Source organism: Miscanthus floridulus, chromosome 2, assembly GCF_019320115.1.
Source record: "Miscanthus floridulus cultivar M001 chromosome 2, ASM1932011v1, whole genome shotgun sequence".
Taxonomy (NCBI): domain Eukaryota; kingdom Viridiplantae; phylum Streptophyta; class Magnoliopsida; order Poales; family Poaceae; genus Miscanthus; species Miscanthus floridulus.
In genome coordinates, this window is record NC_089581.1 from 35,651,474 (window position 1) to 35,723,562 (window position 72,089).

General features: G+C 45.3%; 1 protein-coding gene, 2 long non-coding RNA genes and 1 pseudogene across 7 annotated transcripts; 3 read left to right on the forward strand and 1 right to left on the reverse strand.

Annotated features, from left to right (window-relative positions):
• Positions 1 to 22,407: 22,407 nt before the first annotated feature.
• LOC136538444 (uncharacterized) lies at positions 22,408 to 29,920 on the forward strand. The gene is made up of 4 exons (XR_010779351.1): positions 22,408 to 22,728; positions 29,209 to 29,333; positions 29,460 to 29,711; positions 29,815 to 29,920. It is a non-coding gene; the product is annotated as an uncharacterized lncRNA (long non-coding RNA).
• LOC136538442 (uncharacterized) lies at positions 22,717 to 27,832 on the reverse strand. Of its 2 annotated transcripts, none has more exons than XR_010779350.1 (7): positions 27,168 to 27,832; positions 26,995 to 27,067; positions 24,940 to 25,051; positions 24,747 to 24,852; positions 24,572 to 24,663; positions 23,818 to 24,014; positions 22,717 to 23,236 (listed from the first exon to the last, which is right to left on the reverse strand). It is a non-coding gene; the product is annotated as an uncharacterized lncRNA (long non-coding RNA). The 2 variants fall into 2 exon arrangements; XR_010779349.1 differs by having other exon boundaries at positions 26,995 to 27,097; positions 27,168 to 27,185.
• A 1,561-nt stretch (positions 29,921 to 31,481) lies between the features above and the next one.
• Positions 31,482 to 35,596, forward strand: LOC136538445 (uncharacterized). Of its 4 annotated transcripts, none has more exons than XM_066530414.1 (11): positions 31,482 to 32,535; positions 32,671 to 32,853; positions 33,884 to 33,985; positions 34,061 to 34,096; positions 34,198 to 34,293; positions 34,384 to 34,473; positions 34,625 to 34,699; positions 34,802 to 34,834; positions 34,910 to 34,960; positions 35,060 to 35,176; positions 35,260 to 35,596. In XM_066530414.1, the coding sequence occupies exons 1-10, from the start codon at positions 31,639 to 31,641 to the stop codon at positions 35,165 to 35,167; spliced, it is 1,671 nt and encodes a 556-aa protein (XP_066386511.1). In that variant the 5' UTR covers positions 31,482 to 31,638; the 3' UTR covers positions 35,168 to 35,176; positions 35,260 to 35,596. The 4 variants fall into 4 exon arrangements, with proteins under 4 accessions (XP_066386511.1, XP_066386512.1, XP_066386513.1 ...); XM_066530415.1 differs by having other exon boundaries at positions 35,265 to 35,596; XM_066530416.1 differs by having other exon boundaries at positions 35,093 to 35,176.
• A 27,354-nt stretch (positions 35,597 to 62,950) lies between these two features.
• On the forward strand, positions 62,951 to 65,842 carry LOC136538446 (uncharacterized; annotated as a pseudogene).
• Positions 65,843 to 72,089: the final 6,247 nt, after the last annotated feature.

A 72,089-nucleotide genomic window follows, 5' to 3' on the forward strand; every position in this document is an offset into this window, starting at 1 on the left:
GCCCGTCCTTAGGACTGATGGGAGCAGACGGATCTGTCGCCACGCTTGGGGTGCCAATGGAGGGGGACGGCTCCACTGCCATGCCCCACGAGCTGATAGGGGTGGGCGGATCTGCCGCCATGCCCAAGATGTTGACAGAGAGGGGTGGCTCCACTGCCGCACCCTCAGAGGCAAGGGAGATGAGCCCCTCTGCCTAAGAGCTGGGGGTAGGCTCAAAACAGTCTCGCCTAGATGAATTGGAGCAGGAATCTGGGGGTTCATCCCCAAAATGTCCCTACCGCCCAACAGCGCCAGCGTAAGTCACCGATTCCTCTTTTTTTTGTTTTTTGTTTTTAGTGTGACCTTATGCCTTTTAACTCTTGCAGAGTCTTGAGATGAGGTCATTCTTTGGCACTGGCGCCCAAGAAGAGCGTTGCTCTTCAGGCGGGACAGGCACCGTCACCTGACATTGCTCCTATTCCGGGCAGGAGCAGAGCTGATGTTGTGGCCTCATCGATCGGTCAGGCGCCGCCTACGGTGGCGTCCATGCCCTCGGTAGGTCAAGCAGACACCGGGGCTGACAGAGCACCCTCGGGGGTCACCAAGCAAATGATGGTGGAGGTGACTCCACCGCCTACATCAGAGTGAATAGATCTGCCGCTCATGCCTGTGGTGCCCTCTGTGGTGGGCGCGGCACCACAAGTCGAGGCCCCCGCATCACAAGCGGAGGTGGCCGCGACCGTGACAAGCTAGGCATAGTCAAACGCAGCCACGGTGGTGTCCGAGGGAGCAGCGCGATTCATGCCACCGGTGGCCTAGGCGACGGCGCTCGAGGTGGGTTGGACGGAGGGGGACATGGTCGGAGAGTCCCTGGGCATTGTGGTAGTGGTGGAGAGGACCATTGGGGGTCGCCCTTGGCCCTGATGTCAGGGGGCAGCCGCTCGCCCACGTGGGGTGAGTCGCTGCTCTAGTGGATGGATCCTCAAGACCCAACATCGATTCTCTTCTCGCTCGATGATGCTACCGAGAGCACAGAGCGAGAGAGTCTCAACAGAGGGATCTCGGCTATGATGGATGTCCAAAACCAGTCTAGGGGCATCCTACATGATGTCATCATTCCCACTGGTCGGGTATCCGCTTGATCTTCCCTCTCACTTTCTTTTTTCTTCATGTATTTTTATGTTTTTGACACTAGTCTTCTTTTCAGTCCCTCATTGCTCGTAGCCTGGAGAAATCCCGATTTCTCCATGAGCAGAAGGTGGAATGGGACCGCCTTACCGAGGAGGCCTGACTACGCGGAGATGTGAGTGCCCAGCTTGCTGCTGCCCAATAGCGGGTAGCCGAGGCATGTCGGGACACGAAGGAGGTCCATGGGATGTTCCAGGATCTATCGACGAGGGTGCGATAGGATGAGGAGGCGGTCGCTAGGGTCTGAAAGGAGTGGGACGAGCTACTCCAGAAGGATGCTGAGGCCTGCTAGTGGGTCATCGACCTCCTGGCTAAGGTGGAGAGCGAGCGGGATCTCAAGCTAGAAGCCGAGGAGAGGTCTACGGCCCTATAGCAGAAGGTGAATCTAGATGTCAAGGTGGTTGCCCAGCTGCACAGGGAGCGAGACAAGCTATGCCAGACTGTAGAAAGACTCCACTCGGAGCGTGGCATGACCCAGGAGGAGCGCGACTAGGCCATTCGAGAGCGTGACGAGGCACGTCAGGGGGTCAGCTCCCTCCGGGCAGATCTTGGAGCCACAGTGGCCCGAAGGTTGGAGGCCAAGAGCGTCTCTACCGATCTAGGCATGGAGCTCACCAAGGTGCGGGGGATTCTTTAGGCCGGGAGTGATGAGCACGATCTCCTATGCGCTGTCGTCGGGGTGGTTTTCGATGACCTAGGGGTGGCGCGGCTGGAGAAAACCAGCTCACTTGCGGCCCATGCCATAGATATTATGGCACGGGTACGCCAGCTTGAGGAGAAAACCTTTCACGCTGGGATCACCCAAGCCTTTACTGTTGCCCGCTCTCATTATGATCGGGAAATTGACTTGGAGATAATGAGCCTCGGCTTTGCGCCTGGCTATGAAGCCTCCGAGCTGGATGAGATTGAGAAAGCAGTGACTCTCATTGTGCGGAACCTGGCAGACAAGATGAAAGACATAGTTCTCCCCCTAAGGAGGTAGTTAGTCGAATGAGTCTAATAAACATTTATCTGTAATCTGTGGACAAGTGTCGGTACTTTTGTGTCCAAAAATAGATTCATAATTTTGTTTCATAATTTTGTTTCATTTGTCTGAACTTGTTTTCTTCCTTTTTGCATTCGAGAAAATTGGTTTATGCGATCCAACCCTTCTGTTCATTAAGACCATAGGGCCCGAGGTGTATAAAGAGGAAATTTTGATTATGCTGGTGAGAAAAGTTACCATAGACATCGGGCGCGTGGGATTTTTGTAGTCTTACCAGGCATGCTCGTTTATCTGTTCCCACAAACCTTGCCGCTAACCTTAACATGAGGAAGAGGTCTGACGCAATGACTGTTTCAAAAAAGGGAGGTATTTATACCTTTACCAGCCCCCGAGTGAGATCCGACCCTTGCGGTTGCTGGGGCCGGATGTTACTAGAGACCGAAGTGAGGGTAGCGAACTTACTCTTGTATTTGCATGTACCCCTTACTTAGGATTTTAATGATCATTCTATGATCGTGCATTTGGTCTCATTGCTGGCCCGACCTTCCTCGAGCCCCCGCGTGTGGCGGGGATTCGGTCAAGGGTCGACTCATTTTGTGACTGTCGCTAAGTTCATGGTTTTCGCAACTATAGGGGTTTAGGTGACATCGCCTACCTCGACGACTCAAGGGACGCGCTTGATGAGCTTGCTAATAGGGATGTTTGAATGAAATCTGGTCCTGTCGCTCTTGACAGGGTTAGCAAAGCCCTCGGGTGGCATTCCATTATTCCATAACCCATCTTCCAATAGATTCCCCCTCAATGGGGATTCTATGGGCTCGGCTAGAGGTTGGATTGAACTAGAAGGTTGAGATGACCCTATTCATCTCTATGTGGGTTGGGCAAAGGCTGCTGGGTCTCATCTATGTTTTATCCCCTGACTCTTGTTCAACGTGAGGCAGCCTTGGGCCCTCTATGGGCCACCCTTCAAACCTTGGTCTCCCAATCTAGGATCAGGTGACTCAAGCCCCTGAGCCCCTTGGGGTCTGATAGGGGTCGGCCGTGTTTTACACATCACCCCGTCCTTAGTTTTCACAACTAGAGGGGTTGAGCTGACGATACTTGCCTCGACTTCTTGAGTGTCACGCTCAATGAGTTCACTAACAGGCATGTTCGTGTGGAATTCAGGTCCATCATTCGCTGATAGGGTCAGTAGAGCCCTCATGTGGCATTCCACTACTTCTTAACCCGCCTCTCGGCAGATGCCCGAGCTATTCGATAGGCTTAGGTGGCCCGTTGGCCTCTCCTCGATGGAGATTCTATGGGTTTGGCTTGAGGTTAGAATTGAACAAGAAAGGTCGAGATGTCCCTGTCCGCTTCTGAGTGGGGTCGGGCAAGGCCGCTGGGGCTCATTTTGGTTTTTCTCCCCTTACTCTATTTGACGTGAGGTGGCCTCGATCCCTTCGCGGGCTAGCCTTCGAACCTCAGTTAGTTGCCACTCATATCGAATGAGGCGACTGCCGCTTTGTGATGTGACACGAAGCGTTGAGATGCAACAATTGCATATGCAACATTTTGGATGTATGAGATTAATGTATGATTTAACTGAAACAAAAAGCAGGGGTCGGTAATGTTACCATGGTGGCATGAGCGACGAGAAACTCTTACCGAACATGTCTATGTGGGGTTTGGGTCCTATGTTTGTGATGGGGCCAGCGTGACCTGCACAAGCATTGCAATTTTTTGTTTCTGTATCTCAGCGGTGATTCGAGCTGTTCGATTGACTTAGGCAATCTAACAGCTTCTCCTTGAAGGAGATTCTATAGGCGGACCCCTCTGAACCCTTCTCGAGAAGGCAGATGCTAAAGCTTGGGTGCGAGGAACTATGAATTTGATTATGCTGGTGAACAAAAACACCATAGCCGTCGGGGCATAGGGTCTAGCGGTTCGTCTAGTTTTACTCAAAGTTTTACACCCGCACACCGCACCTCCAGTTTCAAACGTAAGGAGGGGTCGGGCGAAGAGGATGTCTAAACGAGTAGACACTCTTGGCAGGCCCCAAGCGATGTCTGTGCCCCTACCATTGCTGGGGTCAAAGGCTTGGTAATGAAATTAACATGCAAAGTAAGTAAACAAAGGTACTTATCTTTTGGTGGCCGTTCATTTAGTGCTTTACTTGGGCTGTTCGATCGACCCTAGAGGCCCATTGGGCTCCCCTTGATGGGGTTTCCATTGTGGGTCTTTCTAGGTCCTATCTAGGGAAGCGGAGAGTTGCCTGCATGAGGGTGCACCTGGTTTCTTGTGCCCGGCATGTGGTAGTGGCGGGCCATACCCAGGCCACGTCCTGTTCAATCAGGCGCCATCACATTGAGCAGGGCGCATCCCATCGGTCAAGGCGCGTCCACTCGAATTCCTGTCAGCATCGATTTCCCATCTGCATTGAATAGGGGAAGGGAGAGGGTTTTTCATCCCAACCTTCCGCCTTTCTTTAGCTGCTGCGTCTCCTTCTTAAATAGGGTGAGGGAGGGGTTTCTCGACCCCATTCCCCCGCCTACTCTTGAGCTGCTACCTCTTCTCCTTCCTTTTCACTGAATGCGTTCCTAAGTGAGAGAGGGTAATGTTAGGGAGAGAAAAACTCATAGATCCACTCGTGAATCCGTAGCACGATGTCGAGCTAGAGGTCATCCAATGTAGATGAGATGGACTTGGCCACTTTTGCTGAGAAGGGGCCGCTTGCACCAAAGGAGGAGGCGCACTGGAGGGTGCTGAATGTCGTCGGCTTTACCGTCGTCCATGAGGCCTTCGTCGGGATGGACCCGCACGGGGGCCTCCTCCAGTGAATCTTCTCTGGACGAGCCTTGTTGGTGGGGAAGCCATGCAGGACTGCATCGATGGGGGGGGGTTCACCCTTGCGGCTGCTCAGATCGGCTAGTTCATGAAGCTTGATGAGATGTCAGAGACGTCCATCAGCCATGGCAGCCATTCTTCGGCGGGGAGCGCCCCCCGTCCAGGTGTCGTTGTTAGGGTTACGGCTGATCACAATGGTGTAGTCCTTGGACGCCCTGGCAAAGGTGCCATGGTTACCGGCGTGGTGCTCGACGTTGCAGACGAAGGCACCCTTAGGGATCCTATGGAGCGGTAGGACGTTGCCGATGGAGAGTGTGGCACGTTGAAAGGTTCTAATGGCTAGAGGGGGGTGAATAGCCTAATGAAAATTTCTACAACAACACTTAACAAAATGATTAGACAATTATGAGGCGAACTAAAGAGCCACACCAACCAACCAAGCAAGCTCTCACAACTAGCTACACTAAAGATCTTGTCAACTAGTTTGCGGTAAAGTAAAGAGAGTGATCAAGAGGGTTATACCGCCGTGTAGATGAAGAACTAATCAATCACAAAGATGAATAACAATGAAGACCAATCACCTTGGAATAAATGATGAACACAATAATTTTTACCGAGGTTCACTTGCTTGTCAGCAAGCTAGTCCTCGTTGTGGTGATTCACTCACTTGGAGGTTCACGCGCTAATTGGCATCACACGCCAAACCCTCAATAGGGTGCCGCACAACCAACATAAGATGAGGATCACACAAGCCATGAGTAATTCACTAGAGTATGTCTTGTCGCTCCACCGGAGAAAGGTCTAAAACCCCTCACAATCACCATGATCGGAGCCAAAGACAATCACCACCCTCCACTCAATGATCCTCGCTGCTCCAAGCTATCTAGGTGGCGGCAACCACCAAGAGTAATAAGCAAAATCCTGTAGCGAAACACGAACACCAAGTGCCTCTAGATGCAAACACTCAAGCAATGCACTTGGATCACTCCCAATCTCACTATGATGATGAATCAATGATGGAGATGAGTGGGAGGACTTTGGCTTAGCTCACAAGGTTGCTATGTCAATGAAAATGGCCAAAGATGTGAGCTATAGCTGGCCATGGGGCTTAAATAGAAGCCCCCATAAAATAGAGCCGTTGTACCCCATCACTAGGCACACTGCGCTCTGATAGGACGCACCGGTCCAACTGACTGGACCCTAGACTCAGCATCCGGTCCACTGATGGATGCCACGTGTCACTGGCTTCAAACACTATTCATCAGATTTCAACGGCTATGAAGCTGACCGGATGCTTCGGCAAAATTGATCGGACGCTGGAGCCTCAGCGTCCGATCGAGTACAGTAAGGGTCTAAAACCAGTTTTCCTCGATCGGATGCGTCCGGTCCACCTTGACCGGACATAGCCCAGCGTCCAGTGGTAAACCCTAGCCACTGTACCACCAAATCAGCATGACCGGACGCAGGCAGTTAGCGTCCAGTGCATTTGGATCCAGCGTCCGGTCACTTTACCAACGCTGGCATCACCTCCGTTCTCTTCACCCTTGCTCAAGTGTGCTAACCATCAAGTGTATCACCTTGTGCACATGTGTTAGCATATTTTCACAAATGTTTTCAAGGATGTTAGCACTCCACTAGATCCTACATGCATATGCAATGAGTTAGAGCATCTAGTGGCACTTTGATAACCGCATTCCGATATGAGTTTTACCTCTCTTAATAGTACGGCTATCAAACCTAAATGTGATCACACTCTCTAAGTGTCTTGATCACCAAAACAAAATAGCTCCTATGGATTATACCTTTGCCTTGAGCATTTTGTTTTTCTCTTTCTTCTTTTCAAGTTTAAGCCCTTGATCATCGCCATGTCATCACCATTGTCATGTTATGATCTTCATTGGCTTCTCCACTTGAAGTGTGCTACCTATCTCATGATCACTTGATAAACTAGATTAGCACATAGGGTTTCATCAATTCACCAAAACCAAACTAGAGCTTTCAATCTCCCCCTTTTTGGTAATTGATGGCAACCCTTATACAAAGATATGAATTGAACTTCAATTGAATCCATGTTGCTTGCCCAAGCATATTTACCATGTGTAAAAGGATATGGACAAGTTTCATGAACCCCAAATGGTAGCAATTTCTCCCCCTATATATGTGCTAAGAGTTTGGATTGAAGCTTGCACATATGCTTAGATAAGAAATATAGGAGTCAATGTCTACCAAATGATGCTAAGGTATAAAAGATGGACCTTTGAAGCGTGATACCAATCGGAGTGCACCAATATATCATCCTTAGCACCATTGTTAGCTTAATACCACTTGGAAACATACTTTAGAAAGATACCACTTGTAAAGACTTGGAAATGAAAGTTATCTAGTGATTTCATTTCATCATTCAATCTTACAACTAGCATATATCACACAAGCATGGATATTTTGAATTTTAAAACTTGTGCCATGCAAGCAAACATATGAAATACACATTCAAATGCATCATATAAGTTCATGAGCTTGCTCCCCCTACTTGTGTGCTCAAAATTTTAGTTGATCTCTTTCCTTTGTCATATCTCTCCCCTTATGTCATATATCAAGATATCTTCCTTTGTCTTATCTCTCCCCTTATGTCATATATCAAGATATCTTTATGTTTCACTCCCTTTATGATATTTCTCCCCCTTTTTCACTATTTTTTACTACTATCTTTGTTTCTCTCCCCCTTTGTCATCAATGACCACAAAGGTTCTAAATGTAGATAGTATTACTTGTAGGGTCGAGATTATCAATGTCAATCAATGGGGTGAGGATCATTTTCCCAAATTTGGTCTAATCTAGATCATTTGCCAAAGATATTTAACTTGGTTTGATCCAAGGACAAGCTTCTTCACACCTCTAAATAAGGGTTATCTTGTACCATGTTGAGTTAAACACTTAGAGTTTATTTTCTAGATTAAACACTAGGTTTATAAGCCCATAAACATGTCATATGCCATCACTAGATCAAGTTAAGCATAGAAGCAATAGTGATACCATATAGACATCAAAATCATTTGATTTTCATGAATGAGCCTAATAAAATAGAACCACTTGAAGGGTCCTAATAAAATTGAAAATGTGACTAGATGCACTAATCATGTCCTTAGCAAGGATGTATGCTATGCCAATCAACTTTTACATTGGATTGCTCGAAGGAGAGGCATGTCATATGAGTGGGGGATGCATCAACACATATTTGAGAAATCCAATATGTTCAACTCATTCCTTAGCTTGCAAAACCTTTTCTCATCCAATGGCTTGGTGAATATATCGGCAAGTTGATCTTTGGTGCCTACACTCTCATTGCAAATGTTCCCTTTTTATTGGTGATCTCTTATGAAATGGTGGCGGACATCAATGTGCTTTGTTCTTGCATGTTGCACTGGATTATTGGTTAACTTGATTGCACTCTCATTGTCACATAGCAATGACACTTTCTTGAACTTGATTCCAAAATCACTCAAAGTGTCCTTCATCCAAAGTATTTATGCACAACAACTACCGGTGGATATGTATTCGGCTTCAGCGGTTGATAGTGCAACACTATTTTGCTTCTTTGATGACCATAAAACAAGTGATCTTCCTAATAATTGACATGTGCCCGATGTGCTTTTTGTTTCAACCTTGCATCCCGCATAATCCGAGTCGGAGTAACCAACTAGCTCAAACTTTGCTCCTTTGGGATACCACAAACCAACATTTGGTGTATGCTTTAAGTACCTCAATATCCTCTTTATAGCTTTCAAATGACTTTCTCTTGGTGAGGCTTGAAATCTTGCACACATGCATACACTAAACATGACATCCGGCCTTGATGCGGTCACATAGAGTAGGCTTCCAATCATAGACCGATACAACTTTTGATCCACCATATTTCCACTTGCATCACTATCCAAGTTCCTATTGGTTCCCATTGGTGTGCTAATGACTTTGCTATCACTCATGCCAAACTTCTTGATCATGTCCTTGATATACTTGCCTTGACTTACAAATGTATCATTCTTTAATTGCTTGATTTGAAGACCAAGGAAGTAACTCAATTCTCCAATCATGGACATCTCAAACTCATTAGCCATCATCTTTCCAAATTCATCACAAAAGTCTTGATTGGTTGATCCAAATATGATGTCATCAACATAGATTTATAATACAAATAGATCTTTTCTAATCTTCTTGATGAAAAGAGTGGTGTTAAGTTTGCCCATTGTGAACCCTTTAGAGAGTAGGAAATCCCTCAATCTCTCATACCATGCTCTAGGTGCTTGCTTCAAGCCATACAATGCTTTCTTCAACTTGTATACATGGTTGGGTTTCTTATCATCTTCAGAACTGGGAGGTTGCTCAACATATACTTCTTTATTGATGTAGCCATTGAGAAATGCACTCTTAACATCCATTTGGTAGATCTTGATATCGTGGGCACAAGCATAGGCTAGCAAGATTCTAATTGCTTCCAATCTAGCAACCAGGGCATATGTTTCTCCAAAGTCAAGACCCTCAACTTGTGTATAGCCTTGTGATACCAATCTTGCTTTGTTCCTTACAACTATCCCATCTTGATTTTGCTTGTTTCTAAAGACCCATTTGGTTCCAATCACATTGTATCCCTTTGGTCTTTCTACCAACTCCCATACTTGATTTCTTGTGAAGTTATTCAATTCTTCATGCATAGCATTCACCCAATCAACATCCTTCAATGCTTCATCTATCTTCTTTGGTTCAATGGATGACACAAATGAGAAATGCTCACAAAATGATACCAATCTTGATCTAGTTTGCACACCTCTTGAAATATCACCAATAATAGTGTCCAAAGGATGATCTCTTGCAATATTGGTTGGTTGGAGGATAGGGACTTGATTGCTTGCACTTGCATGATCATTGGGTTGAGATGATATACTAGCCATTTGATCTTGTTCATTGTCATGAGAGTCACTTTGCACTAACTTGATGTGTATCATCTTGCACATATGAGTTAGAGAGCACTTGCACTTGATCATCTTCATTATCATTCACTTGCCTAGGCCTCAATTCACCAATATCCATGTTCTTCATGGCATTTGAAAGTTGAATACCTCTAATATCTTCCAAGTTCTCATTCTCTACTTGTGAACCCTTGGTTTCATCAAATTCAACATCATGAAATTCCTTAAGAGTACCACTATCCAAATTCCAAACTCTATATGCTTTGCTTGTAGTGGAATAGCCAAGTAGGAATCCTTCATCACACTTCTTGTCAAACTTGCCCAATCTTGTACCTTTCTTCAAGATATAGCATTTGCAACCAAAGACCCGAAAATATGCAATGTTAGGCTTTCTACCATTCAAGAGCTCATATGGTGTCTTCTCTTTCAATCGGTGACAATAGAGGTGGTTGCTACAATAGCAAGCCGTGTTGATAGCTTCGGCCCAAAAAGATTGACTTACATTGTACTCACTAAGCATAGACCTTGCCATATCAATGAGTGTTCTATTATTTCTCTCAATAAGGCTATTTGATTGTGGAGTGTACTTGGCCGAGAATTGATGTCTAATTCCAAATTCATCACATAACTCATCAATTCTAGTGTTCTTGAACTCACTACCATTGTCACTTCTAACTCTCTTGATGATTGTTTTAAACTCATTGTGAATGCATTTGACAAATAATTTGAATATTGCAAATATATCACTTTTGTCCACTAGAAAGAATACCCATGTGTGTCTAGTGTAGTAATCCACTATCACAAAGCCATATTTGTTTCCACCGATACTAGTGTATTGTGTTGGCCCAAACAAATCCATGTGCAATAACTCAAATGCTTTGCTAGTGCTCATCATGCTTTTCTTAGGGTGGGTGTTTCCAACTTGTTTGCCAGCTTGACAAGAGCTACAAAGCTTATCCTTTTCAAACACAACATCGTTCAAGCCTTTAACTAAGTCATGCTTAACCAATCTATTCAATTGTTTCATTCCAACATGACCAAGCCTTCTATGCCATAACCAACCCACGCTAGACTTAGTGAACAAGCATGTAGATAATCTAGCTTCACTAGCATTGAAATCAACCAAGTATAGATTCTCGTATCTAAAGCCTTTGAAGATCAAATTAGAGCCATCTACACTTATGATCTCTACATCATCTACCCCAAATATGCATTTGAATCTAAGATCACATAATTGAGCCACGGATAGTAAATTGAAATTCAAGCTCTCTACTAGCAACACATTAGATATGCTCATGTCATTGGATATTGCAATCTTACCAAGTCCTTTGAACTTGCCTTTGCCATTGTCACCAAATGTGATACTATGATAACCATCATTGCCATTGGTGTTGATTGAGTTGAACATTCTTGCATCACCAGTCATGTGTTGAGTGCACCCACTATCAAGAACCCAATGCCTTCCTCTGGCTTTGTAATTGACCTACAAAAGAAGATCAATTCCTTTTAGGTACCCAAACTTGCTTGGGTCCTTGAAGATTAGTAACTAAGCTCTTTGGCACCTAAATGGCTTTCTTCTTTGAGCCCATCCATGGTTTGCTAATGAACTTAGCCTTTATACCATTTGTACCCTTAGTAAGCACATAGGAAGAATTAAGCTTAATAGAGGATACATTAGCATTTTTGCTTTTGTTGGTGCATTCTTGCTCTCTATAACCAACTTGCTTGCAACTAGTGCAAAACCGACCATTGTTCTTCACAAAACTTGTCTTGTGAGGAGCAAAGGCCGCCTTGCCTTTCTTAGGGGTATAGCCTAATCCCTCTTTGTAGAGAGAAGCTCTTTGGCTATCCAAGGCCATAAGCAAGCGGTCCTCACCACCATAAGCCTTAGCCAAGGTGTGAGTGAGCTTAGTTACCTCCTTCTTGAGGTTCTCATTCTCAACCACTAGTGAGGTATCACAAATGAGACCATCACTACCAGATGAGGTGAAAGTGGAAGTACTACAAGAAGGGTTAGTAGGAGTAACAATGATAGGCATAGATAGTGATGTATCAATTAGATCACAAGTTAAACCTACATTGCAAGTTTCAACATGCTTCTTTTTATTTTGCTCATCAAGTAGAGAGGAATGAGCCTTTTCAAGCTTTTTGTGAGCCTTGCAAAGCTTCTCATGGGCATCCTCTTGCCTCTCATGAGATGCATTGAGCTCATCAAATGCTTGCTTAAGGGCTTTTAGTTCCTTACACAAGCTTTTGCATTCCCTTCTTGAGATGTCAAAGTGTTCTCTAGCATCTTCTAGCATGTCAATTAATTCATCTTTAGTAGGTTCATCATCATCATTATCACTATCACTATCATGTTCATTATCACTTCCATCATCACAAGTTTGTAACTTAGTGGCCTTAGCCATGAAGCATGATGGAGAGTCAAAGAGAGAAGGCTTCTCATTGATTGCTACACCTGCAAGAACCTTCTTCTTGGTGGTCTTGTGATCATTACTATCATCATCATCATCATCACTTGAGGAAGCATCACTATCCCAAGTGACCACATATGATCCACCCTTCTTCTTGAAGAATGTCTTGTCCTTCTTCTCCTTCATTTCTTTCTTGTCCTTCTTCTTGTTCTTCTTGTTATCATCATTGTCGCTATTATATGGGCATTGAGCAACAAGATGATCTTTGCTTCCACACTTGAAGCATCTTCTTGACTCATCTTTGTTTTTGGATGAAGACTTCTTTCTTCTTGCACGGTAGCCTTTCTTCACCATAAACTTGCCAAACCTCTTGACAAAGAGAGCCATCTTCTCATCATCACTGTCATCCCGTGAATCATCATCCTCACTTGATGTTTCTTGCTTTGCTTTGCCCTTGGATGATGTGGCCTTGAATGCCACACTCTTCTTCTTGTCTTCATTCTTCTCATCTTTCTTCTCCCTCTTTTCTTCCTTCTCATCATCATCTCTATAGGCATCATCGGTCATGATATCTCTCAAGACTTGGTTTGGTGTCATGGTGTCCAAACCACTCCTTACTAGAATAGTGACCAATGTACCAAATCTTAAGGGTAGGCATCTCAAGAACTTGTTTGAGAACTCCTTGTCCTCTATCTTCTCACCAAGTGCCTTGAGGTCATTTACAATCACTTCCATCTGATGGAACATGTCCGGCACACTCTCATCTTCCTTCATCTTGAAACTAGCAAATTTATCCTTGAGAATGTATGCCTTTGCACCCTTGATTGCCTTGGTGCCCTCAAATGATTCTTCCAATTTCTTCCATGCCTCATGAGCTCTCTCAATGTTCTTGATTTGCTCAAATGTTCTCTCATCCAAAGCATCATGGATAGCACTAAGAGCAATGTCATTGTTTTAGAGTAGCAATTCTTTGGTGGCGGTAGGAGCCTCTTTATCTTCTATCTCAATTTTTGTTTCTACCACCTTCCAAATCTTCCTATTAATTGACATGATATATGTTGTCATCTTAGCCTTCCAATAGGGATAATTTATGCCATCAAATTGGGGTGGCTTCTTGGTGTTGTTGATTTGAGCCATTTTTACACCGAAGGTTGTTAAGCCTCAAATCACGGTGACCTCGGCTCCGATACCACTTGAAAGGTCCTAATGGCTAGAGGGGGTGAATAGCCTAATAAAAATTTCTACAACAATACTTAACAAAATGGTTAGACAATTATGAGGCGAAGCAAGCGTTGCGCTAGCCTACTCAAAATGCAAACCACCTACCACAATTCTAGTTTAGATAGTGTCTATTCACACAATAGCTAAGACACTACCCTATGTTATTGTGCTCTCAAAGGCTAACTAAAGAGCCACACCAACCAAGCAAGAAAGCTCTCACAACTAGCTACACTAAAGAGCTTGTCAACTAGTTTGCAATAAAGTAAAGAGAGTGATCAAGAGGGTTATACCGCCATGTAGATGAAGAACTAATCAATCACAAAGATGAATAACAATGAAGACCAATCACCTCGGAATAAATGAAGAACACAATGATTTTTATCGAGGTTCACTTGCTTGCCGGCAAGCTAGTCCTCATTGTGGCGATTCACTCACTTGGAGGTTCACGCGCTAATTGGCATCACACGCCAAACCCTCAATAGGGTGCCGCACAACCAACACAAGATGAGGATCACACAAGCCACGAGCAATTCACTAGAGTACATTTTGGCACTCCACCGGGGAAAGGTCAAGAACCCCTCACAATCACCACGATCAGAGCTGGAGATAATCACCACCCTCCGCTCAACGATCCTCGCTGCTCCAAGCTATCTAGGTGGCAGCAACCACTAAGAGTAACAAGCGAAATCCTACAGCAAAACACGAACACCAAGTGCCTCTAGATGCAAACACTCAAGCAATGCACTTGGATCACTCCCAATCTCACTATGATGATGAATCAATGATGGAGATGAGTGGGAGGACTTTGGCTTAGCTCACAAGGTTGCTATGTCAATGAAAATGGCCAAAGATGTGAGCTATAGCCGGCCATGGGGCTTAAATAGAAGCCCCCACAAAATAGAGTCGTTGTACCCCTTCACTGGGCACACTGCGCTCTGACCGGACGCACCGGTCCAACTGACCGGACCCTAGACTCAGCGTCCGGTCCACTGATGGATGCCATGTGTCACTGGCTTCAAACGTTGTTCGTCAGATTTCAACGGCTACGAAGCTGACCGGACGCTGGAGCCTCAGCGTCCGATCGAGTACATAAGGGTCTAAAACCGGTTTTCCTCGACCGGACGCGTCCGGTCCACCTCGACCGGACATAGCCCAGCGTCCGGTGGTAAACCCTAGCCACTGTACCGCCAAGTTAGTGCAACCGGATGCAGGCAGTTAGCGTCCGGTGCATTTGGATCCAGCGTCCGGTCACTTTACCGATGCTGGCATCATCTCCGTTCTCTTCACCCTTGCTCAAGTGTGCTAACCATCAAGTGTATCACCTTGTGCACATGTGTTAGCATATTTTCACAAATGTTTTCAAGGATGTTAGCACTCCACTAGATCCTAAATGCATATGCAATGAGTTAGAGCATCTAGTGGCACTTTGATAACCGCATTCTGATACGAGTTTCACCCCTCTTAATAGTACGGCTATCAAACCTAAATGTGATCACACTCTCTAAGTGTCTTGATCACCAAAACAAAATAGCTCCGATGGATTATACCTTTGCCTTAAGCATTTTGTTTTTCTCTTTCTTCTTTTCAAGTTTAAGCCCTTGATCATCGCCATATCATCACCATTGTCATGTTATGATCTTCATTGGCTTCTCCACTTGAAGTGTGCTACCTATCTCATGATCACTTGATAAACTAGGTTAGCACGTAGGGTTTCATCAATTCACCAAAACCAAACTAGAGCTTTCACGCGTCAACCGTCGTAGTACTTAGAGTTGATCTGGTTAGAAAGTGTAATCATTTAAGTTGTGGGGGGAGCCCCCGTGGGAATAGTCTTTTGCATTCATGAATACAACAGTCCCTTTTCGTGATCAAATCACTTTGTAAGCGATGAATTTGTGCAAAAAAATGAACAAATTTTTAAATTTCGTTATGGCAAACATCTTTTTAGCTCTTCTCTATCTTTTTGTAAAAGAGGTTTAGTGCCTTCCGATCCTTCCCATAGTTAAGGTCACAAAAAACTTAGAGTGCGGGCGAGCCAATTCTGATCACGCTGGTGAGCAAGGAGGTTGTAGCCACTACGGCGTGGGTTTCCTGTAGTCCTACCAGTTATACTCAGATTTTGTTCCCAAAATCCTAGCCCTTAGGACTTACCATGAGAAAAGAGGGAAAACATAGAAAATGTTTGCAAGATAACACAGAGAGTGTTTGTAAGATAAACGTACTTATATCAGCCCCCTCGCATTTTGCAGGGGTTGGATATCACGAAAGATCGGGGATTTTTTATGACAAAAACTAATAAGAGAAAGTATGTGTTTATTTAAGGGTAAAAACGACGTAGCTACTCAATATTCCAGGCGTTGGTGAAGACCTCGCCATCGATGGTTTTCAACTTGTAGGAGCCTAGCTGGAGTACTTTCGTGACGACGTACGGCCCCTCCCAGGGCGGGGAGAGCTTGTGACGGTCCTTGTTGCTCTGCACGAGGCAGAGAACCAGGTCTCCGACATTGAAGGCTTGGTCCCACGCTCGTTAGCTGTGGTAACGACATAGCACTTGCTGGTACTTGGCTGAGCGGAGGAGGGCGATGTTGTGAACTTCATCTAGCTGGTCCATGGCGTCTTTATGGGATGCCTCTGCTCCCTGTTCGTCGTATGCTCTTATCCTTGGCGCTCCATAGTTGAGGTTGGTTGGGAGGACAGCCTCGGAACCATAGACCATGAAGAAAGGCGTGTAGCTAGTGGCTCGACTAGGAGTTGTCCTTAGGCTCCAGAGCACCACAGGGAGCTTGGTGACCCAGCGTGTGCCGAACTTGTTCAACCAGTTGAAGATCCTAGGCTTGAGGCCCTATAGGAGCATGCCATTTGCGCGCTCAACCCGCCTGTTCGTTCAGGGGTGCGCGACGGTGGCCCAATCAACCCGGATGTGTTGTTCATCGCAGAATCAAAGGAATTTCTTGCTAGTGAACTATGTGTCGTTGTCTGTAATGATGGAGTTTGGTACTCCAAAGCGATGGATGATGTCGAGGAAGAACAACATAGCTTGCTCAGACTTGATCACGGAGATTGGCCGAGCTTTGATCCATTTTGTGAACTTATCTATGGTGACAAGCAAGTGGGTGTAGCTCTTGGGTGCCTTCTTGAGAGGCCCAACCAGATCGAGCCCTCAGACCATGAAGGGCCACATGATGGGGATCATCTGGAGTGCCTGGGCTAGGAGGTGAGTTTGTCAAGCATAGTACTGGCACCCTTCATAGGTGCGTACGATCCGCTCAGCGTCGGCTACTACAGTGGGTCAGTAGAAACCCTATTGGAACGCGTTCCCAACCAAGGTTCTAGGCGTGACATGGTGACCGCAAACCCCACCATGGATATCGCTCAACAAAAGCTTCCCTTGTTCGATGGGGATGCAGAGCTGCAGTATCCTGATGTGGCTTCATTTGTAGAGTTTGCCTTCTACAAGAATAAAGGATTTGGCATGATGGGCGAGCCATCGAGCTTCCGTCTTGTCCGTCGGTAGCATGTCATGGAGGAGGTAGTCGAGGTAGAGTGTTCTCCAGTCAATCAGAGGGTCAAGCTCTGTTGTTGGATCCTCTTCAAGCTCCATGACCTTGAGGCCGGACAGAGCTATCAGTTGGCTAGCCCCCAAGGCTGGATCGGATGAACCATCATTAGCCCATTCCGACCCTTCATAGCGTACCGAGGGCTCGTGTTGGTCACTGGCGAAGATGCCCATTGGCACTGGCTCTCGGTTAGACGCCGCTTTTGCAAGAGCGTCGGCCGCCTCATTGAGGCACCTTTGGATGTGATTGAGTTTGAGGCCGTCGAATTTGTCCTCCAACCATCAGACTTCTTGGTAGTACGCAGCCATCTTGGCATCATGGCAGCTCGACTCCTTCATGACTTGGTTGATGACCAGCTGGGAGTCGCCTCAGATGTCGAGGCATCGGATGCCCAACTCGATGGCGATGCATAGGCTGTTGATGAGCGCTTCATACTCAGCCACATTATTGGATGAGAGGAAATGGAGACGAACCATGTTTACCTCATGCAAACCTTGAGGGGTGATATGAAGACCAACCCCGCACCGGCGCCCTTCTTCATCAGTGATCCGTCGAAGTACATCGTCTAGTACTCTTGATCGACGACCACCAGTGGTGTTTGGACCTTGGTCCATTCCGCGATGAAGTCAGCCAACACCTAGGACTTGATCGTTGTTCGGGAGGCATACGTGATGAATTGATCCATCAACTCAAGCGCCCACTTTGCGGTTCTTCCCATGGTGTCCTAGCTCTGGACAACCTCTTCAAGGAGGAATGACGTCACGATCGTCATGGGGTGTGACTCGAAGTAGCAGCGTTGCTTCCTCTTGGTGATGAGGATGGCATATAGGAGCTTCTAGATTTAGGAGTAGCGAGTCTTAGAGTCAGATAGTACCTCGCTGATGAAGTACACAGGGTGCTGCTCCTTGAGGGCATGCCCCTCATCCTCCCACTCTACTACCAGAGCGGCACTGACCACATGCGTGGTGGCCGCTATGTATAGCTAGAGGGATTCTCCGATGCTTGGTGGAACCAAGATTGGGGCCCTTGTCAGAAGCAGTTTGACCATGTCAAGTGCCTCCTAGGCCTCGGATGTCCACTCGAAGCGGTTGACTTTCTTCAAGAGTCGATAAAGGGGGAGACCTCGTTCATCGAGGCGCGAGATGAATCAGCTGAGTGCGGTGAGGCACCCTATGATTCGCTGAACCCCCTTTATGTTATGAATTGAGCCCATCCTTGTGATGGCTGAGATTTTCTCCAAGTTGGCTTCGATGCCATGCTCGAAGATGATGAAGCCGAGCAGCATGCCCCTCGAGACCCCAAAAACACATTTCTTAGGATTGAGTTTGATGCCATTCGCTCAGAGTTTCACAAAGGTTTGCTCAAGATCGGCAACGAGGCGGTCAGCCCGTTTGGACTTAACCACGATGTCGTTAACGTAAGTCTCAACGGTCCGCCCGATGAGGTCCCCGAAGCATTTGAGCATACAACACTGTTATGTAGCCTTAGCGTTCTTTAGACCGAACAGCATTAAGACGAAGCAGAACGATCCGAAGGGGGTGATGAAAGATGTCGCGAGCTGGTCGGACTCTTTCATCATGATTTGATGGTAGCCAGAGTATGTATCAAGGAAGCAAAGAGTTACACATCCTAAGGTAGAGTCGACTATTTGGTCTATGCGCGGCAAAGGAAATAGATCCTTTGGGCATGCCTTGTTGAGACCCATATAGTCAACACACATCCTCCATTTCCCACTCTTCTTTCGTACAAGAACGGGGTTAGCTAACCACTCTGGGTGGTATACTTCCTTGATGAATCCGACAGCTGATAGTTTCGCTATCTCTTCACTGATGGCCCTGCGTTTCTCCTCATCGAAGCGACGCAGGTGTTGCTTCACCGGTTTGGAGCCTGGGTGGATCTTCAAGGTATGCTCGACAACCTCCCTCGAAATGCTGGGTATATCCGAGGGTTTCCACATAAAGATGTCTTTGTTGCCGTGGAGGAAGTTGACGAGCGCGCTTTTCTATTCGGAGGAAAGCGTGGTACCAATGCACACCGTTTTACCCTCAGTGCTCCTGGGGTCTACGAGGACTTCTTTAGAGCCCTCAGCCAACTCAAATGACCCGATCGACTTCTTGGCGTCAGGTGCTTCTTTGGTGACCTCCTCCCTGAGGGCGGCGAGTTCCCCAGAGGCGATGATCGTTGCGGCATGGCCGCAGCACTCGACCTCGCACTCATAGGCCCGCTAGAAGGAGGTGAAGACGATGATGACCCCATGGGGGCCTAGCATCTTTAGCTTGAGATATGTATAGTCGGGGATGGCCATAAACTTCGCGTAGCATGGGCGTCCCAGGATGGCATGGAAAGTTCCGGGGAACCCAACCACCTCGAAGGTGAGGGTCTCAGTTCTATAATTGAACTGTTCCCCGAAGGTGACGGGCAGATCGATCTACCCGAGTGGCATGGCCTGCTTCCTGGGCACGATGCCATGGAAAGGCACTCGGGTTGGGCGGAGGTGTGTCTGGTCGACGCCCATCTCGTTGAGCATCTTTGCGTACATGATGTTGAGGCCGCTGCCCCCATCGATCAGTACTTTGGTGAGTCGCTTTGGGCTGACGATCGGGTCGACCACGAGAGGATATCTCCCTGGGTACGGGATGCTATCCGGATGGTTGGCCCGATCGAAGGTTATGGCGGACTCTGACCATCGGAGGAAGGCAGGCGTGACCGGTTCGGTCGTATAGACCTCGTGGCGCGCGACCTTCTGGCGGTGTTTGAAGTCATAGGCCGCTGATCCCCCAAAGATCATAAGGCAGTCGTCCGGCGTTGGAAAGTCATCGTCCTTCTCCTCGGCGTCGTCCGTAGTGGGGGTAGGGTCCTTTCCCTGCTCCCCTTTGTTGGAGCCTCTGGACAAGAACTGCCGCATGAAGCTGCAGTCCTTGAGCAGATGTTTCACTGGAAAGGCGTGGTTCGGGCACGGCCCCTCAAGTAATTTTTTGAAGTGGTTTGGAGTGCCCTCCGCGGGCTTCCGGCCACCCTTGCGGTCAGTAGCGGCCACGAGCGAGTCCTCACGCCATTGCTTCTTGTTTCTTTTGGCGAAACGATTGGAGGTGCCTTCGCCGGTGCCCTCATCCCGCCTTACCTTGCCTTCGAGACGATTGAAGATTGCTCCGACCGCCTCTTCTCCTTAGGCATGGCTGGTGGCGATATCTAGGAGCTTCTTGGTGGTTCACGGGCCCTTGCGTCCCAGCTTATGAACCAAAGACTCGTAGGAAGTCCTGGACAGGAAGGCTCCTATAACGTTGGCATCGGTGACATTAGGGAGCTCGTTGCACTGCCGGGAGAAGCGCCGGATGTACCCACGGAGGGTCTCACCGGCCTTCTAACGGTAGTTCTTGAGGTCCAATGGGTTCCTAGGGCGCTTGTATGTGCTCTGAAAGTTCTCCACAAAGATCTCCTTCAGATCCGCCCAACTCTAGATCACGTTGGACAGTAGGTGTTTCAATCACGCTCGTGCCAAATCAGCTAAGAACAGTGGAAGGTTGCGGATAATGAAGTCATCATTATCCGCACCACCGGCTTGACAGGCAAGCCGATAGTCTTCGAGCCAAAGTCCGGGGTTTGTCTCCCTAGAGTACTTAGGGATATTGGTAGGGGATCGGTACCTTGGCGGGAAAGCAGCGTTGAGGATGTGCCGACCGAAGGCCTGGCAGGCCGGGGCTCGGGCGCGCTAACTGTCGGTGTTTCGAACAAACACCAACTAATAAATTTATATTTGTTGCGCGTTAGGCTCGGATGGTATACTAAAAATACAAGGTTTATATTGGTTCGGGCAGAATGTCCCTACGTCCAGTTTGCTGCTGCTCGTGTTATTAGTACCGAAAAAGGTTCGTAGTTGAGGGTACAAACGGTCGAGAGAGGGATGGATCAATTCCACGCACAACACATAACCAAGCAGCAACCGAGCTCTTGACGTCCTTTCGACCTTTCCATCAGAGAATTGGGACCTAGCGTGCCAACTATCGGTGTTTTAAACAAACAACAACTAGTAAATTTATATTTGTTGCGTGTTAGGCTCGGATGGTGTACTAAAGGACACAAGGTTTATACTAGTTCGGGCAGAATGTCCCTACGTCTAGTTTGCTGCTGCTCATGTTATTAGTACCAAAAAATGTTCGTAGTAGGGGGTATAAACGGTCGAGAGAAGGACAGGTTCCAAGTCTCTGATTGAAAGGTCGAAAGGGCGCCAAGAGCTTGGTTGCTGCTTGGCTGTGTGTTATGCGTGGAATTGATTCGTCTCCATAGTGGGGTGTCCTGCCCTCCCTTTTATAGACCAAGGAAGAGCTGGGGTTACAGATAGGAGAAAAAGAGAAAGAAACCAAAGGTAGAGACGGTCCTTCGAAGGCGCCGGGTCTTCCTTTTCCCTTGAGCCTGCCCTGCTGACATGGCAGACCATGCCGGGGATAGCACGTTCGTTGATCCTGACATGACCGTGCTCTGGCTTCGTTTCAGTAAGTGGTTACGTCCCATCCCACTCTGGCGGACGGTGCGGCATGCCGGGGTGCCGAGCCGTGATCCTACGGAGAGCAGACAGGGGAGCAAGTATACGTCCGTAATTGTAGATGATGCGAGTTCTCTCTTAGATTGTAGTGGTTGTCGTATGCTTATGTTAGGATCCGCGTCCGAGGGCTGATGGCGGCGCCCACGACACTGTAAGACAAAAGTCGACGCCTACAACACTGTTCGGGCTCTACCATGCCTAGAAGGGCTTAAAGCGCACGTCCTGTCGTATCCTAACGGTACTTTCCTGCAGGCGTGCAGGGCATGGTCCTTGTACTGCGGTTGACTCGAATGTCCCGTCGTATCTCTCTCTTGCGACTTTCTCACCGAGACATGTATTTCCTCCTTTTCCTTTCCCACGTGGAGATCATGGGAGAAAATGACGGCGCAAAAGAAGCGCGCGACGTGGAGGGCGGATACGCGCGACGGGCCGTCTGCGTATCTTTACGCGTATCGGGTCTTTTTTTTCTCAAGTGCTAAAAGATTAAAATGTCATTTTAGGGGTTGGTGAAGATGAATTTTTTCATTTGTTTCTAAAAACAAGAACTGAGAAGGATTATTAGGTACCCGGCGGTTCCGCACCCCCAAAGGAAGGCGAACGTGCGATCAGGCGATGATCGTGCATGTCGTACCCTGCACACACGCCCGGTGGAAACCCCTTGCGCGATAACCCCTGCCTCGCCCGTCAACAAAAGCCACGAGTAATTAGGAAACAGATTGATTGCCTTCCATCTCTTGCTAACATCAATCGCAACATTATTGCTCCACAAGGTCACGCTAATTATGAGATATATAGGAGATCGTGACTGATAAGGAAACGGATTGCCTTCTTCTCGTGCTGCGGCCTGTAAAAAACGCAGCCCCCATCATCCGCCCTCGCAATCCCCGCGCGCTCCCGCACGGGATCGCGATCCGCCGGCGCTCCGTTAGTGTATCGCGCGATCAGTGGCCGCAACGCGCTTCCCACCTCCCCCGACCGTGCTTCTACCGGTGGAAGAGGGACGACTGCGCCGACCACCAGCACAAGTACCGCTCCTGAGTCCTGCCTCGAGGTAACCCCACGTCCCCACTCCCTTCCTTGCCCACGCTTCTCCTGCCTCCGGCTTGCATCTCTTGCTCCCTGGCCGCAGGACGACGACGCCCCGGTGCGCTCGCCCTGTTCCTGCTCCAACTCGTAGTAGCATGACTGCACGTCCTCGGCGCCCGCGCCTGCAGCCCCTGTGCCAGCGCATGGCGACTGCGTCTGCAGCAGGTTGTCAAGCGTGGCGCAGAGCACCGCAGCGACGGCTTCGTGGCTCTCGGCAACGCCCTGCCACGCCTGCCCCTCGGCCACCGTCTGCCGGAGCTTCTCGTTGAGCTCCGCGTTGCGCGCCAGCGCGCGCTCCAGGCCGGCGGAGCCGTACCCTTCTCAATCCCGTCGCCCACGTCATGCGCATGCCCAGGCAAAACCAAGCCTCGCCCGTGTGCCTCAGCCTTAGTCCGCTTCCACCCCACCTCTTCTCCGATGAGCAGTCCAGCAAGATTGCAAGAAGGCCATGGCGACGCACAACAGCAGCAAGCCTGTAGGAGGTTAAACAGATGCAAATCTATTGCTTTTATTAATGACTAGTGGAAATGCACGTGCGACACGTACGTGTTATGAAAACCATTTCATACACAATGAGCCAATATTAATGAAAATTATACAAGTCAATTCATATATATCATATAACAAATATTAATCGACCTTTGCAGTCATACAGTAGGGTACGACACCACATATATATATTTTTTGATAATGGGAGAAGGTTCCATATCTAGTTATAATTTGGTTAATACAAATTTGCATTTGTTTATTAAGGACAATAAATATGCAGGGATTAAACAAATAGGTGGGTGTTCTAAATATCATATCTCAACTTGAATGCTGATAATGAAGGAGAATGAGCGGATTCGTTTATTTGGTAATTTGGTACAGGAAAGGCTGTTTCATCATAAACATATTTCTTTCTATTTAAGATATCATGTTTTAGATTTCTAATCAAAGTGTTGTATTAGAGACTGTGTCGACACCTGAATTTGAATGTGCTTTTCTCAAAAACAGAAACAATCAGATGCACAATAAAGCAGGTCAAATTCACAAATAGAGTTTAGGAATTTACAACATGGGAAAACCTGATATGGTGATGAGATCCATATCAGGGAAGTCAGCCTGGAGGTAGTCCAACACGTTCTGTACACGTTTGGAGACCATGTTCATCCCCCATGACATCCCTTGTGCTGCAGCTGAACCTCATGTACAGGTTCCTCCCTCCAATCGCAACTTCACTCCCTGCAGCCTTCCAAATCTGCTCGATATCTGCGCAAATATTTCCCAACACATAATCCCAACTTAAATCCAAGTTCAGAAACTGGGCAACAGTACATGTAATTTATGGGTTCAAAATATTTGAAATTTGAATGTGTTGTGTACCCACCGGCATTACAAAAAATGATAGACAAGTTCTCAATTCCAGGTGATCGACAATGTTTCTTTAAGTCATTATTGAGAGTGTCAGATGATTCAACAGTAAAATGGCTATTGTTAAAAACAGTTACATGGCTATGGGGAAACAGGTCATCACCCAAGTGGAAGGCGTCTTTGGAAAAAAAAAAGACAGGTACCAGATATAGAAACTGTAAGCACACATGGCAAAATACAACAGGAAAGCTTCGCTTGCATGCATCACTCAGTTTAACCAAAAAAAATAACACAAAGGCTTTCTTTGCTTACATAGTTACTTTATATGCCAGCTCTGTTCTGTGCAACGATACAGAAGCAAACCCAGTTAGGCACTCAAGTAGGAGAGAAATGACCAACAGTCAAAGAACAAAAACCAATAAAGTTATTGACAGGAATGTGTTGGGATCACTCACTTGTGATGGAATGACCAGGGGTCCATAATCCATACTTGTCGTCACAGTACATCTTACTGATCTGGTACAGTTGTTGCATGCTCAGTGCCTATCTGTATGATAGACGTCCAATTTTGTCACTAACTTGAGAATGGTGGTATCAAAACTTCAAAAGCGTGTAGGTTCAGAAACTTACTATACATACAGAAGTTGTCTGTGAACTCTGTGAGATTCTGGCAATGTTTATCATCAAGTATCAAGAGGGTAACTGCTTGCCTGATATGCTTCAGCTCATCCCATGTCTGCATAGTGTTTATACAATTACAGTATAAAAAGGTTAGAAGTTGCTTTGTCAAAGGTTTGTTGAAGCAGTCTGGAGACGCCATCACCTCTTCAACCAACTAAAAGTACCAATGTTCTAACGCATCCAACCCAGCTTTGACATACTCTCCATTACTTAATGAGCAGCAATCACATTGTAGCAGAAGGTTACAATTCAACCTTCAACAAAAAAAAAATAATGTCAATATTGAGCGGAAACAATATAATGGAGAGGGCGGTGTCACGCGGAAAGCGGTGCCGCATAGAAGTTTTCCCCCTTCCAAAGTATTAAACATAAGCGCCTACGAGCACACAATCAGATTCCATCTGAAAGGACTACATTAGCAATGCAAAAATCCCCTCAGTCTCTTTCATGTAGTCCAGCTCTCAAAGGATAGTATAGTGTTATTAGCTCAAATATTAACAATTGAAAGAACCCTGGTTTAATTTTCTCAGAGCACATATGCGACTTTTAATTTATTGTTACAAAGTTCGTGGTTTTTTCAAAGGATACTCCTGCAGCATCAAGTGCTATATTAATGCTTTTCATGCATAGGTCAAGACTCAAGAGTCTACTTCGGCTTTTCCTTCACCTGGGGATAGCTTTCAAGTTTCAACTGTTTATAGTGAAATAGTAAAATTGCTATATGTAGCAAGAATTGATCACCCTAACAAACAGTTGCGTTCCTAGGAAACATTTATTGAAACAGAGTTTTCATAACAATGGATGACAGTTGCACTTAGGCGGTGTTTAGTTTCACCCCCTAAACCTTAGTCGCTGTCCCATCAGATGTTTAGATACATGCATGGAGTATTAAATATAGATTATTTATGAAACTAAATGCAACTATTTTGTGAGACGAATTTTTTAAGCCTAATTAGGTCATGATTTGACAATGTGTGCTACAGTAAACATATGCTAATGATGGATTAATTAGGCTTAATAAATTCGTCTCGCGGATTACTGATGGATTCTGTAATTTGTTTTTTTATTAGTATCCGAACACCCCATGCGACACCCCCATGTGACACCTCTTAAACTTTAGTCATCGGATCCAAACACCCCCCTTAATAAATAGACACATAAGAGCAACTCCAAGATATCTTGTAAAATTAGATGCTAAAATCCATAATTTAGCCATTGTCTAAAATAAAATACCCACCAAAAAACTAGAGTAACCCAACAGCCTGTCTAAATTTTCGGTTCTCTATTTTTAAAACTACTACACGTCATCGGATTAGATCGCTCATTATCCTTTCAGTTACCAGCGGCTGCCATCTCTACTCCTCGCTTCTCGTCAGTTCCCCACCGAGCTCCATTAATTTTGCCATAATAGCGGCAGCAGCAGCACAAAGTGTCGACATGGGGCCGGCGAGATCAAGCGCGGCGGGGGCGGCGGCAGCAGCTTGTTCCTAGCAGCAGCAGCAGCACAAGTGCCGCGACGAGGGTGCGAGATCGGATTCCGCGAAATCAAGTGCAGAGTGAGATCATCTTGTTTCCCAGCAGCATGGTGGCGAGCTATTGGAGCGCAGGTGCACGGCAGGAACTCGCGAGAAAAATTATCCACGCACGTGGGAGGACACGGGCGCCGCACGGGAATAGGTCCGGGGAGGCGGATGGCAAGCCGCTGCGGTTGTGCTATTTCTAGCTAGCGAGGAGCACGGGATAGAGCGCTTGCTATTTTAGATCGTTGGATAGAACAACTGTTGGACCTCTATATCTTACCAAAATATCTAAATTTAGATTAGACAGTACAAATAGCCCATCTCTTGGAGTTGCTCTAAAGCCTACTGCATATATGAGCCTGTTCGCTTGGTCGTATTTAGCTTATAAGCCATAGCTTATCAGCCAACAAATAATATTTTTCTCTCACACCAAACCAGCCAACAATACTTTCAGTCATGGCTTATAAGCCAAACCAGCCCAAACGTGCTTCATCTTAGCGATTATTGCAAACATTGTCATAGGAAAAGGTGCGTACGTGTACCATGCCTATGTTTCATCTTAGCTTGGCCTGCAATACAAATTAGAATAATGTATTTCTTCTTGTAAATGGAGCATACAAAATACACAAAAGACTCCTATTTCTCAATATTTGCAATAAATAAAATGCATGACCTGCCTTCTAGGTGATGTCCATGTCTGCCTGTATCTGCAGCAAGCTCACCTGCTCATCTTTGGAAAAATGCATTCCCCTAATGCGTATGCACAGAACATGTCATACTCTGTAACCATGAAACAGAGAAAATATAAAATATTTTGCTTGTACTAAAACCAGCAAATCAGACTTGTTACCTTCATGGCTGGACGCATGTCCATGGTGGTAGAGTCGCCAACTCCGATGCTTGCCTTATTATTACCACCGACGTCATTGATCGTCCCTATACTTGTTCACGGCGATTGGGAATGCCACAACGGCTGAGGTCAACACCATTGAGTTGAGTGCGCCCAATGCTGCCCGCATCGCTACCTACGCCATCATCGTGTGCAGCACCAGGAACGGCGTTGTCGATGGGGACAGAGCACTGCCGGCAGGGGCCGACGGGCTGTATGTACCGGCGAGACCATGTGGTGGTCGCAGGGCCGCCTGCCTCCTTGGACCTCGAAGACGCCCCAACGGAGATCCGCCTGCGACGGCCAGCGCACGACCGCCGGAGAGGGCCTGGGCCCTGCGGAGCTTGGCGCCAAGGGCGGCAGCCGCGACCGTGAGCAGTGTCGCCGACCGGGCGGAGGCCGGGGAGGAGGACCCGGACGCGTCGACAGCGGGCGGCAACGACGCGAGGCGGCGCAATGGGGAGTCGTCAGGCGAGGGCGCGTCGGTGGGGCCGTGGGGCTAGCCTGGCTCGGGGAGGCGACCGTGGGTGAGGCCATGCCGGTGGACGCGGGCGAGACGGGGGTCGGAGGCAGTTGCGCGGAGTGCCGGGAGACGGCGAGGAGGGGATGGCGACGGCGGGTTGGTGTGCGTGAGAAGGAGATGAGATGGCGGTTCCGGGATGCCATGGATGAACGTGAAACACGCATGTTTACATGTTTCTGTGGTTCTGTCGTTTTTTTTTTTGTCTCGTGGGTCTACTTCCCAATCTAAGGTGCGTAGGAAATTTTTATGGTGACAATGTATTTTTAATTTCTTCGCTCCTTTAGATATAGATATAGAATAGAATAGATAGATATAAATATGTTACAGGTAAATGATTAATGACATCAATTATCCATAGGACCTGTTATTACCGTTGTAGTAGAGCTAGATGTGGACGTTCTGTTAAAAAAAACTATCTCCAAAGTAATGGGTTAACTATTCCTTGGTGATTAAACACGGTATTTATTTCACTGATAAGGTAGTTATAATCGACAATATTCCATTTGTTTTCTATGTGTTATTTGCATTTTTGCAGTTATAAAGTTTTGTCAATGCTGCTTGCATCTTACTCATTCAATGCTTGCAACTTGGGGAAGAGTACGATATCCTAGACTTCCTATTTCAATTATGCAAAAAGACATGCAGATGCATTCTTGCTTTCACGGCCAAAGCAAGTTCTATATGTTTTCAGCAGCAGGAGCCCACATTTTAGCATGTGTTTTCAAGGTTGCGGCACCGCCGACAGGACGGTATACCCTATATGACACCTCAGAAACAAGAGCATCGACAACCGAACTGGTCGGCGCATCTCGATGCGGAGAAGGACGTCCATCTCGACACTGAGGCCGTAGAGGTGCGAGAGGAGGCCCTGCGACACTGGCGCGGGGCTGGCCGGGCGTCCTACTGGTGGACGCGGAGCCAGAGCAGAGCGCCCTGCTCTGCACGTCCCCTGCGGACGCCGACGCCGACGCCTACTGCACTGGCACCGGCACCGGCACCGGCACCTGTACTGTCATCGGAGGCAGCAGAGCGCGCTGGCCTTGCAGGTCCATGGTCACCTGCGCGCGCTTCCTTGCGTCGAGTCATCCTCTGTAGTGGTTGTTGCCGATGCAGGTGAGGTCGCTGAACAACGTGTTGCCGGCTTGCCGCCACCCGCGGTTGCGGGGTCGGCGAGGAACGCAGATGCGCTCGTGGCGTTGTCCAGCGCTCGCAACTTCATTTTGAGCTGCAGATCATAAATATTGAATTTTATTTATTCTGGTGAAGTCATATCTTGAAGCAGCGAAGCACTGGTTGCTTGATCAATGTAGCATCTGAGCAGTTTTATGTGAAATCTAGGTTATCATATATATGCCATGAGAAATAACTACAAGTATTTTCTTTTAGTGTGCACTGTGCAGTGGACCTCTATAATGTATGTATTTTGTAGATCAACTATGAGCCTATTTTTATGTGTTAACTGTCCTCTGTTAATTATAGGTGGTACCTGAGCCACCAAGGTTGCAAGTTGAGCTATATGCTTCAGTGTTTTTTACAGTCTTCCAGTGGTACACGCAATCAACGTTGCCACATCAGAGGACACCATGAACAGAGAAGAGACTGAGGTAAAAAGGCGAGACCATCATTGTCATTGTTTCTGTAGTCTTTCAGCAGTTGCAATTTGTCTTCTTTTCTAAAGATTTTGTATCAGTGTTTGACTCGGTCGTTCTATGTTTCATTGTTTGATTCAGTCTTTCAGACTTTCAGAGAAATATCTTCTCTGCAACTAAAACATGTCAAACGGTGACCTTCCCCGATAGACGAAGTACACCGTCCTGCTTCGCTCTGCCACCCTGGAATCGCTGCTTTCCGGTGAAATCGTTGCTTCCGGATTTTCCTCTCCTTCATGCATGCAATCGTTGCTTTTGGGAATTGAATGGATCCCAAGAAAAGTGACGAATGTCGCCCAACATTAGGAGTCTTTCCATCTGTTGCGAATAAAGGTAACAATTATGAGTTTGTTTACTTGTGTATATTTGAATATTACCGTTATTGTATTTAGCACCAAGCTATAAAAACTATTTTCAATTGGTCCAAATGAATTAGAATTAGGGAGGGTGGATGAAGACCCGAAGGAGCGCAAGAGGGAAAGAGAGCAAGATTTGCATCGATGTCTGAAGAGAGAAGGAATGAATTGAATAAGAAGCGTCGTGAACTATACCAACGCAAAAAGGATGACGCTACTTTGAGTAATATTGTTATATGTAACAATGACTATGGTTTCTCATCTTAAGTTTTTTTTACAGTGGGTAAAAACACGGTTAGTTCATGTGCAGAAGTCATGGACCCTAGACTACTTAGAGATGAAAGGGATAGAGCTCGTCGTGCGTTAATGCCTTCCGATAAAAGAGAAGAAATAAACAAAAAGCGTCGTGAACCGTATCAAAGAAAAAAGGAGCAACCTATGCTCTCCGAACCAAATAATGGCGGCACTACAAACATTTTTCTCAATATACATACAATGTATTTCTCATGATTCATATATAGTTTTGAAATATTTTTGTAGGTGCTGAGCTGCCAAGAAACAAAGAAAATGAGGATCCTGCTAACTATGGTAAATGGCTCAATGCGAACGATTCATGTCCGCATTACTGTGTTATTAAGATAACTTGGTAAACTAATTACCAGGTGCTATTTTGTTTTTTTATCATGTGTGATTAGGGATAACATAAATCATTAGATGGGTTTTTAAACAATATGTAGGTGGGAAGCCATCAATAAAATATGATGACAACTATAACATTAATGACTTGTATTTTTTTCATGTTAATAGTAAACATAAGGTGTATACTATAGAATATTTAATTGATACATTCTACAAAATACATTTAATTGTATATTTTCTTTATTCTTACTTTGAATCATAAAATTGATAAAAAAAAACAAGTACAAGGATCAACATAAAATATTAATTCATGAATATACTGCAATGAAATTCCACTAATAAAAAATGTTTTAAGTGGAAACCTCGAATTTTATTGCAAACAGAGCTGCAGTGGACAAAGTGTTGCATGTCCGTCAGTCTTGACTTTGGTCGCCGCTCGCCCCACACTGAGGTGGTTGGGCATTATTTTGTTCCCGTTACAATGCACGGGCGTGGTCCTAGTGTCTATAGGTTCGATCCAAGTTTTTCGCAATAGCATGACGGCCATGTTAATACATTTTCATGTAGATCCACAGCTACTAGTTAAATTCGGTTTATACAAAGTGCTATGCAATATTAATTTTAAAAAAAGTGATATGCAATATTGCTCAGTTTTCGCTTCTCATCATGCCTAAAGCGTTTGTTTCTTGCTCTTAGTTGTAGTGGACATAATAAGCGTAGCAAAATGTACTTTAGTTGGTAACCCTAACAGTGTGTGTTGGGTGTGTAATTTTTTTCTTTTTCTTTTTCTTTTAAAAATAAATAAAGAATGAAAAAGCTAAACGGAAGAAGCATCATCGTTGTTTCTTTTATACGGGCTAGGCTTCCGCTGGGCCAACCACCATCGCCTGAAACAGGAAACCCTCAACCCCACGCGACGGCGACGCGATCCCCTCCACCCAGGGATGAAAACGGTATGGAGATCTGTATCCGTATCCAACATCTCATACTACGTACTCGAATACTCAAATCACATATTTATAATGTCAATATCCAATCATATTCTATTCGAGATAGTTGATACTATCTATATTCGAATTCGAATTCGAACAAAAATATAAAAACAAATATAATATAGATGATATCCTTCCGTTTTAATCCCTGCCTCCGCCTTCTACTCGCCGGCTTCAGGGAGGTCCCAAACCCTAACCTCGATGAGTGAGTTGTGTTCGATTAGGGTTTCGATTCGTTTGCTGCTTTGATTTCAACCGCCCTAGGTCCCGAAGATGGAGATGCAGTGGCGGTCTAAGAGCCCCAAATCCGCTGCTCCGGCCTCTTCTTCTCGGTCAAGAGAACCCACCTCTCCTGATCGATCTGGAAAAACCGCCGCCTCTTCTGGCCGATCTGGAGAAAGGTCCTCTTCCGCAGCTCCTCATCGAGAGGGTGGAGTTGGGAGGATGCGGCGTCGGAGGATTGAACGCGGAGACGGCTCGCCATCGTCTGGTGAAGAAACCGCCTTCAGGTCGAAGCGTTGGCGCAAGAAGCGAAGGCATTGGATCCCCAGAAGGCTCCTCTGGAAGTTCAATGGTAATGTGCAAGCCGCCTTAAAGGCCTATGCTGAGGAAGAGGGTAATGCGCGAGCAGTCTTAAAGGAGGCTGAGGAAGAAAGCATCAGGCAAAACGATGGTACCATCTTGAAGGAAGGTTGCCTCGATGATGAAGAGCTGCTGATGGACCAATCTGCTCTGCATGCCAGCCGCAGCAGCAGCCAGTCAGGAGATGCACAGGAAGAAGCCCTGTTTGATCGGGAGGAAACAAACTTGCTTCTTAAGATGGACAAGAAGCCGAAACCATGTTCTTGGGACCCTGGCAAGATTGCACAGGATGAAGATCAAGATGGATATTCAGACAAGAAGCCTCTTACTGTGGTTGAAGATGAACATTCTGACAAGATTGGTGCCTATGCCACTGATGAAGACCACAAACAAGATCAAGGAAGAGCAAGATGTAATGTGCAGGACCTCCTCAACATGGATGGTGAAACCCTCACAAACAAGATTGTGCATTTCAGAAAACTCCTAAACTATGTCTCTCCTGTGCGTGATTATACTCTTGTACACAACGATGATCAGCTCATTAAGTTGCACGAGCAGCTAGCCTTGTACCGCATCAGAGCTTATGAGGTATCTTTAAACACCACATGGATATAAGACTACGCAATTTCCTTTTGGTGTTTATGTAAACGATGTTGTCCATGTGTATTCTTATTTTCTGCATCTGCTCTGTGTGTTTAATTACTTTAAGATTGTCTTCTGCAGTTAACAGTGAACAGGAAGTTGGCTAAACTGGATGATGTGGATCTGAAACGGGAGTACCCCCCATCCAAACTTTATGACAAGGGTTTTTTCACGCACTATGAGGAAAGACTTGAATGGTACTTCGATCCTGAACTCTACTGGCACCCTTGCTTTGATAACTACCAGAGGCTGGTGCTACGTTATGTAAGCACGAACACTTGACTCCTCCATGCCAACTAGCTTAATTCTCATTCTTGTTATAACTAAGTACATGTTGTCATACCCATCCAGGTTGAATGTTACTTTGATTGGTTTTGAAGCCTTTTACATTCCTTAGTAGCTTAATTCAAGAAAATATTGGAAGAGTAGACATAGCTTAATTATCTTTTACAACCTCCTCAACATTAGTTTTGTTGAAGCTAATATTATGTTTTTTTATATATATTTATAATTTATATATGTCGTTCTTGGCATCAACAGGTGTCTGCAACGTTTGATTAACATTTGTTTTGTTGTAATTAATGTTCTCAAGCGTGTTAAAAAACTAATGACGTGGAAACCTGAACCAAAACTTACTGAACCAGTGAAACAGCAGGGAGTTTTGTGTTGAGTTTGTTGAGGATCAGGATTCTAAGCGTAGTATCTCAAAACAAATGTGCCACTTAGCAACCATCATAATCAACTTAGCAGTCTTTGCTTTTATTGAAGGTAGCCAAAAACGTTGTTTTTTGCAATTTTCTATGCGGATGGCCATGATATATACAACTTTTAGGTAAGAAAGCCAATGGCTGTTCCTTGTATTTCACTTACTCCCATTGTGGATGATTAGTCCATAGTAGAAAAGGATGTTCCCAGCTCTTATTTTGCATAGACCACGTACCACTCTTTTTTTATTACATCTATTGATCTGGCAAGGGAGCTGAGTTTAGCTGTCTTGGTTTTACAACTATATATTGACTGTTATTTTTTCATGATTATGGACAATGCACTGTGCTTTGGTACTTCGAATCAGACCTATACAATAGGATTTTCATATGAATGCATTGTTTTCTCATAGTATCAGCACATTCTAGCTTGCTGGTTGAAATCGTATCAGACATCTTCTGTTGGAAATCCAACATTTGCATGTTGGTATCCTGAGGCAGTTAGCAAGCGCACATATTTCCATATTTGAAATATTTTAGCACATAGGATATGTCACTTGTGCTTTTAATAGACAACATTCTTTGTGCAGGGTGGATATCTGGATTATGATTTCTGCCGCTCAGTTCTTAATACCTATGAAGAAGACCTAGCATATGTACAGTACTTTAAAGCGCTAGCAAACAAGACCAAGGTATGATTGATTCTATCGAAGTGCAAACTACCGGTATTATCTTTGGTCTAATAGCGCCTCCTTTTCATATGACAGTGGATTGAAGATTATCTGGGAGACAGCACGATTGAGGTAAGCATCCCCTGAAAGCCATTTGTTCCTAATAAACCGTTGTGCAATGTAAATTGATGTTATAGTGACACATCATGTGTGGCAACCTTTTTGTTGTTCAGCGGGACAAAATTAAAGGTGTGGCTCGTATGCAATCACTGGAGACTGCTGCAGGCTTTCTCAATGTTTCCCCACTTTTAGTTCACCATTGTTTCGATGTAAATGCCACCTTGCTCTCATGTTTATTTTGTTGTTGAGCATAAGTGTTGATAATATATTGGAATTTGATATTCTATTTTTTAATGCAGGAGTATTTCAGTAGCATTTGCTCTGATTATTCGAAAAAGATACTATGTGTCCTCTATTTTGACATTTGGAAGCTTGTTGCCAAAGGAAAAGTTAGTACCTCAGTAACTAAGCAACCTACACTGCACCCCCCCCCCCCCCCCCCCCTTTTTTCTGTTTGTGACATGCTTTATATTTCTTATACATACGTGCTATATGCTTTGCTTGGTAAGTTACATATTTCTTTATCTCAACTTCTTTCAGATGAGTTTCGAAGAAGCTCTGTTGGAAGTTAAAGAACTTGAAAACACTCAAGACATATCCCGATGGAAAGACCATGTAAGTTCCTCTTATTAGTTCGTCTCTCTAACTCCTTGGTGGATTCTTTTTTTCATTTAGCAGTTCATCTAGATACTTATTTTGTTTGTTCCTTTTTTTCAGTATGATGCCCGCGTGGCTGGCATTGACAAAATGGTAAGCTGGTCTGCATGGGATCCTTGCCCCTTCTAGAATACATTCTTTACACTCATGGAACATCTGTCTGTGCAGGCTTCAGACGATGAAGCTCGTCAGTTGATCAGAGAGGCCATTATAAGAATGGTTAGTTGATTGATTTCCATAGCAAGGAAATGTATTTAGCTATAGGATTTTACTAGTTAAAATTTATGGTTTTTAATGCTCTCTGGAAATTGGCTTTAGTTTGCTAAAACGGAGGCTGAATTCTATCTTCAGAATCCAAAACCGAAGTACTATTTGGATTATGCCAGGAAAAAGTTGGATATTGCGAAGGATATTGGTTTGGTTTAATTCCCAAAGGTACGAAGATTTTCAACAGGCACGCACGGTTTAGGTGAGATAATAAATATGCAGTTTCTAAATTGCTGTTGTTATTTACTTAGGATAGGAAGCAGACGAGTGTTCCCTCCATAGGGCAAGGGAGACAATGTCGAAGCAAAGGTGGAGGAAATAGACGACTAAGCAAAATGTGGCTGTCAGCAAGAAATTATGGCTTTCTTTAGTCTTCAAGAAATAGGCTATGAGGTTGTGTTTGTGTAGTATAGTACTGTAGTTTATATTCTGCTGAGATGTCTACTATCCAGCGTATCCTTGGCAGCCAATATATAATATAATTGATTTAATCTACACTGAGATTGGCAAGGGCGTAGTACTTGTATCCTCAGTTATGGGAAATGTTTTCAGGACAAGCATCTGTGAGACTTAGGGGGTGTTTGGTTCTTTAGTCGCTCTTAAAATTTATGTCATATCGAATATGCTAATTAGGAGGATTAAACATGAGCTAATTATAAAACTAAGTACACAAATCGAGGCTAATTCACGAGACGAATCTATTAAGCCTAATTAATTCATCATTAGCACATGTTCACTATAGTATTATATTGTTAAATCGTAGACTAATTAGGCTTAATAAATTTGTCTCGTAAATTAGTCTTCATCTATATAATTGGTTTTGTAATTAATCTATATTTAATGCTCTTTATTAGTATTTAAATATTCGATGTGACATAAAATTTAAGAGCTCTTAAAGAACCAAACAGGGCCTTATCCGATTGATTTTAATCTGTTGGTTTTGGGTTGGACATGTACTACCTCGGTCGCATTGAAGCCGGTGAACATATTGGCAGCCACGTGATGATTTGTTTTGGCTTATCAATCGATTTAATAGTTTATAAGGGCAGTCCCAGTGGATGTTGCATATTCGGTTGGCTGGTTCGTATCGTTGCTGGTTCGTGAAGAAGTACTGCTAGCTGGTTTGTGTGAGAGAAAAATATTATTCCGGCTGGAAATTTACGATCGTTTACGACAAGCCACAGCCAAACATACGATAAGCCACAGCCAAACAACATGTTCGTTTGGCTGTGGCTTGTTGTAAACGATCGTAAATTTTCAGCCGAAACAGTATTTTTCTTTCACATAAACCAGCCAACAGTACTTTTTCACGAACCAGCAACGAAACGAACCAGCCAACCGAATAGGCTGACGGTGGTTTCTATCCTTATTTAATGAGATGCCATCTAATTGATGATTGCAGGTCCCAATAGATTGGCAGCCCGTGTCTACCGCGGTGCTCCTTGCTGGCCGCACCTGCTCGCTCCACCCCCCCTCAGCAGTGTCGCGCTCGCTCGCCCGCGCTAGCCCTGGCCGGGCGCGCCGCTGCGCCCGAACCGGCCCCGCTTAGGCGCTCAGCCGCGCTTGCTCGCTCGCGCCGACCCCGCTCAGCAGCGTCGTCCGTGTGCTTGACCGTGCTGGCCACGCCGCTGCGCCCGCCGCGTTGGTTCCGCTCGACCACGCCGGCCCCGCTTGGGCATGCCCACGCCGCGCTCGCCGCTCCGGTCCCGCTCGTCCGCGCTGGCCCCGCTCTGCAACGCCGAGCACACTCGGCCATGGCAGCCGCCCCGGCCCCGCTCGCCTGCCCCTATCTGCCTCCGCTGCAAGCGCTAGCCCCGCCTCCGTCCGTCTCTGTCGCAGGACGCGCAGATCCCCCGTCCACCCTCCTCTCGCCCACCCGTGCTCGCTTGCTGGCCGCGGATCAGCTAGGGCAGATCCGAGGCCTTGAGTGGAGGCACGCCCACGAAGTACAGGACGGCGTCGCCGATCTCCCCGCATCCCGTCGCGCCCAAGGTCCCCCGCATCCCGGGGAGGGCGAGGAAGACGGCGAGGTTGGACGCGCCTGTGCAAGAGAAGAAGTAGGTCGGCACGGCGAGCTCCGCGGCGACGTCGAGCGTGTGGGCACAGAACATGTCGAGCACGACCCGCGCAACCCGGGTACAGGACCAGCGTCTTCTCCATGGCTGGACGAGGTGACGACAAACAACGATTGCAAGTCCCGGCGAGCTAGTGCACTTATGTAAGTTAAGGGACAGAGAGAAAAAATCCTAATATTTATTACGCGAAGACTCTAGCATTGTGTGAGTTAATTCTATAGATGATTTTTGCTGACATGGTCTTCTTGAACATTGTCGACAAAAGTTGCTTGGCAGTCTACCGAGGGGTATCCCACGATGGTAGATTTGTTGTAGAGGTGAGCGAGATCAGGAGCGAGATGGTAATACAAACACCAAGACATAAGATTTAGACAGGTTCGGCCGTCAGTATGACGTAATACCTACATCCTGTGTTCTGATGTATTACATTGAGATATCGAGTAGGGGACCCCTGCCTCTCCTTATATACTCTGGAGGGGTAGTGTTACAAGGAAAGTATCATATTTGATACTACACAATAGCTTGCGGTGCACACCGAGCAGCGCCGTACACGCCTTGATCTTATGGGCTAGGCCATCTCTAATGGTGCGGCCCATGTCTTGTCTTGAGGATATCGGGGGCCATACCCCCACAAACATCGTGTATATTTTTCACCATTGGAACTGCCCTACGGGCACTCTCAATGGGCCATTAATAGTAGTTTCTTGTACACCCTCGGTGTTACACCATAAATTGTTTACTAAAATACTATATGAGCATCATATTTATCTGTTAATGCATGTAATAAAGAGTGTAGATAAATTTCCGCAACTCAAAACGATCAATGAAAGTGTGAAACAAAAGTTAATTCAATAGTCGTGTTATATCACTTAGGGTTTAAAACCAATTTTTATTAAGTGAAAATGCTATAGAACATGTATGTGATACTTAAATAAGGTTTGAAGTGCAAACTTTGTAGATGACAATGAAATACCCACGGTCGAAAAATGATATTACTAGCTAAGATTTCTAATAGCTTAGAAATGTAATTTGAAATAGAGTTCAACGCAAAACTTAGTTTGCCGACAGATAGACACTGCTAGGTTTGGCAATTTATTGTGTGAGATTGGGTTAAGCAGTAGGGTAGTATTATGCCTTATTTTTGTAGTCTAATATACCCTCTTGGGTATAGCTAAAGTGGTTTGGGGATGGGATCAACGGTTTAGTCGTGGTTGATGCTTTAAAAAGCGTGCACTGCACGTTTTGGGTCGATCAACCGTGAGTGTGTGGTCACTGCGTGCCTGGGGCACCGCTGGCCACCCTGACCGGGAGCCTAGCGCACTGCACACTACTACTGGCATCACTGTCGGTGCCACTATGGCTGCACGCCGCCCTGCTGCCCTGCCCCACTGGTCATTGGTGCCGCTGTCGTCGCGTCACCACTGTGGTGCGCACCACCCTCCACTAGCTCCGCCACCATCGTCGTTTTTGCTTGGGGTGCAGTGCCATCGCATGGCTGTAGCCACTGTCGCCAACACACGTACGTTCCCTCTGCATCGTGTTGTCCCACCGAGGCGACACAATGCCCCTCTACACACCAGGCCGCTGTCACTACCGCCCTTGCTCTGCTTGCACATGTAGCCGTCCTCGGTCATGCCTTTGTCCTCTTCTATTAAGTGGCAAGCGCCATGCCACGCGTCCCAACCACCACCGCTTTGAATGGCGTTGCGCCGGCACGATCGAGCCACGCCAAAGCTAAAACCGTAGCGCTTTGTCACCTCTAGGGTAATTACGCTCGCTTGAGGCTCAATTGGGAACCTAGCTATGCGCCAAGCCCGCCCGCTGCCACAGCCGTGCGATGCCGAGCTCCAATTTGGAGTTTCCCCATCGCCGGTCATCTTATGGCCAAATTGAAGCCACTCCAGAGCACCCCCTTCACAGAGCTTTAGCATCCAATTCTGTGGCACTGTTATCTTTGCCTTGATTCCCTCTACACCCTGTGCCCCTCTGTCGAACCACTACCGCCATCCCTAGGGTGTCGCCACGTTCGTGTTCGCCATGAAACGTCGCCAAGCCGCTCGGTCGCTCGTGCCAACGCCGCTCAAGCCGTCCCTGGCCTAATAGTCACCGTGGCCAGGTTTGTGGTGAGTCACTGAAGCTCGTACGCTAGCTAGTTGATCGCCTAGCTGCCCTAGTTCGCCAGAATGGTTGCACCGCCGTAGTGAACTGCCGTGTGTCGCTGTCGCGCGTGCTAGTGTGTCCTATAGCTCCCTACCACTTTCTAGGGTCGTCGTTCAAGCTAGCAATGGCGATCGACCCCTCAGAAAAGCTAGGGTGGGTCCTAGTTGCCTAGCATGAGCGTGGAATGTCGACGGAGGTCATGTCATCGCACGCACCACTGCTAGGGGCTTCGCGATGGGAATTGGAAGAAATCCAGGGTACTAGGTGAAAGGACTAAGAGAAGGGGGAATATTGGTGAGGACGGCTAGTTAATTCGCCATTAGCGCAAGGTCCTTTTTGCAAGGTTGCCAGCGCGCGCGGCCTCCCCGCGTGGGCCGCTTTTTCTAGGCCGGTCCATTGGCCGTGGGCCACGCTCACGCGTGCATTGTGCCGCGTGGGCCACGTGGAGGAATTGGTTTTCCTTTTTTCAGGGAATTAGTAAATGCTTTTCTAATTTAGTTTTGAGCTGATCTTTAGTAAATTATATAAAATCATGTAGGTGTCCAAAAATTATGTAATAAATTTTGTTAGATTCCTAAATTTATGATCTATCTGTTAGTATATTTAGTTCATATAGTTTTGTGGTATTTTTAGGGTTACTTTATTTATTTTAGAATGCTTGTTATTATTATCATTACTTAGAGAATGATTTTTTGTGATAAAATGGTAGAAATGCTAGCTTTGAAAATTTTACAGTAGGTTCATTAGATTATTATGTGCTCACTGTAATTTTTGTAGCCTTAGAATAGATTGAGAAATAGGGTAGCTAAGTACTCCTTGTTTTAGTATATATATTAAATTGGTAATAAGAATAAGGATGTCTTTAGTTGCTAAGATAATGCTTGACATGTTTCATACATGTTGAGTGGGAATAATAGGTAACTTAGTGTCTTAGTCATTAGAATTAGCTTAGTAGCTTGGTAGATGTATTCTTATTTTAAGAGTTGTTGTTGCCGTATTACTAAGTGTTGCATCATCATTTCATGCATGTAGATAACGAGTTGGTGGAGTTTGTGATCGTGGGCAAGCCGGCGTACGAGGAGATAATCGAAGAGTACGAGGAGGAGATTCTCATCCAGGAGAGAGCCATGGGCATGAACTCTACCAACTCGTTATCTATATGCATGAAATGATGATGCAACACTTAGTAATACGACAACAGCAACTCTTAAAATAAGACTACATCTATCAAGCTACTAAGCTAGCTCTATCGACTAAGACGCTAAGTAACCTATTATTACCACTAAACTGATATGAAACATTGCATGTATTATCTTAGCAACTAATGGCATACTTATTCTTAATATCGATTTACTATATATAAGATAAAACAAGGGGTACTAGCTACCCTATTTATCAACCTATTCTCAAGCTACAAAAATTATAGTGAGCACATAATAATCTAACGAACCTACTGTAAAAAATTCATGGCTAAAGCTATTACCAATTTGCCATAAAAATTTCTACAATTATTAATCTAAATAACATTAACACTTTCAAATGATTTAATAGACCTTAGTATCAACATAAATATATATAAACTAATCATACTATTAGGTAGACCATATTTTTAGGAGCTCAACAGAATTTATTTCACAATTTTTGGATACTTATATGAATTTATATTAATTTCCAAAGTTCAACTTAGAACTTAAATTATAAAGCTATTTCTATCTCCTATAAAATGGAAAACGAAATCAGCCTATGCGGCTCACGAGCGAGCGATGCGGCCCACTCCCGCACAACGCACGCGTGACCTATCGGCGTGGCCCACGCTGGGCGCAGCCCAACCGCGCGGCAACAGCCTGCGGCGAGAAGGCCTGCGTGCGCTGGTATTTTTGCGAAAACAACCTTGAGCTACCTGTGATTTCCCCCAAGGTTCACAGCACTATTCCTACAATTAGCGTTTAAGCAAACTAGCCTTCAGAACAATCCGTCTTTACCACGGCTAGGTCCTCAAGCACCCGTACGTGCATCGGCACGGCGGCGCTGGCACAGGGCGGTCACACTGGCCAACCTAGCCCCTCCTCGCCCCCTCTAAGGGGCCGATGCTCACCTAGATGCAAACGCAAAGCGGTGGGCGGTGAAGAGATGAACAGGGATGCGGTCAGGAGCTCCCTCCACGGCGGTGGACTACCTATGACGATGGCAACTCCATCCAGTTGAGCTCCACCACCAGAGAAGAAATACGGACAGTGGATAAGCATTAGGGTCTCACCACGATCCTACCCAAAGTGGTGGTGCATTCGGAGACTACCCTAGTTGAGCTAGCCACGTGCGCGCGACAAGGTGATGTGAACCGCGTAGGCACGGCCACGTCAGCACCACGAGGGAAGTAGTGAGGGCGTGGCTAAGGTGCGCACATCGAGGAGGACTATGAGGCGGGGCTGGGGGTGCAACCAATTTGGCTTAGGTTGACAAGGTAGGTACTGCCCATGGCAACGGCGGGCTTAGCCTTTAATGGTGCGACGGCGAAAGCCCGGATCCAAATTGGAGCTTGCCAAGGCATGATTGGACATGGTGCGGGGTCGGTCGGCTAGCAAGCTTGAAGGCAGAGTTAGGAGCACACCGAATTGAAGAGACATGACCCATCCATGCTAGATTGATGGCATGGCCTGGCTAGCCTGGGCAGTAGAGGAGGGAGGGAAAAAGGGGATGGGTCCGGCTGCTTGTCCAAGCTTTGGCAGGATGCGACGACCGCACATGCGCAAGCACTATGAGCCAACATATCTAGGAGGGGGGCGTACTCGCGTATAGGTGATGGCAGCGCAGCAGCGTGGCCGTGGCGCCGTTAATGGCGAAATGACACGCGCGTGACCTCGGCAAGCCGACATGCACAAATTTATGACGACAACGACGTAGAGGCATAGGCGGATGCGACAGCAGCGTGCTGTGGCGCGGTGGTGATAGCACGGCACAACACGATGATGAAACGACGGTGGCACAGTGGCGCCAGCGGACGGCATCCACCCAGTCAGAGAGGAAGAGCGCAACGCAGCGCAGACGTGACGCGACACGACGCAACGCAAAGGCAGCGATAGTGACATAGCGAGGCAGGCGGTAGCGGATGGCCAGGGCATTAGGCCAGAGATGATAGTGGTGGTGCAGAGAGGCCAAGCCAACTGGCCCAGTGACCCGTCAAACACGGCGGGGCACAACGCGGGCGTGTGCATGCTCTACTCGTGCATCACGTGCCTGGGCGCGGCAGCGGTGACGCGGAGCCTATGCGGCGATGCACGTGTGTGCGCACGTTGGACAAGCTGACGCTGCAACGCCATGTGTCGAGGCACGGTGACCGCGCCCATTCGCTGAAACCGGCCAGAAACGTGCTATGCACGCTTTTTAAAGCATCCCAAAAATCCAATTCGTTGATTCAATCGCCAAACCACCTATGCAATTCTTAAGAGAGCATGTTAGGCTACTAAAACAAGGCCTAATACCACACCACTCCATCATCTGATTCTTCTACAAAAAATTATCAAACATAGCTTTGTCAAACCACTTTTTAGACTTACAAAATCGACTAAGTCTTGATCGGATTTGCGTCAAATTCAATTTCCAAGCTATTAGGTATGTTAGCTAGTGAATTCATTTTTCGACCACAAGTATTTTATCATCATCTACAAAGTTTGCACTTTAAACTTTATTTAAGTAGCACATATATGTTCTATAGCATTTTTGCTTAACAAAAATTGGTTTAAACCCTAAGTGATATAACGGGACTATGAAATGTAACTTTCATTTTGCGTTTCCGTTGATCGTTTCAAGTTATGGAATTTGATCTACAAACTATATCACCTGCAATAACACATAACTATGATGCTCATGACATGTTTTAGCAAAAGATTTTAAGTGTAACACCGAGGGTGTTACAAGATCACACCAACCGTGTTTGTGGTGTGGCCGCCACCATGTACTAGAGGGAACAAGGCCTGCGGTGTTTTGACCGAAAGTTTGATAGTGAAGATGGCAGGGAGCATCCGGGAGAGGCTTGCCAGAAGGCACGTTGAAAACCCACTTGCGCGTGGGGAAGGACCGAGTCTATCCATGGAGTTACCCGACTGGGCGCTTGGCCCTTGCGAGGGATTCCTTGCGAGGGTCTCGAACGAGGACTAGGGGAAGCTTGCGCGCTTCTCAATACATCGATAAAAATACCGGAGTCGTCGATGAGAGTTTGCATATCTCTACCTTACTCTTTAGCTTCCGCATTTACATTGTTTGTATAACTCTTTTTATGGTAGAGATAACAATACACTAGTAAAACCGTAGTTGCACATTTAGATAGTTTGTCTTTTGTATAGGTTTTGCTAAGGATAGAAAAAGAGGCCTTAGTTTAGAGTTAGAGTTTCAAGTTGCCTAATTCATCCCCCCCTCTTAGGCATCATGGTCCCCTTTCAATTGGTATTAGAGCCGGTTGGCTCAATTTAGACCTTTGGACTCACCGTCGTTGAGCCGATGCTATTTAGAGTGGTTGGGATGGATACTGATGTAAACTAGGCCCGATCTTCTGAAAGGTATGATAGCGTCGATTGGTGGAGACTCGATGTTCACGATCTAGGCTTTGAACCAAGACTGATTCGGACCCCCACAACCATTACACCACTACTCCGTTGGTTATCAACCATGCGAACGCGATTGACCTCGCCGAGAAGGCTTTCCTACAAGCAAATCGAGAACACAAGCAAGAACGAGATAAACACAATCTAAAATCGCAAATAAATATGAGGCCTATGAAGATAAGGAGTTCAAGTCTTTATTCGAAAGGACTAATCGCCACAGGCGAACAAGATCAAGAACTAGGGCCCTGGTTCACAGCAAGCGGCCTTGGCGGCGACAGTTGCAGCAAAATGACGTCTGTTTCATGAGTAAATCAAGATCTAAACAAAACTCCAAATCCTAAAAAGAGTGACGGCTGGTATTTATAGAGTCTTGGGCGCCACCCCCCCTGGACGCGCCCCTAATGGGCCCAAACACGATACATGGTCCAACGGACCAAAAGACGATGTCGCAGCACCCTGGTAGATTCTGGACGCTAACTTATTTTGATGATTTCCATTGATTCCAAAGGTCTTTTGACATGAAACCAATTGGGTTGGCTTCCTTATCCAATTAGCTTTCCATCCATATGTGGATCATTGAAAATGGAGTCCGGATGCATCCTGGGTGACCAATTTAAGACAGACTGGTCCTGGAACTCGAGACAGACTCGAACTTGAGTTGCTTTGGGCCTCCACCTCGGGGACTCAAACCGAATTAGCCTCGGACCTTCTTCTTGACTTGGACACCCTTGCTGGCCTCCTACTCCTCCATACCATGTGCCAAACATGGTCATATGCATGGGTGCCATGTCCTCATCAGATACCTCTAGGCCTCCGCACTTTGACGATACTAACTTCCCCTACTATAAAGCTAGAATGGCTTGTCATCTTGAGATGGTAGATTTGGGTGTTTGGAGAGTCACTCGTGATGGGATGAAACCTATTAAGAATCCTGATAAACCCACAAAGAGTGAAGAAAAAGAAATTCATTTCAATGCTAGAGCTAAAAATTACTTGTTTGAATCTTTTAGCATGGATGTGTTTAACCAAGTGTTCACTTTAAATACGGCACATGAAATTTGGTTAAAACACCAAAAGCTCCATGACAGCATAACTAATGTCCATGAGCAAAAATATTGTCTAGCTAAATAAAATTATGATTCCTTTAATATGAATGATGATGAGCTTGTTTGTGATATGTATTCTCGTTTGAATCTAATTATCAATGAGCTCCATTCAATAGGATTAACAAAGCTAGATGATGCAGACATCATGAGGAAGATCATCTCCATGCTACCACAAAAGAAATATGCAAGCATTATCACCATGTTTCACAACATGAAGGACTTGAGCACCATGACCCCGGCCATAGTCATTGGCAAGATAGTGGCATTTGAAATGTCATGCAAGATGAGTCAAGAAGAAGCTTTTTCGTCTAGCAAAGGCAAAGCTCTCACATGTAGTGAGAAAAAGAAGATGAAGGGCAAGCAAGTTGAGATAAGCTCAAGCTCAAGCTTCTTAAGTGAAGAAGAAGAAGATGATGATGATGATTCAAGTGATGATGATCAATCTTTCTCCTCCACCTCTGACCTTGATGAAGAATCAATCAAACTTATCAACAAGGTCGAGAAGATGATCCAAAGGCTCTAAATTCAAGATTTTATCTTCACCAATCAAAGAAATGAGCAAAGGACAAAAGAATGCTATGGATGCGGTGAGTTAGGGCACTTTGTGGAAGTTTATCCAAACAAGTCCACACCTAAGACAAAGAAGAAGGCGTACAAGGATAAAGCCTCACATCAATAAGGTCATAGGATGATTCTTCAAGTGAAGAAGACCATCACAAGAGACGAGGTCACAAGCACACATCATCAAGCTCTTCTCGTGTGTGCCTTATGGCATGAGGTAACAAAGAGTCTATCCCTAGTGATAGTGACAATGATAGTGATAGTGATGATGAGCTACCTTCTTATGATGAAATTGTACAAGAAAATCTTAACTTTGCTAAAGTTTGCACTAGTCAACAAAAGAATATTGAAAATTAAAAGAAAAACTAGATAGCTCACAATAAGCTTATGCTACTTTGCTTGAACAATATGAAACTTTTGCTAATCTCAATATTGAACTATCTACTAAAATTGAGCAACTTGAGGCTTGTGCAACAACAAATGCATGCGCAATCAATGATGAGCAACTTATAAAGAAAAATGAAAAATTAAAAGAAAAGTTAGCTAGCTCACAAAATACTTATAAAAGTTTGCTTCCTAAAATGGAAACCATGTGCAAACATTGTGATGAGCTAACTAATAAAGTTGCTAATTTTGAAGCCATCGGTACAACCCCCACCAAGGCACCTAAAAAGAAAAGTTCTATCTTTAACATTATTAAAAAGGATGCTTCTACTTCTTGCAATGATTTATGTATAGACTCACCCTTATGCAACCAAGTTTATGTTGAGAAAGTTGTTGTAGATACATGCACACAAAAGGTCGCAATAGAGAATGGGCAACTCAAGCAAGAAGTGGCTCACCTCAGCAAGGACTTGACTCAAGTGAAAGGTAAGACGAAGCAAGCCCAACTTCATCAAGATAACACCATCAAGACAGTAAAGAAGCTTGATGAAGGACAAACCATGGTTTGCTATGTATGCCACAAGGAAGGCCACAAGTCCTATGAGTGCAAGGTGAAGAATGGGGGAGGAGCAAAGAAGAAAGAGAAAAAGCAAACAAGCAAGCTCTCTAACACCTACACCAATAAGGTGGACAAGAAGGCTTCCACACCATACTTGTTAAAGAAGAAGAAAATGATAAGGTGGTGGCCATCAAGGTGAACAAGCAAGCCAACGATGGGGTCAAACGCTTTTGGGTGCCAAAGGAAATTATTTCAAATATGAAGAGCACCAAGAAGGTTTGGATCCCAAAAGGGAAGTAAGAAGTTCGATGGACTTCAGGGAATTTGGAGACTTGGCAAAGTATGGGTGCATCATTATGGACAAAGTCATTGCCAAGTGGGTTAGTGAATACTATGGACTCAAATTCCCCTTCCCATGTTAGGTAACTAGATTTAATTTTCTTCAAGTGGTATAAGATTTAATTTCCTACAAGTGGTATCCTTAAGCATCTAGTTATTTTTCATGCCTAGGTTTGCATTTGCATGCTTATATCTTTTGTCATGCATACACTAGGTATATCTTATGGTAGGCTTGCTTGGTTTCACTTCTAACCCTTGGAGCAAACCTACATGGTTTAAATTGTTTAGGAGCACGGTACATAGCTTGTTTCTCAATTGTTCATCTAATATGTGTCAAAGTCTAAATTGTAGATAATTTCTCCCGAATATCACCTTCGAAAATGATTCTCACATTCATGTGATGTCATCTTTCAAGTGGTATTTTTTATTCTAAAATTAATATGCATGTCTCCTATAAGTATTTCATGCTTGTGTGCACAAATTTAGAGGAAGGTTACTCTACAAGTTGAATGCTTTGAGACTAACACCTTTTCAAGCTTATCATGTGTGTAGTAGTCTTGTTGCAAGGAAAATGGAGTCCCTAGAGTTAAGCATCATACTTCAAATATCCACCACCTATTGCAGGTGGTATAAATCAAATTAGTTTCCACATGTGGTATTTCTAAACTGATATCATCATGTTGATTTTATTTTAATATTTATATGCTTTCTCCATGCATTATATAGATTAAACTCCTTTGAGCATTAATTTGCCAATTATGCATAAACTACATTCTCCATTATATGTATGCATATATTTAGGGGGAGCTTAGTCTATGTAATGTGAAAGTCAAATTTTGTGACCTATTCCACCACATACAAAGGATCACAAAGTTTGACCCTCCCTTATGCTACTAATGTCTGTCGATGCGGGACCCACAGGATACCCCGCAAGGAAGAAAGAAGATCTAGTCTAACTAGGATTCTTCCCATATAATCTTAGTAGTAGTACTATTTAGTAATCCTGTTAGGAACTCTTATTGTAAACCGACTAGGACTCTGGCCTCCTGACTATATAAAGGAGGACAGGGCTCCTAAACAACAGAACAACAATTGTACGACACTTCATAATCAATCCAACGTAGAGGCTAACGCCGGCTAGACGTAGGGCTGTTACTCGATCAACGATCGAGGGTTTGAACTAGGATAAGTCGTTTGTCTCTTGCGTTCACCATCGAGTTCTACATACATTGAAGCCCAAACATACTGCCTTGGGTACCCCCGTGGCAGGCTATCGGTGGTCAAACATCGACAGCTAGCGCGCCAGGTAGGGGTTCTCAACGCTTTGCGTTTGAGAGCTCGGTGGACCTCAGATCAAAATTCGCCGCGGTTCTCATCGGCCCTTGTCAACAAGACGCTACAATTCCTGTCAACCACGATCAACAACTCGCTATGGATCTCTGCGCATGGCCAAGGTGTCCTGATTCAACAAGCAAGCAAGTGAAGCCGCACGTTCAAATTTGCAGAAGACTTAAGGCACCAGTCAGGAGTCAGTCAACTACTCGGCAATGACAAAGAGTCTGACATCACCACATGTTGGATCAGCTAGCATCAACTTCGGCAAGGAGTATGTCCCAGCGTTATCAACTCGGATACGAAGCTGGATCAGAGGACAACTAGGATTTATCCGAGAACATCCGAGTTCAACTCCAAGAACGCGACATCCGAAATCAACTCTGTATATCCGAAGACATCTGACTACATCAAGACATCCCACAGCGCCACAACAACAAACAAATACAAGGAAGGCGTATGTGTATATATACATACAAGCAAGACCAGAAGCCATCCAAATTGATTACTGGACACATACAAGACTACAAGATGGATATGTGAACTAGTACACATACACAGACAAAGATCAACTTTCATCCGGCACCCGCGACAACTCCATCACACACGTCAAGCTGGATGGATGCACCGTACGCACACTGTCGGCAATGACCACGACAAAGGCTTCAAAGAACACGACGACAGGTTTCGAGTTGTTCCGAGTACTCGACATACCGGCCACTCAACTGGTTTACCACATCAACAAACGACTCGGCCATAAACCAAGCTAAGTCACGTCTCATTTTTTATATATTTCAGATATTATTCATATGTCTCTGGAAAGACACAAAAATCATCATGCGAGCAAACATAGTGCTCTAAAGTCAAATCATCATGCGAGCAAACATAGTGCTCAAGATACAAAAAATCATCCTACGAGCAAACATAGTGCTCTAGGTCTTCTCTTAACGGTCGCCGAATTCCTCAGGTAGAACATGCCTTAATCCGTGAAGCTTGTCTACTCACATGGACGGTCACGAACCGAGTGCCAGGCTCACATGGTCATGTCATGAACCTCTAAACCATACGCCAGAGATTCAAGTGCTTAAACGTAATAGGACACTACCTGAGGAATTTGCATGGCCTAGCAAGAGCAAGACGCAAAAAGTTTATATACATTTCATAATGCCGGGGCCCGCCCTTGATTGATTATTCAAATATGGGACATGCTCCTGACTTCATATCCGGAATGTCATTTACAATATATTTTTATGTTTAACATGCAGGAGAGCTACATCTATACCATGAGATCAGGAAAAACACGCTCTTGAGAGCTATTTTACTCAGACAAGTCCAGAAACAACCTGGATTGATCAAAAAAGAACCTCGACAAGGTGCGGCAAGAACCAGGACAAGATCAGAAAGAACCTGGATTGAAGAAAAACAACCCAGATAAGTTGGGAACAGAAATCAAGACATGAAAGAATTCGGATTGATCAAAAAAGAACCCCGACAAGGTGCGGCAAGAACCAAGACAAGATCAGAAAGAACCCAGATTGAAGAAAAACAACCCAGATAAGTTGGGAACAGAAATCAAGACAAGAAAAACCCGGATTGATCAAAAAAGAACCCCGACAAGGTGCGGTAAGAACCAGGACAAGATCAGAAAGAACCCGGATTGAAGAAAAACAACCCAGATAAGTTGGGAACAGAAATCAAGACAAGAAAGAACCCGGATTGATCAGAAACAACCCCGAAGAGGTGCTGCAAGTAACAAGACAACTTTAGAAAGAACCCGGATTGATCAGAAAACAACACAGATGAGGTACATACAAGTTCAGAAAGAACCTGGATGAAGTGCAAACAACCTGGAAGAGGTATATCAAGAACCAGAGAAGTCTAGAAACGACCTGGTTGAATAAAAAACAACTCAAAAGAGCATCACGGCTTAGTCAAAAACTAAGCTCGGGGGCTCGGCATTCGCTTCAACTATGCCCAGGGGCTCGGATTCAAGGATGAAAGACCAAGAATACAAGTACCCAAGACTACAACAACGACAACACATCAAGACCCTTCATCCGATTTCTATTCTAAAGAAAAGAACTCGGAGAAGGCTTGGGGGCTATGGGATACATAACCCCAGAAATTTTTTAAAGACAAGAATCTAGACCCTCCAACTTTTGCAAGCAAAAGCAAGAGGCTCGGGGGCTACACTCAGTGAGTGCAATTTTTACGAAAAATTGCACCCACCGAAAAAGAACTCAGAGCAACCAAGAAGAGTAAAGGGACCCTCTGGCTTCTTGTCCCAACAAGCAAGAGGCTCGGGGGCTACACTCACTGAGTGCACTTTTGTCCAAAAGTGCACATCAGCCGAAGAAAAGACAAAGAAGACCATCTCAAGGTTTCACTTCAAGAAGAACCTGGAACGGATTTACAACAACTCAACGAAGACCAAGAAGAACAAGAAGGCTTCCGAAGCTCATCCATGAGATGCTCGGGGGCTTGTCGATATGGAACCCATGGGGTTTCCCATGGAGAAGAGAGAAGAAGACCTAGTCCAACTAGAATTCCCTACATGTAATCCTACTAGAACTAGTTACACGTAATCCTACTAGGATCTCTACTTTGTAACCAACTAGGACTCCCGCCTCTCTTGGACTATATAAAGGAGGACAGGGGTCCCTAGATCGGCATATACACATAACCGACAGAACTCACAATCACAACATACCTCGCAACACAACAAATAGCGCAGGGCGCAATATACTATCCACACTAGACTGGACGTAGGGCGCCATGACTTTCCGGCGTGCCGAACCAGTATAAATCATTGTCTCCCTACGTTTACCATCGAGTTCCTGCAAACGCCGATACCCCTCCGAATAAATCACCATCCCGGGTACCCCGAGACGGGTTGCTGGTGGTAAAACATCGACAATGTCTTCCTTTTTAGTGTTTGATTCCAAAGGGGGAGAATTTAGAGGACCAAAAGCAAACATTAATCTATAGGATCAAAAGCTAGATCATAATAATTTACAAGTAGTAATGATCCGAGAAAGGGATGATAGTAGATTATGAATTAGTCTATGTAATGGGGAGAATTTGTAGCAAGGCTTAAATCCATAATGCCATATGGAGATATTTGTAAGGGCAAGATAACTTTCAAAATGGTATCTTTTAGTCTTACAAGTGGTATCTTTTTAGTATCATATAACCTTGCCTTTTGCATTGCATCCTAGCAAGTAGATAGTTTTTTAAATTCTAAATTATTATTATTTGCTTGCTTTGGTCATGTTGCCATCAATCATCAAAAAGAGAGAGATTGTAAGGAAAATAGACCCTAGGCCCATTTACTTTGGATTTTGGTGTTTGGTGACCAACACAACCAAATTGTACTAATGAATTTGCAAGTGATTGTTTTGTAGTCCAATAGGGTGCAAGACGTGACTTGGACAAAGGCGACATGATGATCCGATGATCAACACCATAAGCAAGACCATAGAAGCACAAGAGAAGACCTAAGTTATCAAGCAAAGTCCAAGCACGAAGATAGGAACCAAGCCGGATGCAAGATCGCGAAGAAACGAGCTCACAGTGGCGACCGGACGCTGGAAGGTGATCGACCGGACGCTAGAAGATGATCGACCGGATGCTCCGATCAAGATGCTCGGCAACAGTAGGCGTCAGCAGTAGCGACTGGATGCTGAATTGTAAAGTAACCGAACGCACCGATGGCACTGTTCACCATCCCAGCATCAAGTTTAGCACTGACCGGACGCTGGCGGTAAATTGATCGGACGCAGGACTGCAGTGTCCAATCTGAGTATAGAGAGGTTCCAGAGCGGCGAAATTGCGATCGGACGCATCCGGTGGCATGTGACCGGACTCCACCAGCGTCTGATCTGTGGATCTCGGCTCTAACGGTCGGGACGATTGGACGCGTCCGATCAGGACGACCTGAGCGTCTGGTCAGTAGCAGAAAAGCGAGATTTCATCCCCAACGGCTACTTTCTCAGTGGGGCTTATAAATAGACCCCCAACCGCCTATTTGAGATGTGTGGAGCTGAGGAAACATACCAAGGGTGTTGATACACCATTTTAGTGATCTCTACTTGCATAGTGCTTAGTGATTCATTAGGTGATTAGCGTAGGTGCTTTGCGAAGTGCTTAGATTGATTAGACCATAGCTTATGCGCTTGCTCTAGGTTTAGGCCTAGTGTTTAGCGAGGTTTACATACCTCTTATCACTCGGTGCTTGCGCGCACCATTGTTGTACATCAGAGGGACTTTTAGTCTTGCGAGATCACACCAACCATGTTTATGGTGTGGCCACCACCGTGTACCGAAGGGAATAAGACCCGTGGTGTTTCAACCGAAAGCTTGATAGTGAAGACAGCGTGGAGCATCCGGGAGAGGCTTGCCAAAAGGCATGTCGGAGACCCACTTCTCGATACCTCAGTAAAAATACCGAAGTCGTCGACGGGAGTTTACATATCTCTACTTTACTCTTTAGCTTCCGCATTTACATTGTTTGCATAACTTCTTTTGTTGTAGAGATAGCAACATACTAGCAAAACCGTAGTTACACATTTAGATAGTTTATCTTTTGCAAATGTTTTGCTAAGAATAGAAAAAATGCCTTAGTTTAGAGTTAGAGTTTTAAGTTGCCTAATTCACCCCCCCCCCTCTTAGGCGTCACGGTCCCCTTTTAAGCTCGTTGCTCTCTTGTCGTGGGTTTTGGCTCTTTCTAGACCGACTGATTGGAGGCGGGGATAGTGGAGGTCTAAGCACCATATTGAGTCCGGGACTCAGGTATAGAGGCTTGGAGTCCAAATTTAGACGGGAACCTGGACCTCTTGACAGGAGAGTGATGGGTTGATCCTACTTGTACATGGGGTACAAGTGGGATGTATGTTTCGGGGTACCCAGCTGGGCACATTGATTCATGAATCGCCGGGTAATTCGGTAGGACTTATCTATAATCTAGCACCGTAGTAAAAACTGGAAGAAGAAAGATGGTGAAATAGATCTGATTGCTCAACTCTTGCTTGAAAGTAGAACAATGCTTACCTAGAATGGTTAGATAATGAACTAATCATGACTGCTAATAAAAAAACATACATAAGAATTCACTACTAGTATTGCTTTCCGCAAAAAAGGAAATCCAGTAAACCATAAAGCTTATCATATCCTTTAGAGTCAGGAAATTATTCCCACTAGTCGGGTAAGTCTTGTGAGTACATTGTGTACTCAGGGTTTATTTACCCCTGTTGCAGGTGCAACTTAAGGAGTAGCTGTTGTGTGAAGGATTCTTCTGGTGGGCACAGACAGATCCTTGTATATTATCGATAGAAGTTTATTTTAATTCCGCTGTTTAATTTCCGCACTCTGAACTTGGTACTGTAATAATGTATTTCTGAGACTCTGGTTGTATAAAATGGACTAAGTATTATAAACTCGTTCTCATTATTGGATCCTGGAGGAAAAACATGGATTATTCAAGTCCTCCCTTGGGGTGTACTCGACGGAATCCGGCCGGTGTAGCTTGCTTTCGGGGTGCTTAGTGTTTGGTGGAAGACGGACACCTCCGAAGGTGTGTTATTTCGAATGGTTCTACCACATTTCTATCTGCTTTAATTATCTTGACAGCTAAGTAATTTGCTATTGTGGCAATATCTGCTTTAATTATCTTGACAGCTAAGCAATTTATTGATGTGGCAATAGAGTTAACGTAGAGAGTTTAGAAAACCTCGCGAAACTGAGTACGATCAAGAACGAAAGAAACCAATTGTGCAGCGTTGTGAAGACTCGTCTGTTTTTAGACAGCCTGTTCATTTAGCTGTGACTTGTCGTAAATGATCGTAAATTTCTAGCCAGAATAGTATTTTTCTCTCACACAAACTAGCCAACAATACTTCTTCACCAACCAACAACGATACCAACCCACCAACCAAACACCCGTGCCAAAGCAGTACTTCTTCAGATCCATTACTCCATCGCCGCCGCGCCAAAGCGCGCGCGCCCCTCCCGTGCACCCGTGTCACCAGCCCGGGCACGCTCCGGTGATTCCCCGCCTGCACGCGCTCTGACTGGCTGACAGAAAAGATGGAGATATGAATTATTCTTGTGCTGACGGTAGAACATGAATGTACTCTCTTCTTTTTTATTTACATGATGTATTAGCTTTGTCTTAAATTAAATATTTATAGCTTTAACTATTGATTCCAAAAAAATACAGATTCATGATATAAATATATGTATCTATACAATAGTATAATAAGCGTGCGATCCAAAAACTCCGTCTCCTCTCACAGAACACTGTTACCGGCACAGTCAACGCGCGATGTGTTTTCGCTGCCAAACAGTAACGGGTTTCATAAACAGTAACCGGGTTTTGGAACAGTAACGGGTTGCTATGAACAGTACTTTCATATTATATAATTCATATGTTGTGAAACTATTAAATTTTTTAAAATAGATATTCAAAAATAGTAATATTTGATTTAGGATAAAGCTAACGTAATATGTAAAAAATTACCGAAGGATTATATTATAACAACGACCATGACCGGCCAAGAACGTTGGCGCATGGGCGGCTCGCTGACCGGACGCGACAAAAGCCAGCTTATAGACACATGCACGACGCACGCATGATCTGGTGTTGCTGACGTTGCAGCTGGGGCTGCCGATACCGTGTATCAACAACCGTGATGTCTGCTGTCATGGCTGAGTATGTTAGTTGTTAGATTGTTATTAGGTAGTCCAACGCTAACAATATACACTACGTAAGCAATACTGTATACTACTCTCTCCGTCTAAAAAAAATACAATTCTCATTTCCCGATAAGCCAATCAATTTAAACTGACCAAAATTTATAAAAAAATACGAACACTCCTGATGCAAAATTAGTATAATTAGATTAGTCGTAGAATATATTTTTATAATAAATTTATTTGGAGACATAAATAATAATATTATTTGTTATAAACTTGGTCAAACTTGAGCTACTTTGATCGGCACGGATCCCATAATTGTATTTTTTTTCTGAACGGGGGGAGTATGTAACAATTTCTGAACGATGGTTGTTTTTTTTATTGCCTCTCATCTGGGTACAGCTGCAGTATCTGTTCGTACACACGCACACAACTCACACCACCCATGTACAAACAAACCTACAACTACACTCAGATCTGAAGACCGCGTCCTTTGTTGAGATCACCGAAATCCCCTGATTTCGTAGGCGACGAGTACGTCACAATCCCATTGTAGCATCACGCGTGAGAGGCACCGATCCAAGCGGCCGCTTGTTGAAAAATGGGAACAAAGCCCCGGTGAGCACCTGCGTGAGCTGAGACTCAAACGCAGGCGGACGTGGACGCGCACCTGGCGTCGTTGCCAACCGCACTACGTGCGGTCCTCAACTATGGTTGTTTTTATGCTGCATGCATGCGGCAAAAAAAAATAGAGGTCATCGTCAAGAGGTATACCCTGTTCGTTAATGCTGAAATTTGGTTTATGATGATACTTATACTGAAATGTTATCTGAGAAAAATATTATTTCATAACTAAAAAATTGTTCTAAATAAACTTGTGCCAACAGGGCCATTGTACAAACAATGCAGTCAGTGACTCAGTGTACTTTCGCAGTTCGCTGGTCCTAGAAGTGATGATATTGTTTACTTGTCCGATCTGCAGTAGAGTTGGCATGCAATGTCCCGGTGGCAATAATATATTATATAATATAATAATCTCTAGATGCATGTATCGGCTATGCATCAATGGTCAAGTTACGTGAAATTATTCTAAAAAAATGTTACGTGAAATTTATTTCCTGACAAATTATAGAAACAGATGAGCTGGTTGATCGCAATGTGCAGCATGACACGATTTGTGGCAAATACAATGCTACATTTTATTTTTGGACCAATGCCCAAAGCATAGTTTCGCTGGGGATCGATTCCAGCAGCTTACACAGAGGCATACGACACATTGGCCACCAATTACAGCACAGAGTTCACGCTCCATCACTACTACATAATAGAACTTTAGAGACCTTAAAAAGAAGTTTTCAGAGGGCTAAATCTCCGTCTCTAATACGAGGTTTCTGTTAATCAAGTGTTTTTCACAGACGGTACTGGTAGCAATTTCCGCCTCTGAAAATCAAAAGGAGAAAACAAAACAAAAGGTCCAAGGTTGCCCCTATGGAGCCCGCGATCGCGACTCCTGTGCTGCGTTGTCGCAACCCCGTCCACGCTTGGAGAATTTTTAATTTTTATTAATTCTTTTTTATTCAATATTTTAATAATAATTGTTCCTTAATTTTTTTTTGCAAATCTAACTCTCTTGGTCGGACTAGTGGCACTGGTGCGATCAAGTAACGTTGTCACGCCACATTCATTGGTGTGCAACATTTGTCATGTTAGATAACATTTTTGACGTAAAAAACATTGTCACGTCATCTCAGTTGGCGTGACAGTATTATTGTGTCACACCACTGGGAGTGTGAAATGATAAAACTGAAACTTTGAAAAATTAAAACTCTTTGATACGACGTTGGATGAAGACAAAATTTATATGAAAATTATAGCTCTCGATGAGATCTACAACTTTCTAGTTTTAAGTTTTTTTCATGTAAGGACATTAAGATGCTCAAAAATAAATATAAAATTTCAGGAGCATAATAACTGCGTACTAGTTGAGATGTTTTGACTCTTAGAGATATAACTTTAATTTTGATTAAACTTAAGATGTTTTGAATCTCAAAGAAAGTTGAAATAATTTGGGACTGAGGGAGTACAGTTGAAAAAAGAATCGTCGACAACTGGCAAATAGCGAACGTGAACCACAACGAAATCACATTATAAGCACCGGGTCCGGGATCTTAGCTTCTCACTCCCCGTTCTCGTCGGTCGTCGCGGCGGGCAGCTAGCGTTCCCCTGTTGCACACGCCTTGCTTGTACTGTGCACAAACAAAAGGCTTGGCCGGCGTCGGAAAGAAGCGCGGCGTGCCGGCGATGGGGTGGTGGCTCATGGCGGTCGGCACCGTCCACCTGGTCCTGCTTCGGCTCCGCGGCCCTCTGCTCCGCCACTTACTCCGGAACACCGAGTACGTGCTGTCAGGGACTGAGGGAAAGAGGGGGCCACACTCAACCAACCCCCACCCCCACCCCCACCCACCGCCCAAGCTCACTAGTGTCCAACTATATAACCCCATAATTAACTAATAAAAATTGCTAATTAGTATTGTATTTATTTATCAGCTCTTCTTTGTGTTAGTCTTTATTGATATCTATATGATTTCTCCCTCTATTTTATTCTTGTTATTATTAATTGTTGTAGTTTTTCCTACACAACGCTTTAGTTGATCTGCATAATATACGACCAATTAACTAGTTATAACGTTAATTGTTAGTGCTTTATCTTTCCCCTCTCTTTTATTCCGGTTATTATACTATTTTTTTCTATGAATTAGATTCGTTGGGTAGAGATTAGTGACTTTGGGCTATTTATTTTTTCGCTATAATTTTTAGTATCATTTTAGACTTTTAACTTTCTTTTGTATCGCAAAACAAATACTAATTTGGTTATTATATTTATACTCTTGCTAACTCAATATACATATATATATATACATATATATATATATATATATATATATATATATATATATATATATATATATATATATGTGTGTGTGTGTGTGTGTGTGTGTGTATATATATGTATGTATATGTACGCGCTCATATTTTATTATATGTGGTTATCATTTGTATACCAAAACACACCCCTATGGTCAAATCCTGGCTCCGTCCCTGCGTGCTGTAGATCAGTGGTAATATAATCTTCAAAGTATTGTTGCGTTAATAATCCATAGTTCTACTGATCGACTGCGCTTAAACCATATTAACCGAGCTTCAGTGACCGGCGTGCATGGGCACACGGTTGGGGTGTGGACGCTGCTGTCGTGCACGCTCTGCTTCCTGTGCGCCTTCAACCTCCACAAGGCCGCTCCGCATGGCAACCTTGCTGTCCTTCATCTACGCCTATGGCTATTTCGTCGTCGAATACCTAGTACACCACACCGTCCCTGCATCAAGTCTCGCCGCGCTCGGCTTCTCCGCAGGTACGCTCTTTGATGCTTTAGAGTCTATTTGATAGGGTTCTACTGGCTTCTATCGGTGGACTAATAGACTAAGGGCCTGTTTAGTTTTCTCCCAAAACCCTAAATTTTTTAAGATTCTCCTGTCACATCGAATACGAAAACACATGCATGAAGCATTAAATATAAATAAAAAATAAAACTAATTACACAGTTTAAACGAAATTCACGAGACGAATCTTTTAAGCCTAATTAGACTATGATTAGACACTAATTGTCAAATAACAACGAAAATGCTACAGTGCCATTTTGCCAAAAAAATTGGCAACCAAACTGGGCCTAACTAGTCCACTAAAAACAAATTAGTGAACTAATAATTAGTTGACCTATTTAGACCTTTAGGAACTAAAAATTAGTTAACTACTGTAGCCGTTAGTCTTATAGATCCAAAGCTTCAAATAGAACCTTAATCTTTCTATACATCGCCGATGATGCTCGCATCTCTCTCTATATATATATATATTAAAAACAATGTATCTAGAAAAGAGGAACGCAAAGAGAGAGAGAGATGGACACTAATGTATTTTTCTCAATAGCAGATGTGTTACGGCTATAATAACCCGTGCGTGAACTGATTGACAGTAAGCACATACTTTACTTAAATTGATAATTGTATATGTTTCGTTTTGAACGCAGTGCCATCGATCGTACGGATGCTTCTTGAGTGGAACTCCCATGGGCATGGCCTCCGTACTGCTGGCAAGCAGCCCTGATCAAGCGCCGTCTGTTGCTTGCATTGTCAATCAATTGGGCATGTATCTCACGTACGTCCGGATGAATAATCAAGCACGTAAAGTCTTCAGTTGTGGGTCAATATAATAGATCAATGTAAAGCATGCAAACCTGCAATCTGTGGTGTCTATCCTGCCGTTCTTTTCTTTTCCAACCAACTGTTGATAATTGATCATCCATGAGCAACTTCATTTAATTTGTACCATCTCTGCTTGGGACGAAAGCCGCTCCAAAATTCTAAAGGCCCGTTCGCTCGGTTACAGCAAAGCCAGTCCAGAAATTATTCCAACCGATGAAACTTATACAAATTTAGCTAGTATTTCAGTCAGGAATTTTTCCAGGCGTGCATTCCAGATTAAACGAACCAGGCCTAAGCGGTAAACGCGATCGTGTTCCTCGTTGGACTAGCAGAACTACGTTAGGTATTTCTCTGAGAAGTGAGAACTGGTCAGAAGGAAGTATACAAAGAAAGCACCGCCGAAGTGACTCGTGGGGCCCGACTGACTATTCAATACTGTTTTCGGCCGAGTAGGTAGGATAGGCCTCGTTTAGATTGCGAAAAAATTTCAAACCGATGAATAGTAGCACTTTCGTCTTATTTGATAAATATTGTCCAATCGTGGACCAATTAGGCTCAAAAAATTCATCTCGTGATTTCGAACTAAACTGTGCAATTAATTATTTTTTTATCTATATTTAATACTCCATACAAGCGGCTAAAAATTGATGTAACGAAAAAAAAGTAAAAAAACTTGAAATTTGGATGGCATCTAAACAAGACCTATGAAAGGAAAGAAAAGATGCTATTCCTATTGGGCCGTACTGGGTACCGTCCACAAATTTTAGGCTACTAGACCTGCGGTCTGTGGAGGCTTTGTTCTAGAAAACTGCAGCAAAGGCAGGGCATGGCCTAATAAAAAGAAAACGTTCCTAACTTTTGTTTTCTAAAAAAGGTAAATATATATTTTTTAGGGATCATTTTGTGTCAACTTGTCCTTTTGTACCCACTATTGTTTTCCTTATATCAGATATGAGACACTCTACTGAGTGTCTTTCTCAAAAAATAGAGATCGTCAGAAGTTATACTAATTTTAACTTATACTAATTTTAGCTTTTTTGACAAGAGCATTGATATATGTTATTTTGAATGGAAAGAATTTGACATTATAAAAAGTAATTTTTATTTAGAATATTTCCGGACTCCCCGGGTGTGCGTCCATTGTTCTTTTCTACTTAGCTTTAGGCCCCGTTTGGTTGCGATAATCGCTAGAATCTATGCCAAACGGGTATTTGGCGAAGTGATTCACCAGAGAAACATTTCTCTTTTTTTTACTAGGAACGAGAATCATCCAAATAGGTGTTTCAGAGTGATTCTAGTTTATTTCAAGAAGACTCTGGATCGATAGCCAAACGTTTCACCGATTCTTACCAAGTGAATCCTATTTCGACAGAGAAACATTTCGGGAGAGAATTTGGATCTGAAATATTTCTAGGAGAATCTGGATCCCTACCGAACAGGGCCTTAGTGGTTTCTTTTTATTCTCCAATTCCGTGTCTGTTTCTACTTCGTTTCTATCGTTTTCTTTTTCCTTTAATCCAATTCCGTTTCTCTAATTCTCCCGTCAGTTCCCATCTGGTTTTTTATTCACTTTTCGTTCTTCTTTCCATTACGTATGTTTCTATTTTCCATTTTTTTCTCTTTGATCCGTTTCTTCTTTCCATCTGTCCCCGTTTCTATTTTCTTTTCCCCTTTCTTTCCGTTCGTGTATTTCTGTTTTCTATTTCTCCTCTATGCAACGGTGGTTTTTCCATAAATAAAAGTTAATAACAAATATGAGCCTCTTCGACAGGGCTTTTGCAGGGGCTTCAGCTGTGCCAAACGTCTGTTTTGGAAAGGGCTCCGTATGGGGAGCCGGTCAAGAGCCGGAGCTATTTTTTACCTGCGCAGGAGAAGCCTCAAAAACGAGCTTCACGCTACACCTTGCTGTGGGTTCACGCCGTCTAGTGCGAATGAGCCGTTTTGTCAAACGGTTTCTAAAACGGCTTTAGCTCCTCCAGAGGAGCTGCTCCTTCAGAAAAGCCAAAGCCAAAACCATTTTCATAGAAGTGAGAACCCTGCTAAACAGACCCTTTCTGTAACGTTACGGCCTTTTGAACTAGTGATCTTTCTTTAGAAACACATGGGTTGGACGGAGCTGGTGGCGGCGGCGGCCAGGGCCAACGAGGCGTGGCGCGAGAGCCGAGAGCAGGTGGGTTCGACACAGCACGCTGAGATGAGGGCCATGACGGTGTTCGTGACCTCCTCGACACGGTTCCCGTCGATGTGGATGAGGCGGAGGCCCAGGTTGATGGTCTAACTAATAAGCGAAACTAAAATCTTGTGCAATTCGTTGTCTAATCCAGTTTAAATCTTTAAACCAATCCATAATGACACGTTAGCAATTAACTCTTTATTGACTTTAATAAGATATTAGAACTATATATTTTATGCGAACTTAAAGAAAGCAATGAAACTTGATATATAACTGTAGCAGCACATAGATAGTTTAAAAATTAAAATTATATTATATTTACGTCTAAATATTTCTATTCTTTGCAATAGAAGAAAAAACTATCATGATTGTATTTAATTAGATTAGGTTTAATAGAACATTGTCATATTATTGGCAAGATTAACTTATACTATGGATGTCATAGTCATTCTAAAGTAAATTATATTCCATCCATCCTAAATTAAAAGACATTTTGGTTTCTCTACGTACATTGATTATTGAGTAGCTTTTAAATTTTATAAAAAAGGTGAACACATTTTTTCTCAAATACGCACAAGATTTGCACATCATTGTAATTAAGATAGAGTAGTTTCATATGAACGACGCACTTCTGGTGAGCGTTGTAGGAGATCTAGAAGATTATAACTTAGTGCTGGACCGTCATATAAAGGCCGAACATATATAGATATGTACCACTTCCTTCATCGATTCACACAAACATTTGATAGTTTTTTTTTCTTCCGTTGCAACGCACGCGCATATTTGCTAGTTATAATAATGTTTGACAGTCTTCGACGTGACCTGGTCCACTGACATAGAGCCCTCAATGACGGACACCGACTCAATTCTCATGAATTAAGAATTCTCACAACGACAGGGTCTACTCGATATGGATTAGGCGTAAATGAAACCTTAACAAAAATCTAAAAAACTTTAGTATTCTTCCTTTCTTGGATGAGGGATACAGTAAAAACATAAATTATCATCCGCGAAACTACATGATAATAAAGCTGTTGATCATGCTCCTTTAATAAAAAAAGGGTATGCCTTAGTAACGTGGTTTCACCATAGGCCTCGTAGAATTATTATTTCTTTCCATTCTTCCATTACATGTTTTCTTTTGTAAGGCATCTAAAGCAATAAAGGTTCCTTGTTTTTCTGGTTTCCTACTAGCTGACTACTCCAAACCGATCGAGTTCATTAGAATTTTCTAACCAAACCATATAGATCAAATAGAAAACCAAACCAGTAAATCCGGTTTTCAGCCTGTTCGCTTGTTGGTTTCAGCCAGCCCAAACCAGCCAACCAACAGTATTTTTCTCTCACAACAAATCAGCACCAGCCAGCCCAAACCAGCCCAGAAACCAACCAGCGAACAGGCCGTTTAACTCAAACCATTACCAGATTTCATTATGATTGTCTTCCCATGATCCAAATAGGCCTACCTGCGGCTTGCGGGCAGGTGGCAACGCCGCAACGGTCGACTGCTTGAGCGTCTGAGCCTGGCCCGCCTGGCAGCAGCCACCAGGGCATCCAACGGGCAATGGAGAGCAGAGCACAGAGCAGAAGCGACGCGCGTCCATCGAACACAAATCCCCAACGGTCACAAGGCCGGACGGATAGACATGCACAGTATAAAGAGCCAGCTAGCCTTCTCCCGTCACATCGGGAAACAGATCCCCCATCCCCCTCCTCTCCACGCTAAAATCTCCGCCGTCTCCCAGTTCCGGTTCTCCCCACCGCAGTCCACAACTCAGCATTCTTCCCAAATCGAACGCAGCCGCCAGGCGGATGTCGATTGCGGCGGCCAGATCCCCGTCCCCGGGCCCGCCGGCGAGGCCGTGCTGCGGCCTCAGGAGGAGCGCCGACTCCATCCCCTTCAGGCCCGCCGCGTCCCCACCCGGTATTGTTTCCTCTTTTTGGACGTGATCTGCCGACGTTCCTCTTTCTTTTCCTGCATCTGCCGGGTCCTTACAGATTTTCTCCGGTGATTTACTTTGCAGATTCGCCGCAGAGGAGTTCCTCCGTTTGGAAGAACAGCGGCCGCGCCTCGCCGCGGACCTGGGGCGCTGAGAAGGAGAACGACCCGCGGGACGCGGCCGCGAGCGCGAGGACGCACAAGGTCCGCTCCAGTGTTGGTTGCGCCGGAGGCGGCGGTGTCGCCAAGAGCTTCATGGCGCCCACCATCTCCGCCGCCTCCAAGGCCGTCGCGCCGTCGGCCACGCCGAGGAAGAAGGTCCTCGGGGAGCGCAACAACGACCCCGTCCCCTCGTCGCCACTCGACCTCGCGCACAGCAGCAGCAAGCCCAGGGGGCCGCATCCGCCGCCGCCCGACGAGGCTCTGGGCGCGCCGAGGCGTCTGCGGCTCTCGCTCGACGGGGCGTCTGGGCCGGTCGTCTCGCGCGGCGCCCGCCGGTCGTTCGGAGGCGACGAGGCCGCCGTGATGGTCGAGAATCCCGTCTCCAATAACGACCACCACGCGGCGGCTTCGGCGGACGCGGAGGCCGTGGCAGCGCCGTACGACCCCAAGACGAACTACCTCTCCCCGAGGCCTCGCTACCTGCGCTACCAGCCGAACCGCCACCTCGAGATTTATCGCCATGGCGGTGGCAGTGTGCGGGGTCTCGAGGACAGATTCGCCTCCGAGAGCAGCAGTGAGGAGGTCGACACTGCAACCACCACGGAGGAGGAGGAAGTATCCGTGGAAGAGCAGCCAGATGATTCCTCGGAGGAGGAGACCTCGGCTGCTCCGGCCCTGGATGGCGTCCTGCTGCCGCAGCCCGCGCTGGATTCGCCACTAGCCCGGGTCCTGACACCGGAGGGGAAGGAGTCCCCGCGAGCTGGTGGCGTGTTGATACCTGAGCAGGAACCTGCAGCGAGCCCCGCGCGAGCTCGTCCCAAGAAGAAGAGGTCATCGATGAGGTTCCTGCTTGCTCCCCTCGCTCTGGTTCTGTTGATGGCTGCAGCGTTTGTCTGTGTGCCACCGCCGCCGGGTCATCCGGTCATGCTGAACACCTCCCTGTCGAAGGTGTCAGACTTTCTTTCAGTTCAAGAATTGCATCCTGTGGAGTTGGCTGCTAGGCTGAAGCAATGGTCTAGCAGTTCGTTGGACTTTGTCACGTCCTACTGGGAGGCTATTGCATCTTACCAAGATCGAGACGTCTTTGGTCCGCACTTATCTGCCAATTTGAGTGCTGCTGCTGCAGATGTAGATGCAGATTATGCTGTTGGTTTCTACTTCAGTGCTGCTCAGACAAGCCCAATCAGTTTGGAGAAGGAGTTGGGGATTCAGGAGGTTGTTTCAGAAAGTAATACTGAGATGATTGCAGAGCCTGATGTTAGATGAACTGGCAACATACGGTGACCGTGATGCAGAACCTATTGATGATATTGAAATGGAACAGGAAGATGTATCTGGGGTACCAAGTGCCATGGAGGAGGTAAATGTTGATGCAGTAGTAGAGGTGCTCAATGCTGAGATGGCCGAAGAAGTGTCTGGTAGTAGTGGAGAAGAGACGGCAGCCTTCATTCAGAATTCAGATATTCCTTCTCAATCCACTTCCGAGCCTGAACAAGCAGAGGGCATTGACGAGGTTTCCTTGCAGCAAGATGTTCAGACTGAGGACTCAGAGGGTGATCATGCTGATGGCAAGGAGGATCAGGAAGCTCACCATGGTAAGAAGTTGGGATCAGATATTTGGCCAAGTTACTTGGACAAAATATCAAATCCGGCTGCAATTGGTGCCGCTCTTGCTGCCATTATTGTTCCTGCTGCTCTGGCATACCTTTACATGAGGCAGAAGCAAGCTCGTGTTGCCTCCAGTGAACCAGCTGAGCAAGTTGAGAAGGCTGAGCAAGTTGAGCAGATTGAACAAGTTGAGCAGGTTGAGCAAGTTGAGCAGGCTGAAAGTCTTTCTGGCTCAGGAAGTAGCCAGGGGCATGTTGTTGCCAAGGGTTCACTGTTTCGTAGTCCTGGCCTAGAAGAAACTGAGAGACTTGGTGGCTCTGGCCCGTCACAGTATAGCAGCAGCTTGTCATCTGGGCTTGGCAGGAGGAGGAATACCAAGGGTGAGGAATACCAAGTGTCGAGGAGGGATTCCACAGCTCAATCCACATCATCTTATGGTAGTTTCACCACATATCAGAAGATCCCTGCCAAGAAGGTAAGCTGCAATTGGTATTTATCATTCAGTTGTTCATTTTGCTTGTTTTATGGTCTGGCTTTGTGTTTAACTTGTACCGACCTTGATCTCACTACACAGGGAAACAAGGAGGACGAGGCGATGACCCCAGTCCGGCGCTCCAGCAGGCTGAGGAATGTGAAAACTCCTGAATCCTAGGATTGGGGCAAGCTGGCCTCTGAACTGCTTTTTAGAGGATTTAACTTTTAGATTTAGATACTTGTTATTGCCACTTGCGTTGTTGCTCAGTGAAGTATCACGGACATGTCTAGGCATTCAACTGATTTGTATGGTGTGATTAACAGCTATCTGCTGTTTTTCCTTCAAAGATGATTAGGACTTGTGTGTTCAGTATAACTGCATAAGATTTAATTGATGTTGACTTGCTTGATGTACTGTTCTCGGGTTGAGATGAATCCTCTTATTTTCAATGTTTCTTACTTGAATGGTGATATTTATGCCTGAACTTAACAACATATTTGTACACGGATGTAGTTCTCTGGATTGGTTTGCTCGGGTCGTCTCTAAAAACTTTGCACGACCTCCTGCTCAGGCATGCGCAGATCGAGCCAAACAGCGTCTGTGGCGCCTTTGCCTCGAGTACTTCACTTGGCTCTCTGTTCTCCCGTACAGTGCCCCATGACGATCGAGGAGCTCGAACTGCATCATTTCCGTGACAATGGCATCACTAGAGTTGTTATGTTCCGTGGGCATGAAAAGTCTAGGATTAATTCTCTCTTCATGTATGCATATGTGAGACTATGAATTATGGTACAACTGACGCATGCTGGCATGCATATGGGCAACAAATAAGCTAGTTTCAGTTGCTACGTCTAGCCCCGTTTGGCCGGGCTCTGGGCAGCTCCGGCTCCTGCTGCTGAATCACTGTAGCTGCACTATTCACCGAAGCCATTTTTTCTCTCCTCCTTTTCTCTCTTACTGACACCACCGGAGCCGGAGAAGCTCGTTTTTTCGGCTCCCGTGGCTCCAGCTACAGTGTTGCTACAGTGTATAACCGGAGCCCGGCCAAACGGGACCTAATTGTCTATGATGAAACTCCCAGTTGCAGCTATGTCTGTATTACTGACAGTAATTTGCTTTCATTACAGGGCTTGCCGACTTCGCAATAACAGGTTTGGGTCCTTCCTTCACATTCCTATCAATTGAGGTTCATGAATTTCCAGTATGCTTATCATATTTGGATGAGTGTAGTAGTTATCTTATCAAAGAATGACAATCGCGGTTTTCTTTCCTTGCTGAACTGAATAATTCAGTTTGTGAAGGAGCTTTATCTGCCTTCAGTCACAATGGGGTGATTTGTAGACCTTATGGAACCTTTCATTTGGACGGTATATTTGCTTCATCAAGATTGCACAAATCTTCTCACTTTGTTGCACAATTAGTTGTTGTGCTTACAAGGAAGCACCAGACAATGTAAAGCATCAATGAAGAACATAAATATCATAGCTCACAAGAATAACAAAAAGGAAACTATGAAACAAACAGCTGCCTCTATTCTGTAACTTTACTAATGTGGAATCGGGCTATTCTGGCAGCCCAATCAATTTGTCGCGTGATAAGACTCAAATTTCAAAAAATAGAAAACCCTTCAATACGATGTCGGATGAAGATAATTTTTATATGTAAATTGTAGACCTCGATGAGATCTACAACTCTGTAGTTTTGAGTTTTTTCATTTGAGGACAGTAAGATGCTCGAAAAAATAATATAAAATTTCAGCACCATATTTTGTCGCGTGATGAGACTCAAATTTCAAAAAATATAAAACCCTTCAATACGATGTTGGATGAAGATAATTTTTATATGTAAATTATAGACCTCGACGAGATCTACAGCTTTGTAGTTTTGAGTTTTTTCATTTGAGGATGTTAAGATGCTTGAAAAAATAATATAAAATTTCGCGCCACCAAAAAATATCAAAAGTTACTGTTCACCCGCAAAACCGCCCAGAAGGTTGAAAATTGAACGGTTTCCAGAGTTAGAGGGCCAAAGTTATCCGGTTTTGAAGTTCGAGGTTGAAATCCGGACTTTGGTGAAAGTTGGAGGGTGTAAATTGGACTTTACCCTAATTCTAAGGGCCTTTGGTTCAAGGATAAACTTTCTTCCAACCACACATGGTGCCTGTGCTTAACAATGCTGCTAATGTACATAACAATTGATGCATGCATCAACAACTGGACCACCAGCTGTAGTTTACATGGTTCATGCTGTAGCTTCTAATTCTTAAAATCATGAACAGAAACAGTTCACCCGGACTTAGTGAAATTTCCAGTCCTTGGCATCTTGTCCTCCACATCAGCATGGGACAGATTTTGCATGAATCTTGAGGCAGCTAGGTAATTTTCCTTTTTGGTAATCCAAAGGATTTTTCTAGGATGGCGTTGCACTAAGTCACCCGAAGCAAAAGAAACATCAGATCATCGGGTGTAGTACTGTTACAAAGTCACCAACCAAAGTTCATTTTTTCCCAGTGCGGCAGAGCCATCTGATTATATGGATAGATGTTTCAGTGTAACTCCCGTGGCCGTCGGCATGTATGTCCCCCGTGCGGCTTACCAAGCAAGCAGCCCTGGTCATCAGCTTCTTCACTGTAAAATAGCAACGACAATGCAGGTGCTTCTTTCATTGTAAAACTCTTGTTTTCTCAGTTGCCGAAATATCAGTATTCTCTGAATTATGGAATCCATTAGGCTCAGAGATTGTCATTCTGTACCTCCATTTAGGCCCTGTTTAGTTCCTCCTCAAACCCAAAATATTCTGGATTTGGCCCAGCATTCTGGGAAATGGATCTAAACACAACCCTAGATTTTTTTTGGAAAAGTTACCCATTCTGAATTCTGGATTCTGGAGTCTAGAGGTCAAAATAAGCCCAAATTAGCCCATCTCGCCCACTGCCCCCTCGCCCACTGCCCCCCGCCCGAACCTTTCTCCCCGACTCGGCACGGGAGCCGCGCGCTGGGCACGGGAGCCACCGCCGCCACTCTTTCTCCCTAAGTGCACGAGAGCTGCCGCCGCCGCTCGCCCACGCTCGGCCACTGCCGGAGCCCGAACCCTACCCCCACACTCGGCCGCCGCTGCTCGCCCCCACTCGGCCGGAGCCCGAACCCTACCCTACCGCCGCCGCAGCAGCACAGGAGCCACCACCGCCACCTCTTTCTACCCGCAGCACAAGAGCCGCCGCCGCTCTCCCACCGCCACCTCTCCTCCCCTGATCTACCCTCTCCTCCTCGGTTCCGGTTCCGAGCTTGCCGCATGGACGGGTACAACGGCGACGACGACGGCCACGGTGATGGCCACAGCTACGGCAGCATCGACGCCACCAGGGACTTCCTGTCGCAGCCGCTCCCCACCGCCGGCAGCTATCAAGGCTACAGTCAGGCGTCCTTCACTAGCCCTGGATCCAACCACTTCGCTTCTCCCCGTACGAGCATGGCGGCCCTCGACCTCAACTCGCAGGGCAGCCAATGGCCGCCCATGGGAGGGTACCAGGGCCTCCTTCGCTTCGGTCTTCAAGGTGGAGATGTCGACGGCCCCAATTCCTCCCCTCCCGTTGGAGCCCACAGCGCAAGCCGAAGTGTTGGAGCTGGAGGTGTTGGCTTCCGTGCTCCTCGCAGCACTGGAGTTGGAGCTGGGTCCGGGTGTGCTACCTCGACGTTCTCCGGTGGTGGCCGTGGTAGTGGTGTGCCGGCTGTTGGTCGCGGCGCGTCACAAAGAAGCCTCCACGGCCCGCGGTAGAAGTCTACCTCCGGCGTGGCAGAAGGCTCCATGGCCCGCGGTAGACGTCCTCGGGTGCCAGCCGTCGTGGAGGACAACTTCGCGTCCAACGCCTCCAACGACGGTGACGACGTCGAGATCCTACCCAACGCTCCAAGGGTATTTTTCTTAGCTGTACCATTACATTCTTGCAATGTTGATATATGTGTAGTGTCTGCTCCTAGCTAGCTAGGTCATCATTAGGTGAGATATATGTGTAGATAATCTGAACTGAAGGCTATGATTCTTCAGCATGATTCTTAGCTCAATTTTTCTTGTGCATGTTTTAGACTATTAAAAGTAGGGCTGATTGGAGTGAGGACAATACAGAGAAGCTATGTATGATCTGGTGTAACCAGATTGACATTGGTAACTGCACGAAAGGTACAATGACCAATGCAGGAATGAGGGAGGTCATTAGGCAGTACACTAATGCTACTGGCAAAGTGCACGACAGAGAACAGATAATGTTTAGGTACAGGCAGCTCAAGACTCTGTGGCAATTTATAAAGCAACTGAAGACTGACACATGACTAGGCCGTAACTCTGATGGGACTATCATTGCAGATGATGAGTGGTGGGAGTCAAAGACTAAGGTTATGCTCCAATCTTCTCTGTTCTTACTACACTATCCATGATGCTCCAATCTTCTCACACTACCAAGTGCTGCAGAGTAAGGCTGATTGGAAGAAGCTGAAACATGGATGGCCACATTACATGACCCAGTTGGAGCAAATGTTTGAAGGTGTAGCAGTTGATGGTTCCACAACTTATGTTCCTAGTGCAAATGAAGAATTTGAGGAGGAGGAGGAGCCATCACTAAATGTTCAGACCCCATTCAGCAGTAATAGCAACAAGAGGGCCAGTACTGCTAGTACTTGTGCCTCTAGTCCCAACAAGAAGTCCAAGTCCAAAAGCCAAGCTATCAAACTAATGGACAAGGTTATCAGTGAGCAAACTAGGATTGGTGAAGATAGGAACAAGATGATGGAAAGACACATTGAACTGCAGGAAAGGAAGGCTGAAATGAAGGCAATCATGAAGAAAGATGCAGGGAAAAAAGAGAAAGGAAGAGGAAGATGAAGTTGAAATTGTGCAGCAGATGGCAAGGGACTGTGGTGTTCAACCAAATAATATAAGGCTATGGTACACTGTCCTATAGATCTGCAAGGACAAGAAGACTATGACTTTCTTCAAGAAGATTGATCCAGATGCAAGGAAGGGGTTCATTGAATACTATGACAGTGTCAACAACTAGTCCTGTGTGTCAATGTGTTATGACCGGCGTGGGCTATTCACGCTGCAAGCCCGCTAGTGGCTAGGAGCCTAAAAGCCCATATTCATATTCATCTTGATTGCCATATTATTAGAATATTTATTAGAATATTTCCTATTTTAGTTGAGAGACGTATAAATACTTGTAAACATTATTGAGATGGATCAAGCAGAAACAATCTATTTGTTTCTCGGCTTCCCTCTGGGAGTCGGGAGTTTCCACTAAGCTCCAAGCCCTAGCTGCGCGAGCAGTCGCCACGGCGCCGCCGTGCCGTCTTCCTCGCGCCCTCTAGCCTCGCCCCGCGATAACCCACACCTACAGCCTTCGATCCCTCTCCTGTAGGACTAGGGATTCTAACACAATGTCTGTCATCCAGAGTCATGTGTGTGTCATTTGAACTATGTGATGTGTGTGTCATTTGAAATAAGTCATGTATGTGTGTGAACTAAGTGATGTGTGTGATTCGAAGTTATTATGTGCTGTCAGTACTATGTGAACTAAGTCATGTATGTGATGTCAGTACTCACTATTTATTGAATACTTGCATGTATGTGATGTGTGTGTCATTTGAACTATGTGAACTGTAACACCCCTGGTGTTATTCTTGCCTAATTTCACTTGCATTTCATATTCATGAGCATATATCACTTGAAACATGGGAAACATGACTTTGAAACAAGAGTACCATTTCAAGTGTTTTTCATCGTTTCAGTACCTTTAGTGCTTGTTTATTGTATGACCAAGGTGTGGTATGGCTAAATACATTATTAAACATCTTAGCTATGCTTAGAAAGTCATTAGGAGCAATGTTCATGTTGATCATTTTGCCCAATTAAGATTTCAAATCATGGTTTGACTTGTTTTGACCCTAGGACTTTTTGGTTTGACTGTTCAAAAAGTGCCACTTAGAATGTTTGCATGTTTGAGCAACCTAAAACAAAGTTGTAGCAAATTATATGAGGAACAAAAAGTATTTTGTGACCAAGTCATGAAAATGTGCACAACATGCTCAAAATGGTCCCACAAGTCAGAAATTGGGTTGATTTCAACACTTAGAAATTTCTAAGTATAAATTCCAGTTTTCAGTTTCTTGAACACGACTTTGGCACGAAATTACTCTCTGTCCTTTGTGAATTAGGTATTGATCATTTAAGATGAATTACAGATGGTACTTAGAGCTACAACTCTTGTGTAGATGGTATGAGCTAATACTTCACGGTTTAGTAGAAAGAACGTTGTCAAATTGCGTCGTCAGGCTCTGATCGCGGGTCTGATGGTCGTCTTCGTCAGGCCGAGTGGCCGACCGCCGTCAGGCCAAGTGCGCCAAGTGGAGTCCGTACGCCGTCGCAGCCCCCGCAGGTCAGACCATCGCTGCCACGACATCGCCACGCGGCTGGTGGCTCGTCTATTTGCCTCGCCTACGCCGTGTCTCACCTCGTCAGAACCCATGGAAGCCGAGCGCAGCGCCCTCTGATTGCCGCCGAGAGCGTTGCGACCGCCATCTTCCTCGCCACTGCATCCTTGCCGCCTTCAGCTAGCCCATAGTGCTACCGTAGTTGCCTTTAGCGCGTCCACCTCGCGGTTGAGCCGGT

What these genes read in the sequence shown, in the direction of transcription:
- LOC136538445 (XM_066530414.1), top strand. Translation starts at nt 31,639, where the DNA reads ATGGAGATGCAGTGGCGGTCTAAGAGCCCCAAATCCGCTGCTCCGGCC. An exon ending in TATCCCGATGGAAAGACCAT is followed by an intron (nt 34,700 to 34,801) that starts GTAAGTTCCTCT and finishes CCTTTTTTTCAG; the next exon opens with TATGATGCCCGCGTGGCTGG. An exon ending in GAGAGGCCATTATAAGAATG is followed by an intron (nt 34,961 to 35,059) that starts GTTAGTTGATTG and finishes AATTGGCTTTAG; the next exon opens with TTTGCTAAAACGGAGGCTGA.